A 72,089-nucleotide genomic window follows, 5' to 3' on the forward strand; every position below is an offset into this window, starting at 1 on the left:
TAGGACTGTTACTTCCTCCAGAGAGCTTGAAGGCCCTGGCTGTGCACCAAGTCTGGTAAGGAGTGCTTCCTCTTAGGAGGCCCACAGGGCAAAGCCTTGCGGTCTAGCCTGAAAAGTCAGGTGGGGTTATGACATGGAGCTGGACTCCTCTGAGGGAAGCCATCAGCATTCAAGAATTTAGTTTATTTGGGAATTGTGGGAAATGTCAATGCTAATCAACTGCCTATAGCATCAAATCAGGAAGGTGAAAAATCTCATATTTGCCTTCTGCCAAAGCCCTTGTTTGCCCACCTCTGCTTAAGAAGGAATAATGGTTTCTGCTTCTTTTCGGCCAGCTACCCCTTGCCTGAAATAATTATTGGAATCTTACTCGGAATTTTGGTAAATATAATTCTCACATTTTAAGCCCACATGATACAAAATAACACACAAAGGAAAAAAATGATTCTGAATTGTCAATAAACACACACAATACACAATAACAAATACTTCAATGAAGGAATATTATTGCTAGATAGACTCAGTTGATGTCAGATAGATAAAGTATAGGAAGCAAGATTAGAATGGATGACCACTGGAGGACACTTAGAATTGAGAGTGACTAAGAGGAATGGCATGGCAACCCACTTCAGGATTCTTGCCTGAAGAATCCACATGGACAGAGGTGCCTGGTGGGCAACAGTCCTTGGAGTTGGAAAGAGTCAGACACGACTGAGCGACTAAGCACAGCACAGTACAAGAGGAAAGAGGAGAATGAGATGGCCAGGAATAGTCCAAGTGGTCACTTTTAAAATGTGAATAAAGGACTTCCCGGGTGGTTTGGTGGTTGAGTCCCTGGTTCCAGTGTAGGAGGTATGAGTTCAATACCTGTTCTGGAAAGGAGAATTAAGATCACCACATGATGAACAGCCAGAAAAAAAAAGAAAAGCAATAAATTAATAAAATGAATAAATGTGAATAAGAAATTCATAAAATAACAGATATGAAGAAAGTTATAAAGTGAAACACTTAATCTCATTAATAATCCAAGATATGAAATAGACACACAAAAGTTTTGGCCACTTATATTTACAAAAATTTGTTAACGCAATCAGTACTACCTTTAGATAAGCTATTCAAGGTGCCAAGTATTTGGTCTTAACTTCCACTGTTAATAGATTTCTTTCTCAATTTTCTCAAAGGTGATTCAAAAGTACTTGCGGAACTTCAAAACTGATTTTCTTTAGCTTCCGGGTCCTGAGTTTAGAAATGCATTCTAGAGGAAAAAAAGTTTGAGTTGCTGGTCAATAACAACCTAAATCTCCAGCAATAAAGGCAAGTTAAAAAAGGTATAATTGCCTGAAAGGGGAACTGTTATGAAGCCAATAAAAACTAGACATGGCGTAGATTAATTTCATAATAGTGTAAGGGACATTCTGTAAGTTAAGAGGTACATTTTGTCTGTTATTTATATAGAAATGTGATCAGAAGGAAGAGCATCAAATTGTCATTTGCAATTTGGTGTGCAATTGCAATTGGACAATTTTTCTATGCAATATTATAGGTGTTTTTCTCCTCACATTTTGTTATTTTTTGTTTGTTTTCATGAGTTCTATAACAAACATGTTTTACTTTTATAAAAATTGAGTTGTTTTGTGAACCTATTTGATATTTTAGTTTATAAACTGAAGTCATAAACAATATCGTTGTGTGATTCTTCAGTTTTCCAGCAATTCCCATTAGACCAAGTAGGAAATTAGGTCACCAGGAGTTTATATTAAAGTAAGATTATATGCAGTTTGGCAAAACAAGTTGGGAGAAGGGCAAAATCCTTAGGGAGTTGGGAAAGTGATACTCCATGATATCTGGCCTGGATAGAAACAAAAGTTAAACATCCTCAGTTCAGTTCAGTCGCTCAATCATGTCCAACTCTTTGCAACCCCATGGACTACAGCACACGAGACTTCCCTGTCCATTACCAACTCCCGGAGCTTGCTCAAACTCATGTCCATTGAGTCAGTGATGCCATCCAACCATCTCATCCTCTGTTGTCCCTTTCTCCTCCCACATTCGATCTTTCCCAGCCTCAAGGTTTTTTCCAAGGAATCAGTTCTTCACATCAGGTGGCTAAAGTATTGGAGTTTCAGCTTCAGCATCAGTCCTTCCAATGAATATTCAGGACAGATTTCCTTTAGGTTTGACTGGTTGGATTTCCTTGCAATCCAAGCAACTCTCAAGAGTCTTCTCCAACACCACAGTTCAAAAGCATCAATCCTTTGGCACTCAGCTTTCTTTATAGTCTTACTCTCACATCCACATATGACCACTGGAAAAACCAAAGCTTTGACTAGACAGACCTTTGTTGGCAAAGTAATGTCTCTGTTTTTAACTTGCTCTCTAGGTTGATCATAATTTTCCCTCCAAGGAGCAAGCGTCTTTTAATTTCATGGCTGCAGTCACCATCTGCAGTGATTTTGGAGCCCCACAAAATAAAGTCTGTCACTGTTTCCATTGTTTCCCTTTCTATTTGCCATGAGATGATGGGACTGGAAGCCATGATTTTAAGTTTTCTGAATGTTGAGTTTGAAGCCAACTTTTCCAGTCTCCTCTTTCACTTTCCTCAAGAAACGCCTTAGTTCTTCTTTGCTTTCTGCCATAAGGGTGTTGTCATCTGCATATCTGAGGTTATTGTTATTGATTAAATGTCTTGGGAATAGAAAAAGAATACTGGGGATGGGTTGGGGAGAAAGAAAGAATTGAGGAACTGAGAATTCTAATGAAATGTTTTTTCTTGAGATGGATTCTAGAAAACAGCAACATCCAGAGTGTGGCTGTGGTAGCAGGATGGAAATAGGAGAGAAATAATTATTGCTGCAATCATCAAAGATCTCAGGATGGTGTGCAGGACACATCATCCACAAGGATGCAAAGGACACAGTAAGGACTCCAAGTCCTCAGTGGATCCAGAGGGGCTCTCCAGAGGAGAGGGAAAGAGAGTGCATGGCTTGGGAAGCATACAGGGAGCAACAGTGAGGGAAAAATGTGAATTACAGCATTGCTTCCAAGTTTGAGGTTCTCAGAATGTTTCTTTTTTTAACTTAAAAAAAATCTTTGATTTTTACCATTTTTAATTATCATCACTCCTTAAAAAATGTGTTCGGATGTAACCAATTTCCCATGGTACCTTTATGATTACTTAGCTTCTGAAGGGGAAGAGGTTATTGTATCAGTTAATTTACTTCCCAGCTATCATTATAATGATTAATGACTGACCGTCCAAAGAAGTGTGCTTTTAATTTTTTTTCTCATTAAAAATGTTGACACCACCAAATGTACCTTAACAGGCATTTTAGGTTCAAGAATATTTGACTACCAATCTGAGGATGGTTGCTCCAGTGAATAAATTTCAAATTATTTGAAATTGGTTTCATGTTAAAAGTGCAAGAGTTTGGCCTAAAAATACATTAATTTTATTAAATAGTTTAGCAGCCTAGAGTTCCCTTTGGACAGAGCTAGATAAGGGTAAGGATGAAAGAGAAGACTGCTCTCATGCCTACCCTGTGCCCTGGGCTAGTTCAGGGGAATTCTCTAAGGTTATGGCAATCTATGCACCCCAAGGTCATAAATGGGGACACCGAAGTCAAAGGAGCATCAGTTCAGTTCAGTTCAGTTCAGTCGCTCTGTCGTGTCCAACTCTCCACGACCCCATGAATCACAGCACGCCAGGCCTCCCTGTCCATCACCAACTCCCGGAGTTCACTCAAACTCATGTCCACAGAGTCGGTGATGCCATCCAGCCATGTCATTCTCCGTCATACCCATCTCCTCCCACCCCCAATCCCTCCTAGCATCAGACTCTTTTCCAGTGAGTCAACTCGTCGCATGAGGTGGCCAAAGTATTGCAGTTTCAGCTTTAGCATCAGTCCTTCCAATGAACACCCAGGATTGATCTCCTTTAGAATGGACTGGTTGGATCTCCTTGCAGTACAAGGGACTCTCAAGAGTCTTCTCCAACACCACAGTTCAAAAGCATCAATTCTTCAGTGATCAGCTTTCTTCACAGTCCAACTCTATGATTATAATTGATAGTACTTCTAGTTAGAGTTCCTGCCAACATATTCTCAAGGTAGGAGCTCTCTGCCCAAGATGTCTTCCTCACCAACATTCCTAGCTCCTCAGTGTTTCTTTGGGGACTGTCTTGTTGCAAAAAAAGGAGCCTGGACTTCAAACACAATGGCTTAAGACCTCAAGAGCTAGGGAGCAGAAGTAGCCAGTCCTCCTAAAGGCTGGGCTCAGAACTGGAGCGACATCATATACACCATGTTATACTGGCCAGATGAGTCATAAGCATCCCAGATTTAAGAAGGGGAATAAACATGGTACAGAGGGAGAAGGAACAGTTGACAGAAGCCATACTTCCAGGTACATTTACACAAAGGGTTGGTAGGAAGGTGGGGGCTGTGTCATAAGGGTATAGAGGAGAGTTATTCTTAGAAAACTGAGGAAGAAGTTAGAAAATTACTTGGAAAGATGGATAATATGATAGAAACAAACATTAACTCTGTGGTGAGGACATAAAAATGATTAGACATGAGAGTGTTATGAACTGAATTGTGCTCTCCAAAACTCCCTTCCAATTTATACATTGAAGTCCTAAGCCCCAGTGCTTCAGAATATGAATGTATTTGTGGATAGGATCTTTAAAGAAGTAATTAAAGTAAAATAAGGACTTATGGGTGAGCCTAATCCAATATTACTGGTGTTCTTTTAAGAAGAGGAAATTAAGACATAGAAGTCACAGGCCAGGGAAAGAACATGAGAGGACACAGATAAAAGGCAGCTACAGACAATCTAACAAGAGAGGTCTCAGAGGAACCCATGCTAACAGACACCTTGACTTTGGACTTGTAGCCTTCAGAACTGTGAGAAAATAAATAAATTTCTGTTGTTAAAGACACCCCGACTTTGTGATGGCAGTCCTAGCATTCAGTATCAGTAATATAATCAGTATCCTCAAGACACTTAACTCCCCTGAAGGTACAGACAAATATACAGACATTTCTAATACCTACAACAGGGGTAGACACATGATGCTATGGGAGCATATGAAATAGGCATTGTATTATCTTAGTTTATACTTTGTACGATACCATAATGTCTCTGAACAACAATGAATGTCTCATTGTTCTATTATGACACTAAAATGAGAGTTTCTACATAAAAGAGTGAAGCATAATAGATACACAACACATATTAGCTCTTTAGAGAGTTCCTTTACACCTATTGTATACACACATTGTGCTGTGCTTAGTCGATCAGTCATGTCCGACTTTTTTCTACCCCATGTACTATAGCCCAACAAACTCCTCTGTCCATGGGGATTCTCCAGACAAGAATACTGGAGTAGGTTGCCATGCTCTCCTCCTCCAGGGGATATTCCCAAACTGGGGACTGAACCCAGATCTCCTGCATTGTAGGCAGATTCTTTACCATCTGAGCCACCAGGGAGTCTTTCTACCCATGAAAGGAAAAAAAGTGTAGAAAGCAAAAGTGGAAGAGTCTTAAAATAAAGTTCCGCTGACCCTACCTACTGGTTGCACACCCAGGGTATGATGACCTGGCCTTGGAGCCATGGCTCATGTAGGAGAGAAACCGGTCACAACTAAATGGCTGCTGGTTCTGAAGTTCCATGAAGCTGATAATATTCTTAAAAATGTTCTGGATTAGCTCATTCTGCTCAAGTTAAAAAGCATCTTCTCAAGATTAAACTATGAGAGCAAAAATTAGTAAATAGACTTTTTCTCATTATTTGTAAATAATATGAAAATATAATATTTAAATAATTCTAATGGCTACTTAAAGAATCTGTTTCATCCAAGTTTATAAAGGAGGAAAGGTTTATTGAATGGAGTTCATGCCGAAGGGAATTTATCTTTTGGGAAATATTTCTGGAAATGGTCTATCTAATAAGATCAATTATCAATGCATAGCATTGATCAGAGATGTTATTTATACTTTTAATTTATTGTTTTAATTAAGCATGGTTTCTTAATAGGACTTACGACTCAGGACAGATAAGTAGGGTACAGGTTATAAGTACATAAAATTTGAAATCAGGCTCAATGACTCCTTGCAGAAACACAAACCCATGGTCATGTCCAAAAAGATATAAAATAAATGCTTTGGTAGTCAGTGTTTACAAAAATTATGCTAGGAATAAAAATGTCCTTGCATATTCTCTATATTTTGGGGGCTTGCTCCAGCAATCACTGTAAGCAAACAAAGAACATAAACACAGAAACACTAAACACCATTTTAGGGCCCCCTCAAACAATCCTATTCTGAGAAAATTAGAGGAATTTGAAAGAATTCTATAAAAGTTCCTCTTAACACTTTTGACACAAGAAAAACCTTGCTTGTACTTGTACTGGCTTCTCTTACTCTTACCTGGTCAATAAATGACCCCTCAGAGGGAAGATCAGAATGGTTGTTTATCTACAAAGCCCACACTTTTTATTAAGTAAAGATGAATTCCCTAGTACTACATTTTAAAAGGCAAGACAGATTGCAGTGCCTACTCAGGTGGTGGTCTCACGGCAGTTTTTTTCAGGAGGCGGCTGAGGAGGCATGCACTTTTGACTGGGTCAGTGGGAGGACATTTGGCTGATGTATTTTCTCACTCCTTCTGCCCCTGCCTGCACATTTAATGTGTTCCTTCTCACTTGCTGCTTTTAGCCATTCTAGCATGGCTCCTCCCTCTGTACCACATTCTACACCATCAACTACGGTCTCAGAAAGTTTACTGGTGGGACAGATAAAACCCATGCTCTTAATGTATACCAGAGTCTGAGAATTATACTTTAGTTACCAAAATCCTCTCCTCAGATTACAGTAAGTTTCAAGTGCCGTTTTCTTGGTGTCACTTTGTATGATGTGTCCTGCGCAGTGACAGTTTAGGTGCTAATTGTTCTACATGTGAGAATTTGGTATAGTTGTCTTCTTGGACAATGCAGAGAGTACATTTATTTGAGCCCTCCATGTTATGATGATGAAATTTATACTCCAAAGGTTTGGTGATACTGAAAAGAAATATTCACTAGTTAACTAATTCCTTGGAGTTCTTGATTGCAAACAACAGACAACGATGCTGGTTAATACAAAAGGAAATGGGGGCACTTCCCTGGGGGTCCAGTAGCTAAGACTCCTTCTTTCTGAATGCAGGGAACCCAAGTGCAATCCTTGATCAGGGAACTAGATCTCACATGTCTCAACTTTAAAGATCCCACGTGCCACAACTAAGAACTGGCTCAGCCAAAATAAATTTTAAAAAAAGAAAAAAATAAAGTAGGATTTTAAAGAAAAAGAGAGGATAGATCAGGGCTACCCTGGTGAGTGTCTCAGCGGTAAAGAATTGGCCTGCAACATAGGAGCCTTAGGAGATGCAGATTCAATCCCTGAGTTGGGAAGATTCCCTGGAGAAGGAAATGGCAACCCACTCCAGTATTCTTGCCTGGAGAATCCCATAGACAGAGGAGCCTGGAATGCTACAGTCCATGGGGTCATAAAGAATCAGACACAACTGAGCAACTGAGCATGCATAGGATAGATAGATCATAGAATCAATTTTAGGGCAAGAGGCTCAAGCTTGTGAAAAAGACATAATTCAAAAGAGACCAGGCAGAGAACATGGCCCAGGTCTTGTCAGAGAGAAAGTTTAGTCTAGCAATTATAACCCTAGCTACATATGTCCTGCTTCTGTTTCCATGAGTACTTCTAAGTGTCCCTCTGTTCCTGCATCACTTGATCAGGATTTCAAGTACTAAACAAAATGATCTATTAAATAATAGGCTGACCTTTGTTCACATGCTACTAACTTCCATGAGTCAATGAGAGGATATAACCATCTACTTTATGTTCTATTTTGGGAGATGGAGAATACCCTCAACATAAGAAGGAGGTTCAGATGCTCGGTAGCCAAATATTAATAATAAAACTTCAGCAAAGACCCTTTTTCAAGTTCATAAAATTGTGTTAATATTTCCAATAACATAAAAAATGTTTAACTGTCTTTGACATGGTCTTCTCACGAATGGCACTACTACACCAAAGAAAATGTTGTCCACTATATTTAGGTATACCAATTAAAGTCATCATCCTTTACTTACAATTTCATTCAAGATATATGGAATATCAAATAGTATTTATTATAATTTCACCTCAGAGGTTCTATGGGTAAATTTTCACTTATTGAGTAACTACTATATTCCAGGCACTGGTCTAGGTAAATTATGTGCAGCATTCTAGTTCTTCCCTGTAGAAAGTGAAAGTGTTAGTAGCTCAGTCATATCTGACTCTTTGTGACCCCATTGACTGTAGCCCAATAGACTCCTCTGTCCATGGAATTCTCCATGCGAGAATATTGGAGTAGGTTGCCATCCCCTTCTCCAGGGGATCCTCCCAACCTAGGGATCAAAATTGAGTCTCCTGCATTGCAGACAGATTCCTTACTGTCTGAGCCTCTAGCAAAGTGAACTCCCAAAGCACCTAGCTAGTTAGGAAGGACTTTGCAAACTCTGTATTATTTGTGAAGAAAATGAGATTCAGAAAAGTACATCATGGTCTCAAAGTCACCAAGCTGTTTACATGTGGAAGCAGGACTAGAATCTAAGATTTCCTTTCTGAAAATATGTATTTGGTTACCATAATCATGGATTCTCTATGGGCTGCACCCCACAGACCTACAAGCCTTGTGCTTGCCCAGCTTCCGGATTGAGGAAAGAGCCCAAAGTAAGCAACAAAGACATTAATGGTTTATTGAATCAGAAACTAGACCCTGGAGTGATATTCCACAACGTAAGGTGATGGCAGGCAGGACATGGCAGCAAGTCTGCTCTGGAGGAAGAGAAAATTTCTAGTTATAGAGGGAATTATTTTTTTGGGCTCCAAAATCACTGCAGATGCTGATTGCAGCCATTAAATTAAAAGATGCTTACTCCTTGGAAGGAAAGTTATAACCAATCTAGATAGCATATTAAAAAGCAGAGACATTACTTTGCCAACAAAGGTCTGTCTAGTCAAGGCTATGGTTTTTCCCGTGGTCATGTATGGATGTGAGAGTTGGACTGTGAAGAAAGCTGTTCGCCGAAGAATTGATGCTTTTGAACTGCGGTGCTGGAGAAGACTCTTGAGAGTCCCTTGGACTGCAAGGAGATCCAACCAGTCCACTCTAGAGGAGATCAATCCTGGGTGTTCATTGGAAGGACTGATGCTAAAGCTGAAACTCCAATACTTTGGCCACCTCATGCGACTAGTTGACTCACTGGAAAAGACTCTGATGCTGGGAAGGATTAGGGGCGGGAGGAGACGGAGACGACAGAGAATGAGATGGCTGGATGGCATCACCGACTCGATGGACATGAGTTTGAGTGAACTCCAGGAGCTGGTGATGGACAGGGAGGCATGGCATGCTGTGATTCATGGGGTCGCAAAGAGTCGGACATGACTGAGTCACTGAACTGAACTGATAGAGGGAATTGACATCAGATTAGCTCATTAGTTACCAGAGAAACTAGCAGAGGGGCACAACCCTCATCACCTTTATTAAGAACAATCACTAGCTGGGGTGAGGGACAGTATGTAGGAAGGTCAGTCATCTGGTAGGGTGAGTAGGGGGTAGGTGAAACAGACATTGGTTGAGCAGGAGATGTACAGAGAGCAAGAGAACAGCCATCTTGAGTGGACTGACTATACACACAGCCTGGCTGGTTTTATAAACTTAAAAAATCTATAATAGTGATATATATATATATATCTCTTTGGAATATATGTATCAATAAAATAATTTTAATTAAAAAACAAAAATCCTTGGAAATGATAAGTGCAACAAGGGTGTCTCTTCCTTTGCCAATGAGGTGATTTTTGGATCTCACCCAAGCTGGTTATCAGAACCAACCATACAATTAGAAAATTGAAGCTTTAAGTCCTACCCTCACAATTCTGGGGAGGGGAGAGGGGCTGGAAGTTAAATCAATCTACAATGGTAAATGATTTAATCAACCATGACTATGCAATAAAGCCTTTCAGTTCAGTTCAGTTCAGTCATGTCTAACTCTTTGTGACCCCATGGACTGCAGCACACCAGGCTTCCCTGTCCATCACCAACTCCCAGAGTTTACCCAAACTCATGTCCATTGAGTCTGTAATGCCATCCAACCATCTCATCCTCTGTCTTCCCCTTCTCCTCCCGCCTTCAATCATTCCCAGCATCAGAGTTTTTTCCAATGAGTCAGTTCTTCCCAGCAGGTGACCAAATTATTGGAGTTTCAGCTTCAGCATCAGTCCTTCCAATGAATATTCAGGACTGATTTCCTTTAGGATGAACTGGTTGGATCTCCTTGCAGTCCAAGGGACTCTCAAGAGTCTTCTCCAACACCACAGTTCAAAAGCATCAATTCTTCGGCACTCAGCTATCTTTATAGTCCAGCTCTCACATCCATACATGACCACTGGAAAAATCAAAGCTTTGACTAGATGGACCTTTGTTGGCAAAGTTATGTCTCTGCTTTTTAATATGCTATCTAGGTTGGTCATAACTTTCCTTCCAAGAAGTGAGAGTCTCAATTTCATGGCTGCATTCACCATCTGCAGTGACTTTGGAGCCCCCCCAAATAAAGTCTGTCACTGTTTCCATTGTTGCCCCATCTATTTGCCATGAAGTGATGGGACTGGATGCCGCGATCTTAGTTTTCTGAATGTTGAGCTTTAAGTCAAATTTTTCATTCTCCTCTTTCACTTTCATCAAGAGGCTCTTTAGTTCTTCTTCACTTTCTGCCATAAGAGTGGTGTCGTCTGCATATCTGAGGTTATTGATATTTCTCCCGGCAATCTTGATTTCAGCTTGTGCTTTATCCAGTCCAGCATTTCTCATTATGTACTCTACATATAAATTAAATTAGCAGGGTGACAATATACAGCCTTGACCTACTCCTTTCCCTATTTGGAACCAGTCTGTTGCTCCATGTCCAATTCTAACTGGTGCTTCTTGACCTGCATACAGACTTCTCAGGAGGCAGGTCAGGTGGTCTGGTATTTCCATCTCTTTCATAATTTTCCACAGTTTGTTGAGATCCACACAGTCAAAGGCTTTGGCATAGTCAATAAAGCTGAAGTAGATTTTTTTTCTGGAGCTCTTGTGCTTTTTTGATGGTCCAATGGATGTTGGCAATTTGATCTCTGGTTCTTTTGCCTTTTCTAAGTTCAGCTTGAACATCTGGAGGTTCAAGATTCACATACTATTGAAGCCTGGCTTGGATAATTTTAAGCATTACTTTGCTAGCATGTGAGATGAGTGCAATTGTGTGGTAGTTTGAGCTTTCTTTGGCATTGCCTTTCTTTGGAATTAGAATAAAAATTGACTTTTTCTGGTCCTCTGGCCACTGTTGAATTTTCTGAAATTGCTGGCATATTGAATGCAGCACTTTCACAGCATCTTCTTTTAGGATTTGTAGCAGCTCAACTGGAATTCCATCACCTCTACTATCTTTGTTCGTAGTGATGCTTCCTAAGACCCACTTGAGTTTGCATTCCAGGATGTCTGGCTCTAGGTTAGTGATCATACCATTGCGATTATCTGGGTCATGAAGATGTTTTTTGTACAGTCCTTCTGTGTATTCTTGCCACCTCATAATATCTTTTGTTAGGTCCATACCATTTCTGTCCTTTATCGAGCCCATCTTTGCCTGAAATTTTCCCTTGGTATCTCTAATTTTCTGGAAGAGATCTCCATTCTTTCCCATTCTATTGTTTTCCTCTATTTCTTTGCATATAAATAAAGCCTTTATAAACACCCCAAATGGGACTTCCCTAGTGGCTCCTTGGTAAAATATCTGCCTGCTAATGTAGGTGTGGGTTCAATCACTGAGTCAGGAAGAACTCCTGGAGGAGGAAATGGCAACCCACTCCAGTATTCTAGTATTCTTGACTGGGAAGTTTCATGGACAGAGGAGCCTGGAGGGCCAGAGTACCTGGGTTGCCAAGAGTCGGACGTGTCTGAGTGACTGAACAGCTGCAATAGCAAAACGCTCGTAAGGACTGGGTTTAGAGAGTTTCTGGTTTGGTAAACAAGTGGAGATTTGGAGAGAGTGGCACTCTTTGAGAGAGGACGGAGGCTCCCTTCACCATACCTTGCCCTACACATCTCATTCTTGTGGATTTTTATCTGTATCCTATATTACAGCCTTTCATAATAAACCAGTAATCTAGTGAGTTCTGTGAAATGCTCTAGTAAATTAACCCTAAGAGGGGGATCTCCTGATTCATAGCCAGTTGGTCAGAAGTACAGCCCAAAAATATGGGGTTGGGGTTGAAGTAGGAGAGGGGTTAGGCTAAGTCTGTGGCATCTGATGCTGCCTCTGGGTTTATGGTGTCAGAGTTGAACTCTCAAACTTCCTGCAGATGTCCAAGAATTGCTTGTTCTCCTTCCCAGAACACTCATTTAAAATCACTCCAGACTTCCACTCATAAGTGAAAAGTGATTTGAAAACATAGATCCTTCATTGTGTTGCTGAAAAATAGAACAGAACCTATGGTGCTCTAAGAAAAAGCGGAGCAGGAGATTGTCAGTGTGGTTTTACATTTAGCATTCTTTACTGGGAACCAGAGCAAAGTAGAAAGGCATCTGTCATCAAATGTTGCAAAGGCCACTGCCCTAGTTAAACCGCTGTGAACTGGGGCACTTGAGTCTTGGTAATTCAGGACTTTTATTTTCAGCACATGTCCCCATTCATTCCTGTAGAAATGAAGGCCATCTCTTGACTCCAAATGTGCCGTTTAACTTTTACACATAACCTGCAACTTTCATTCAACGAGTGAAAACAGAAAAATGAAAAATGTTACATTCTCAGATAAAAGAAATTGAAAGCATTTGAGCAAAAGGGGAAAAGTGTTTTGGGGTTTATTCCACCAAAATAAAATGGGTTCCTCCCTGTAGCTCAGATGGTAAAGAATCTACCTGCAATGTAGGAGACCCAGGTTCGATAACTGGGTGGGGAAGATCCCCTGGAGAAGGGAACAGCAACCCACTCCAGTATTCTTACCTGGAGAATTCCATGGACAGAGGAGCCTGGAGGGGCTACAGTCCATGAGATCGCAGAGTTGGACATGACTGAGTGACTAACACTTACTTATTCAACCAAAAAGATGTATTTCTAGTTGTATACCTTAAGTGCCTTTCATTTTATCATTTGTTCTGTAATGCATCCTATGGACACTAAACAGCACTATTAACAAAGGAAAATATCTCCAATCCATACAAATCCATATAATGCAAACCCTACTTGGAATGAGAGGAAAGCCCTATACTTCATGAGGTTTTTTTATTCAAATGCCAACTAGGTCTGACTCTGCATAGCTTATTTCAATTAGAGTTCAGAAATGAACCCAGGAGTCATGCAGGTGTCACTTTATTCCTGTTAGACACTCTGGATTCTTCTTCTATCTTATTATTTTATTATTATTCCCTAGCAGGTAAAGGTCTTTGGCTCTTTCTAGTAGTGGCTAAGGTAAAGGGAAAAGGATGATCTGAGTAGAAGTAGTAGACATGTTGACTCTCATGGGAAAATGCAAAGCAGTTTTTGCTCAGTAACAGGAGGGTTATGTTGTGGTTATGGACACTGGAATTCAGTTCTCCTGATTCAAATCCTGGTTATCAACTGAGTAATCTTGGTCAAGTGATTTGACCAATCTGTAACTAGTAGCCTCATCTGTAAAACAGAGGTGATAATAAGAAAAATTCATGGAGTTATGGTGAGCATTAAGGGAGTTAATAATGTAAAGCTTTCCCGGTAGGCTGCAGTCCATGGGGTCGCTACGAGTCAGACATGACTGAGCGACTTCACTTTAACTTTTCACTTTCACACATTGGAGAAGGAAATGGCAACCCACTCCAGTGTTCTTGCCTGGAGAATCCCAGGGATGGGGGAGCCTGGTGGGCTGCCGTCTATGGGGTCACACAGAGTCGGACACGACTGAAGTGACTTAGCAGCAGCAGCAGCAACGCATAATAAGTCTTCAGTAAATAACAAAATTATGAAAATCTTGCACATGCATTTTCTCATGTATCATTTTTCCAAAATATTTTCATGGAGTTGCCTAGCATTCAACCATCGAGATGAACAAAACCTGATTTAACTTACCTCCTATTGTAACATATTTTTTGATTGTTTCAATTTTTCACAGTTACACATTTGCTTTTCAGATTACCATTAAAGTCATTGCTAGTTTCCAAGAAAAATACTCCTTGAATTTTTTTAATTGGAATTATATTAAGCCTATACATTTATTTGGATGACATTATTTTACAAAGTCTAATTTTCTCATCCTGGGATATAGGATATCTGTCAACATATCTGATCTTTTTAGAAAGTGCCTCTAATATTTTATAATTAGTTTCATAGACACCATTTATATTTATTTTTACATTAATTATTAGGTATTTTTTAATGGATTTCACATATGTTTAATGATGATTTTTTTTATTTTTTATTTTTTTTTACGAAAGTCCACATCACTCCTACAACATGTCAAAAGTGCCTCAGAATTCACACAATACCAACTTTCTCATGGTTCTGGTTAAATTACATATACCAGTTTATAACAAATGGCAAAATCTGTAACTCTGTTCAAAGTTTTAAAAGATTACTTAAGAATAGTTTCTTGTATTTCTATGCCACCTTTATAGTTCTGGTTTCTCATTTCTTAATTAGTAAATTCAGCGTGCAGGTTCTATCCCAGGCTAATTTATACACTTCCGGAAGGAACGGCTTCTTAAATCCACAGGGTGTTGAGGTGGGGAGCCCCCAACCACGTCAGATTCGTTTCACATATGATAATATACATATTTCAATCAATTCTTCCAAATTATCCCACTCTCGCCCTCTTCCATAGAGTCCAAAAGAGAGGTCCACACATCCAAGTCTCTGCTGTTGTCTCGTATACAGGGTTGTCGTTATCCTATTGCTATATTCCATATATATGTGTTAATATACTGTATTGGTGTTTTTGTTTCTGGCTTACTTCACTTTGTATAATAGGCTCAAGTTTCATCCACCTCATTAGAACTAATTCAAATGTATTCTTTTTAATCGCTGAGTAGTACTCCATTGTGTAAATGTACCACAGTTTTCTTATCCATTAGTCTGCGGATGGACATCTAGGGTGCTTCCATGTCCTGGCTATTATAAACAGTTCTGCGATGAACATTGGGGTACACGTGTCTCTTTCAATTCTGGTTTCCTCGGTGTGTATGCCCAGGAGTGGGATTGCTGGGTCGTATGGCAGTTCTATTTCCAGTTTTTTAAGGAATCTCCACACTGTTCTCCATAGTGGCTGTACTAGTTTGCATTCCCACCAACAGTGTAAGAGGGTTCCCTTTTCTCCACACCCTCTCCAGCATTTATTGCTTGTAGACTTTTGGAAAGCAGCCATTCTGACTGGCATGAAATGGTACCTCATTGTGGTTTTAATCTGGATTTCTCTAATTATGAGTGATGTTGAGCATCTTTTCATGTGTTTGTTAGCCATCTGTATGTCTTCTTTGGAAAAATGTCTGTTTAGTTCTTTAGCCCATTTTTTGATTGGGTCGTTTATTTTTCTGTAATTGTAATTCTTAGGTATTTTTAAATTTAGCTGTTTGGAACTATTAAATAAATTTATTCTTATTCCTGCTGTTACAAAATATTTAGTATTTTGTTTACGGTGCTTTTTATACAGATGTTATCATTTTTCATAGTAAAATAATCAAACCTTTTTTGGGTATAACTGTTTTTATGCACAGAAAAGCAATGTGAACCTAAATCCTAAATTTAGAGCAACTTTTACCTATAATATTTTTAAAAATTAAAATACTTTCTAAAAGGTAAAAAATTAAAATCCATAATATTAATACACCTCTAAGAAATTGGTAGGATAATATAATAGAAAAATTATTATCATAAACAGCATTTTTACTTCATCTCCCTTAAATAAACAGTGAGTAAGACCATTTTAGTCCAAGTAGAAAGAGCAAGAACTTAAGGAAACACCATGATTTGTTAACAGATTCATTTATGAGTTATAAAGTACAGAAGTTTAACACCACAGCACTGCCTTCTCCTCTACATGTTCTTCCTTAGCATCCTTCTCATAATTCTGTAAGTATCTTGTTTATTCATTGCTTACTTTTCTATTGTCTATTTTTTCCCCACTCCCAATGCAATTTCTATTCAGGCTGCAGCCATTTTTGTCTCCTTCACGACAATGATCAACACCCACTGTAGAGCAGGAAATTTTTTTCTTTCTTCCCTTCTAGGTTCTTTGGCTGGCCAAATAATTAAGTTAACATAAGATAGATTAACAGGAGAAAACAAATTTAATTTCATTCATACAGAAGCCCCAAAGATACAAGACTAAAAAGCAAGTTGAGCAACTGAGGCTTACGTGCCATCCTGAGCTAAGGATTGGGATAGGGGTCTGGAGCTTCAGCGGGGAGAGGGGTACTGCACAGGACAATCACAGGAGCAGACGTTTGGTAATTATATATGTGCCCTGCCATCTGCACAGGTGTTTCACACTTTCACACATCACACATTCCCCCTTGTCATTGTCTCCTTTCCCCTCCACACCCAGCCCCTCCACCTGCACCATCAGTGTTTTCCTCTTGACCTATCATTCATATCAGCACAAAAGCATCTTTCAATGTCTTTTATCTTAAAATAAAAATTACTTAATTCAACATCACTCTCCAATGATGGCCCAGTTCTCTGCCTTTTAAAGGGGGAATGTTTTGCTTAGGTAAAAATGCACATATGTATACACACAAATGTATAGGTATATACATATTATCTATAAAGATGCATGTAGGTTGATAGATCTGATGATGGGAAGATATAATTTTCTTCTAGATGTTTCTTTTTTTCAATAAAATAAGAAAGGTCATCAACTAACAGAAAAGAGTATTAGAGATCTGAGTAGTGAAGAAATTGTTGTTATTGTTTAGTTGCTAAACTGTGTCTGACTCTTTCAATCCCATGGGCTATAGCCTGGCAGGCTCCTCTCATGGGATTTCCAAAGCAAGACTATTGAAGTGGGTTGCTACTTGCTTCTCCAGGGGTTCTTCCCAACCCAAGGATCGAACATACATCTCCTGCCTTGCAGGCAGATTCTTTACCAAGACACCAGGAAAGCCCTAGTGAAGAAACTGTTTGAAACAATTATCTCAGAAAGTGAAAAGGTGAATTTAGTAGGGTAATACAATAGGATTTGAAAGGTAGTACAGAGCAGCCATTTAAGATGTAGTAATATAACAAAGGAGAAATGAGTAGGATTTCCTCCATTCACATTCATCTATTCAGGGAGCAAATGGGAAGTTTACTGAGGACATAAATGTTCAAGGGAGAAATTATAGTATGAACCATGGTGTCTAAATAAGTAAGAAGGAAATGAGGGCTTCAAACTGGTGAATGAATGCATTGCTCAAATGGAACCAAACAACAGTTGGGGAAGTAAATGAACAGAGAGACAGGAGATTCAGTTCTCAGGTGAATAAAACTATAAATAATCCTCCCCTGCAATTCTCCAAAGGTCCTAGACAGTGTGACTTTAACCACTTGTACACAGTTTGAAATGTCATGAAGTTTTCTCAAAAGGCTCAGTGTAGATTTCCTCTACCCAGTCAGCATATGATTTTACTTACTTACAATTTCTCAGAAATGCATCCATTAAGAAAATAGAGTCCATCAGTACAACAACTATATATCCTTTTATTTTAAAGTATTTTAAATTGTTTTAATGCACCAACCAAAAAGCAAATCATCATTCAAAACAGTCCTGTCCTTAAGTGCTATTTTGTCTCTCTGCTTACTATTCTCTTAACAGCGATAAAAACAGAAATCATATGACCAAATGCTAAACCATTTCCAACATAACCTGGACAGCAAACAAATAGAATCCTGCAATGCCATTTTGAACACTCTTCAGAAAACTGTTAAGAGGGCAAAGAGTCCATAAAGTAAGGCACAAGGATAGGCAATGAGAAGCTGCTGTCCTTCCATGGCCAAAGCTGACATGAAGATTTTGGAGGCTGAGAGACTACACCAGCCAACGATGACCAGTGCCGACGCAGTTCCAAAGGTGCCCCTACAGCAGAGACCAAAGAGATGGTTATCTTATACCAGGAGAGAAAGAAGTTATTGAATCACAGCTGCCTCTAAAATGTCCTTAAAATATTTCCTCCATTTGTAAAATGAGGGTGAAGTGTCATAGGAACTTAAGGCCTCAGCCAGTTAGAATTTTGAGTCAAGTTCACCATTAGAAGCTAAATATTTCATAGGTAGGTAAAAACTCAGATTACTGGAAATAGGATTGACCTGCAGTCACTTTCATAAGTCAAAATCGCAATTACTAAAATTCTTTTATATGAACTATGTTTAGAGACTTCTTTTATAACTACAAATTTCTATTCCCTGCTTTCTTCCTAAATTTACCCACTGTATGAGCAGAAAAATGACTGGACTTGAATTCCAGTGGGGTTCCCAGCCCCCAGTGCTCCAGGGCCATGTCCTGGGTTTTTGTCTGAGACAGCAAAGCCTGACACAGCTCAGGGAGGGAACAGATGGAGCAGAAAGGCACAGATGTGTGTGGCTTCCCAACTCATTGCTGAGGATCCCTTTGGTTGGTGTAGGTGTAGATTTTTATAATATGGAAATGGATTTGTTCAAATTGGTATCTTCAAAAAGTAACTGTGGAGGCAATTGGTTCTTTAGGAAGAAATGAGAATGAAATGACTTGACAAAAATTGCAAGGAAGATGGGCATTAAGTCAAGAACTGCTAACTCCCAGCATATTGTTCTGTTTGCCATCAAACTACACCGCCTCACTTGATCTGGTTCAATCTGAAATTGAGAATGACAGAAATACCTACTCTTAATAGTTGAACCAAAGCAAAACAAATGAAAAGGTACACTGTGTAGTTTGCAATGGCTTAGATTATAAATAAACCAAACATAAAGTGCTCTAATAAATATTTTGTCTATTGGTTTAATTAATACTATTAGAAATAAAATTTAGAGGATTCAATTTACCAGTTTTTGTGAATAAAAATGTGAGATTATATATGATTCATTTGAATGTTACAGTGATATGCCCAAAAAGATAATTTCAGTTTCATGGTCTTTAGGGATCATTTAGTTGTTCCTTATTAATATAACTTAATGGATTCTTAAATCATCATTTACATTTCAGAATGAAAATCTAACGAAAATTATCAGACTTCTGATGATTCTCAAAATTCAAGTTGTAGTTTTTATTTTGTTCTTCTAATAATCCGGAGTGATTTAAGATGCCCCAAAGCTCAACTTTGCTAGAAATAATGTCTAAAACATAAACATTTTTAAATGGCAGATCATGCATCTGACAAAATAGAAATTGTAAAACTGAACCCTGTAGTAACATGTCAAACATCTGTATCAAACAACATAGTAAACAGAAGAGCTAGTTAAAGAACATGATACACAAAAGTCAGGGACAAGACTCAGTAAATATACACCTAACTCACATTGTGGGCTTTGCTGGTGGCTCAGACGGTAAAGAAACCGCCCGCAATGCTGGAGACCTGGGTTCTATCCCTGGGTTGGGAAGATACCCTGGAGAAGGGAATAGTTAACCATTCCAGTATTCTGGTCTGGAGAATTCTATGAACAGAGGAGCCTGGCAGGCTACAGTCCATGGGATCACAAAGAGTTGGACATGACTGAGTGACATTCATTCACTTTTCACATTGTACTTACACATTCAAGGTTTCCATTTGGCATTGTATTCCTCTTTTTTAAGTGTTGAGTACTCACTGGTAAAGTAAGGGTTTGCTCTGTTATTCTGAAGACTGTTACTTCCGACAAACTTAGGGTTACCAGGCAGTAAGGAGTGGGAGGGATAAATTGGAAGATTGTGAATGACATACACACACTATTACATATAAAGTAGATAACTAATAAAAACCTAGTGTACAGCACAGGGAACTCTGTCTGTAGAGGGAAATCTTTCCCCCTTCCCTGGGAAGGGAAGCCCACAATGTGAGCTAGAGGTATATTTATTGAGATATATTTAATACCCTGTACTAGCCCATATGGGAAAAGAATGCAAAAAATAGTGGATATATGTACAACAGATTCACTTTGCTGTACAACTGAAACTAACACAACACTGTAAGTCAACCATCCTACAATAATTTTAAAAATAAAAGACTGTTATTTTCAAAATGAAACCATATTAAAACAGAAAAGCACTTCCATCTGTGCAATTCTCAATAATGTTATGAAGAAAGTATCTGAGATTATATCTAAACAAAAATATTAGTCTTTCTAAAATGTTTATCTGGCATTGACAAAGTCTTTACATAATAACCTATCCAATACAGTGTTAATAACCTAAAACTTGGATCATCCAAGAAAAACATGTGAATTGTGTCTATATGGAAAAATGAGCACTGATGGCAAATGTTTATTTCTAATTGGTTTTGGAGCATGGGAGGTGACAAAGAACTGTGGAATTACTTGCTCTCCCCAGCCCAAAGTGGTAGTACTCTGTATATGCCCTAGGAAAGTGCCCAACAGAAGTCTATTCACTGAATATGTAATTGAATATTACATATGTAACTGAATATGTAATATGTTCTGAAATATGTAATTCATATTTTTGAATCACAAATATGAACTGCCCAGCAAGAAAAAAAGAAAAAAAAATTGACTGAATGTATATACTATGACGTTCTCTAGCATCAATATCCTCACCAGGGTTCCTGGGAATGCTGCACTACAAGGAGCCCAGCTGAGAAAGAACAGTTGCTTCCCTCCTAGAAGGCAGAGTGCCTGGAGCTGAAGCAATTTGTCAGGATTCACCAGGCACTTCCTCTTCCTAATTCAAACAAGTGAATTTTCTGTAGTTGGTTATATTACCCATGGCAATAGTTCATATTGAAGAATGTGACTACAAACAAAGTACCAATTTTAAAGATAACTTGGTTTAATTTATTTTTTAAATCATTGAAATAGGAATAGCACGTGAGCCAAAACCGACCTACTTTCCTGAAACTGTGTGTAGCTTTTAATAGCCAGTTTCCCCAATCTTCCTACTAAAATGATCAGAAAGAGGTTAACTGTTGCACTGATGCGGCAAGCTTCAGCGATGTTTGTGCATGTGGGGTCAATTAGTAACACAGACACTTACTGCAGTGAAAAGAAGATGGCGCAGCTGGAGAGGATGACCATGGGGAGTAGGCAATAACCCAGCACACTCGCCACGCAGCCATAGGACACTCCTGAAGAGCTCATCAAGTTCAGTAAGGCGTGAATACCTAGGCAGCCAATGGCACTCATGCCATACACATAACCAAACTGGACTTTTCCTGCCTGAAACAATGGGAAGAAAACAGTTTGGATACACAATGAACATCAAGAAGAAATCAGATTGTCAACAAAGCAGAGAATACTTTCGAATCATTCAGTTCAATGTTGTTCATGTCTTTGGAGTATAAGCATCAGGAGATTGGGAGCTCTAAAGAAAACACTGATTATAATATGGATTCAGGTCATGAAAACAATCCCCTCCTCTATACATGGGATGGCACAAGCATGCTCATATTCCCAGACTGATATTTTTATTATAGATTGCCTGTTGGGGTACTAGGCATAGGTGAGGATATATTTTCTTCCCATATTTGTTGAACAATTAAATGAAAGAATAAACAAATTCTGATTTAGTCTTGGAGATTTATAAGACATAATAGTAATATTAGCAAACATCTGTTGCATTTACTATCTTAGGTCCTATTCTAGAGATTCCACATAAATTAATTTATTTAATCCACAATATAATAAGTAGGTATCATTGTTGTACCCATTATACACAGGAAGAAACTGAGGTACAGAGAGATTATGGGACTTGCCTAAAGTAAAATAATGCTAAGCAGTGAGGCTTGGCTTGAACCGAGGCAGTCCGGCTCTATAATTTAGGCCCTTAACACCTGCATAAGCTCCAACAATTGACAAAACAAGGCGACCCAGGTGGCACAGTAGCAAAGAAAATGAAAGTGAAAGTCGCTCAGTCATCTCTGACTTTTTGTGACCCCATGGATATACAGTCCATGGAATTCTCCAGGCCAGAATACTGGAGTGGGTATCCATTCCCTTTTCCAGGGGATATTCCCAACCTAAGAATAGAACCCAGGCCTCCTGCATTGTAGGCAGATTCTTTATCAGCTGAGCCACAAATCCATCTTCCAACATAGGAGATGTAGGACACAAGAGTTCGATCTCTGGGTCAGTGAGATCCCCTGAAAGAGGAAATGGCAACCCACTACAGTATTCTTGCTGGGAAAAATCCCATGGACAGAGGAGCCTGGCTGCTACAGTCTGTGGCGTCCCAAAGAGGTGGACACAACTGAGAATGCACACACATGCAAGCTAGCATATCCCAAACTTATGGGACCAGAGAATCCTATGTTTTCATAATGCCTATGGAGAAGACTCTTGAGAGTCCCTTGTACCGCAAGGAGATCCAACCAGTCCATTCTAAGGGAGATTGATCCTGGGTGTTCATTGGAAGGACTGATGCTAAAGCTGAAACTGCAATACTTTGGCCACCTCATGCGACGAGTTGACTCACTGGAAAAGACTCTGATGCTGGGAAAGGTTGGGGGCAGGAGGAGAAGGGGACGACGGAGAATGAGATGGCTGGATGGCATCACCGACTCTGTGGACATGAGTTTGAGTGAACTCCGGGAGTTGGTGATGGACAGGGAGGCCTGGCGTGCTGTGATTCATGGGGTCGCGGAGAGTTGGACACGACTGAGTGACTGAACTGAACTGAACTGATTACCAGCTTAACTAAACAGACTATGAAAAACTGATTTACATAAAGCAAGCAATAGTGAATCATAAAGGTATGGTTAAAGGAAGTCAGACTGAACTAATCAGGATAGACCACTGATCTGAGGATTCATCAGATAGCCATCACCTATACAATACTGGAGACTTGTTGCTGAAGCAGCTCCATTAAACTCATCCAGTGAAAGTCACAAACTATTGTTGATTCAACAGAAGATATTTCAATGTTTGCTATCTGAGGATGCCAAATCTCCAGTAAAAAATGCATGTATTTTTATATATACATTAAGCTGGTTAAAAATTCTAGATAAAGATTGAAGAGGCTGACTCTGATTTTCATGGAAATTATACAAAACTAACAAAACTGATTCACAGAGAGAGAGCTTTTTAGCTGTCATTTTTTCTTTTCCACAGCTGTTATTCATGAAGTCCTTATATCTTACAGAATAAAGAGATATTTATTTTGTAGTCAATTAACGGAGAATATCATGACCATTTTATTGTTCAAAACTGTCAAGCTATTTTGAATTTTTCTTCCTCTGCAGTTAGGGAAGTTGATCACTACTAAGTTCTTTCACAAAATGTCCCTGGGCTATGCTGCAGAATTCTCTCCTGCATTAGCCATAATAAGTCCTTCTGGCTATTTTGTGAAGTAATGCTGATAATGCTAATGGGTATGCTAAAAGAAACACATCAGTTATGTACTGCACTATTGGGTGAGTTTGTTCCACTTGGAAAATCGTGACAATTTCAAAAAACTTTCATATATTAGAGAAACATTTTACTTGATATTTAATTGGATCGGATAATTCAGAGGTTCAAATAGTTATAATGGTGACACAAAACTTCCCTACACTCAAAGGACACATAGCTGGCCCATGACCCTAACCAGTTTTGTGAATGGGGTAAACAGAGGGTGGATTAAATTAATTTGGTAGTAAAATTGTCCTTTTTCATATCAGTTACTGACTTCTTTATCTCTTTCTCTTGTTAGATTATCCAGTTTGAGGCTTAATTCCATTTGGTAGGGGCCATTCTCATTTTTTAATTTGTTTCAAATTCTAATAAGGGTTTGTAATTCAATTTCTTTTTACATTTCAAATGTTTGAGATCATCCTTGTACCATTACTACATCTTATTTGAAATACTTTTTATTCTTGATTATGCTTTTATATTGGCCGTGCATGTCCCTTTTCCAGATCACACTTTTAGCTCTACTCAGTTCAGTTCAGTTCAGTTCAGTCGCTCAGTCGTGTCCCACTCTCCGCGACCCCATGAATCACAGCACGCCAGGCCTCCCTGTCCATCACCAACTCCCGGAGTACACTCAAACTCATGTCCACAGAGTCGGTGATGCCATCCAGCCATCTCATTCTCCGTCGTCCCCTTCTCCTCCTGCCCCCAACCTTTCCCAGCATCAGAGTCTTTTCCAGTGAGTCAACTCGTCGCATGAGGTGGCCAAAGTATTGGAGTTTCAGCTTTAGCATCAGTCCCTCCAATGAACATCCAGGATTGATCTCCTTTAGAATGGACTGGTTGGATCTCCTTGCAGTATAAGGGACTCTCAAGAGTCTTCTCCAACACCACAGTTCAAAAGCATAGATTCTTCGGCGATCAGCTTTCTTCACAGTCCAACTCTCACATCCATACATGACCACGGGAAAAACCATTGCCTTGACTAGACGGACCTTTGTTGGCAAAGTAATGTCTCTGCTTTTTAATATACTATCAAGGTTGGTCATAACTTTCCTTCCAAGGAGCAAGCGTCTTTTAATTTCATGGCTGCAATCAGCATCTGCAGTGATTTTGGAGCCCAAAAAAACAAAGTCTGACACTGTTTCCACTGTTTTTCCATCTATTTCCCATGAAGTGATGGGACAAGATGCCATGATCTGTTTTCTGAATGTTGAGCTTCAAGCCAACCTTTTCACTCTCCTCTTTCACTTTCATCAAGAGGCCTTTGAGTTCCTCTTCACTTTCTGCCATAAGGGTGGTGTCATCTGCATATCTGAGGTTATTGATATTTCTCCCAGCAATCTTGATTCCAGCTTGTGCTTCTTCCAGCCCAGCGTTCCTCATGATGTACTCTGCATATAAGTTAAATAAGCAAGGTGACAATATACAACCTTGACGTACACCTTTTCCTATTTGGAACCAGTCGGTTGTTCCATGTCCAGTTCTGACTGTTGCTTCCTGACCTGCATACAGGTTTCTCAAGAGGCAGGTCAGGTGGTCTGGGATTCCCATCTCTTTCAGAATGTTCCACAGTTTATTGTGATCCACACAGTCAAAGGCTTTGGCATAGTCAATGAAGCAGAAATAGATGTTTTGCTAGAACTCTCTTGCTTTCTCCATGATCCAGCGGATGTTGGCAATTTGATCTCTGGTGCCTCTGCCTTTTCTAAAACCTACTTGAACATCTGGGAGTTCACGGTTTACATACTGCTGAAGCCTGGCTTGGAGAATTTTGAGCATGACTTTACTAGCGTGTGAGATGAGTGCAATTGTGCGGTAGTTTGAACATTTTTTGGCATTGCCTTTCTTTGGGATTGGAATGAAGACTGACCTCTTCCAGTCCTGTGGCCACTGCTGAGTTTTCCAAATCTGCTGGCATATTGAGTGCAGCACTTTCACAGCATCATCTTTCAAGACTTGAAATAGCTCCACTGGAATTCCATCACCTCCACTAGCTTTGTTCGTAGTGATGCTTTCTAAGGCCCACTTGACTTCACATTCCAAGATGTCTGGCTCTAGGTCGGTGATCACATTATCGTGACTATCTTGGTCGTGAAGATCTTTTTTGTACAGTTCTTCTGTGTATTCCTGCCACCTCTTCTTAATATCTTCTGCTTCTGTTAGGTCCATACCATTTCTGTCCTTTATCGCGCCCATCTTTGCATGAAATGTTCCCTTGGAATCTCTAATTTTCTTGAAGAGGTCTCTTGTTTTTCCTATTCTGTTGTTTTCCTCTATTTCTTTGCATTGATCACTGAGGAAGGCTTTCTTATCTCTCCTTGCTATTCTTTGGAACTCTGCATTCAGTTGCTTATATCTTTCAGAAAAATTAAATAGAGCCATAGTTTTAAAACACTTGTGTTTATGGTTTGGGGGTTGAAAATAATTTTAAGAGGAAGAATAAGTAAAATCAAATCTGTGTTGAGTGTTTGAAGCTGTTCTTTCTGGTTTGCTTCCTGCAACATGAAGAAAGTCCACTAAAAGTTATTGTGCTTTATATCAACATAAATCATAAAAATGATGAGTATGTGACTATGAATAGTACACCCCTGGAGATAATGAGCAGATTTGAATATTGTTTCTGGATTGAGTCTTGCTTTCTTTATTATAGTGCACTACCAGCTTATAAAATCATCTTTTACATTTTAATTTCAGATATCCAGGACAGGGTTAACAGCCTCAAATGGACTCTGAGTTAAATCTGGCTTTATTAATATCCAGCTGAGTTTTTCAATCCTTATTGTTCTACATGTATCAGAATCAATTCTGGAGTAACTGCATGTGATGGTAAAGTTGAAGTGAAAATAGCTGCCTAAAATCTTCGAGAAAATATGAGTTTTTACACATTTCCCAAAATTTCAGAACTGAAATGAACCTTAAGAATCACTTGTATAAGCCTGGGTTGTTTTTTTTTTTTTGTCTTCAAAGTGAAAAAAATGAAGGCCTAGAAATAAGAAATAAAAGGTTCAGGATCTTATCTGGAGGCAAAGTTAGGGGCAGATCCAAATTTTTCACTCTCAGTTGAGTTCTTTGTTTGTATTGTTTTGCACTTAAAATTGGGGATATTTAAATAATTCCAACTAACATTATGTACCCAAAAAAGATCTTAATGAGATTAATTTTTTTCCTTTAGGAGTTGGTAATAGTAATATTTTCTATGAAAAAACAAACAGCTGTTATATTACAAATTACCTGAAAAAGAAACGAGTTAATATGTTAAATTAATTGTTTCTGACTATTTGATTAATTGACATGGTCTTACTTGCAACTTAATCTAATATTATCAAATTACTGTGGCAAAGACAGAAGGAGCGTTTGAAACTAAATTAAAACTCTAGTTGATATAGTGTTATACCTGCAGAGTATTTGCATTTGCTGTAGTTCAAAGGAAGAAATAAGATGCCATAACTAAGTACTATCGTACTGGATAAACATGACGTACTTATTGACCAAGTTACAATGCAGAAACTAGATTTCTATCAGAATTTTTATTACTATTATGTAATTAGTAATGCAAAGTGAAAATTAATTTAGTTGCAAATACATTTCATAGCTACTTTTGAGAAGTATAGCTACATTAGGGGAGTGGATAGCTGTAAGAAACAGAAGTGAACTGAATAATTAATTTGAGGACTTTTCCTAGCATCTTAAATTTTCTATTCATCTCTCTTGCCAAGTTTACCATTTTGTGCCTTAATGAAACTGTACTTGTCAGACTGGCTTGACCATCTTTTTCATCCTCTGCTTTTAACGTACTGTCATTACCTCCTTAAAGTAAAATCATAGACCTTCTTTTTCTCTCCTTTTTTGAGGGGGAGAAAACATTTTCTAAAGGATGAGCTCGAATGTCTTCTAAACTTTACTTAGGAGGAAAAATGTTCCTTTTTGGTGACTTCTAATGTCATTGCTCCCAAATTTAAAGAATAAAAGAGATCCAAACACAAGACAAATGGTGAAGTCAGGGGGAAAATGCCTTCATAAAAAGCAGAAAACTAAAATGACGGGGAAATATACAGGTCAAAAAAACAAATCACTGCTTATCATTGCAAGTCTGTGTATTCATAGTAGCCTAACCAGGAACAAGGAGACTCATCTCAGACCTCACAGAATATCTGCAATAGTCTGGAGACACAACCCAGAAAAGAAAATAATGAGTAAATAGGGCATATTTGTCTAGTGTTATGACAGAAATCACACAGAAAGCAAGAAATAAAATTTTGGCCTATTATTTCCAAATTCCACATGTTCCTTCAACTTTTTCAGATTGATAGTCTTTTCTAAACAACAGAAAAAGGCTTAACAATAAAAAAAGCATTTATATTATTTCCTGCTTTGTTGAAAATCTGACTTGGTGATTTGATTTTCAAAATTCTACTTAAATTTACATTTTTTTAATTTGTCGTAAGAAGTGATGACAGTTTCTTTTTGCCATTATGGTTCAAGTAGATATGTCTCTCTTACCAAAAAAATGCAGTCATGAATTAACCAAACAATTTTCAGTTTATAAAGTGATATACTTCTTTCTGTATTTATAAAGATGGCTTCAAAAAATGACATTTGAAAGGGCAGACATTAAAATCTGAAACTTGGCTGTCGTATATACAGAAGTTGAAATATGATAAGTAAACATGAAACTCAAATTATGTCATAAACCAATGTTACTTCAATTAAAAAAGAAAAAAAATCTAGAATTGGCTGCTGTTCATTACCAAAAGTAGGGTGGCTCCTAGAGTCATGCAGAACAGGATGGGCCCAGTGAGGTCTGTTTCATTCATAATGCTGCCATCTGCTGGCTTCATTGGGTTTAACACTGTCAAGGTTTTTTGCCATATGTGATCAAAATTAATTCCAAGTTCTGCAAAAAAAAAAAAGAAAAAGAGATAACATAAATATAGTAAAATAAGCATGAGTAATATTCTTTAATTAAAGTTAACATTAATTTACACAGCACGTTAATCTGATTGCTATACCATCATAGTCTAAAGTTCTATATAATATATAATACAGAGCAAGCTTAAAACAAAAAAAAAGAATGTAGATTCCCACACAATGTCCTACAAGATATATTTTAGAGGTATAGTCAAGGAAAAACTTCCTGCCTTCTGCAGCAAATATATGCTTAAAATCTAGCCAAAAGTGAAGAAACGGACATTTTCAGTAAAGATATAAAATATAATGGTAGCTTTCTTTGCAGCCAAAGATGGAGAAGCACTATACAGTTAGCAAAAACAAGACCAGGAGCTGACTGTGGCTCAGATCATGAACTCCTTACTGCCAAATTCAGACTGAAATTGAAGAAAGTAGGGAAAACCACTAGACCATTTTATATGACCTAAATCAAATCCCTTATGATTATACAGTGGAAGTGAGAAATTTAAGGGACTAGATCTGATAGAGTGCCTGATGAACTCTGGACGGAGGATCGTGACATTGTACAGGAGACAGGGACCAAGACCATCCCCATGGAAAAGAAATGCAAAAAAGCAAAATGGCTGTCTGAGGAGGCCTTACAAATAGCTGTGAAAAGAAGAGAAGTGAAAAGCAAAGGAGAAAAGGAAAGATATAAGCATCTGAATGCAGAGTTCCAAAGAATAGCAAGGAGAGATAAGAAAGCCTTCCTCAGCGATCAATGCAAAGAAATAGAGGAAAACAACAGAATAGGAAAAACAAGAGATCTCTTCAAGAAAATTAGAGATTCCAAGGGAACATTTCATGCAAAGATGGGCTCGATAAAGGAGAAGATATTAAGAAGAGGTGGCAAGTATACACAGAAGAACTGTACAAAAAAGATCTTCACGACCAAGATAATCACGATGGCGTGATTACTAACCTAGAGCCAGACATCTTGGAATGTGAAGTCAAGTAGGCCTTAGAAAGCATCACTACAAACAAAGCTAGTGGAGGTGATGGAATTCCAGTTGAGCTAGTTCAAATCCTCAAAGATGATGCTGCGAAAGTGCTGCACTCAAATTTGGAAAACTCAGCAGTGGCCACAGGACTGGAAAAGGTCAGTCTTCATCCCAATCCCAAAGAAAGACAATGCCAAAGAATGCTCAAACTACCGCACAATTGCACTCGTCTCACACTCTAGTAAAGTCACGCTCAAAATTCTCCAAGCCAGGCTTCAGCAATATGTGAACCATGAACTCCCAGATGTTCAAGCAGGTTTTAGAAAAGGCAGAGGCACCAGAGATCAAATTGCCAACATCCGCTGGATCATGGAGAAAGCAAGAGAGTTCTAGCAAAACATCTATTTCTGCTTCATTGACTATGCCAAAGCCTTTGACTGTGTGGATCACAATAAACTGTGGAACATTCTGAAAGAGATGGGAATCCCAGACCACCTGACCTGCCTCTTGAGAAACCTGTATGCAGGTCAGGAAGCAACAGTTAGAACTGGACATGGAACAACAGACTGGTTCCAAATAGGAAAAGGAGTCTGTCAAGTCTGTATACTGTCACCCTGCTTATTTAACTTATATGCAGAGTACATCATGAGGAACGCTGGGCTGGAGGAAGCACAAGTTGGAATCAAGATTGCCGGGAGAAATTTCAATAACCTCAGATATGCAGATGACACCACCCTTATGGCAGAAAGTGAAAAGGAAGTGAAAAAGCCTCTTGATGAAAGTGAAAGAGGAGAGGAGAGTGAAAAGGTTGGCTTGAAGCTCAACATTCAGAAAACAAAGATCATGGCATCTGGTCCCATCACTTCATGGGAAATAGATGGGGAAACAGTGTCAGACTTTGTTTTTTTGGGCTCCAAAAATCACTGTGGATTCTGATTGCAGCCATGAAATTAAAAGATGCCTACACCTTAGAAGGGAAGTTATGACCAACCTAGATAGTATATTAAAAAGCAGAGACATTACTTTGCCAACAAAGGTCCATCTAGTCAAGGGTATGGTTTTTCCAGTGGTCATGTATGGACGTGAGAGTTGGACTGTGAAGAAAGCTGATGACTGAAGAATTGATGCTTTTGAACTGTGGTGCTAGAGAAGACTCTTGAGAGTCCCTTGTACTGCAAGGAGATCCAACCAGTCCATTCTAAAGGAGATCGATCCTGGGTGTTCATTGGAAGGACTGATGCTAAAGCTGAAACTGCAATACTTTGGCCACCTCATGTGAAGAGTTGACTCACTGGAAAAGGTTCTGATGCTGGGAAGGATTGGGGGCGGGAGGAGAAGGGGACGAGAGAGAATGAGATGGCTGGATGGCATCACCGACTCGATAGACATGAGTTTGAATGAACTCCGGGAGTTGGTGATGGACAAGGAGGCCTGGCGTGCTGTGATTCATGGGGTCGCAAAGAGCCTGTCACGACTGAGGGACTGAACTGAACTGAACAAACCAAAAGTCCCATCTTATTGCACATTTAGTTATTTTTTTTTCCTGCCTTTTCAACTGCTAACACTTTTGAAAACTTGTTCTGTGAAACATTCATCATTTTCAAATCACTTCAGTTCAGTTGCTCAGTCATGTCCGACTATTTGCGACCCCATGGACTACAGCATGCCAGGCTTCTCTGTCCAACACCAATTTCCAGAGCTTGCTGAAACTCATGTCCATCGACTCGGTGATGCCATCGAACCATCTCATCTTCTGTCATCCCCTTCTCCTCCCACCTTCAATCATTCCCAGCATCAGGGACATTTCAAATGAGTCAGTTCTTCGCATCAGGTGGCCAAAGTATTGGAGCTTCAGCTTCAGCATCAGTCTTTCCAATGAATATTCAGGACTGATTTCCTATTGGATGTACTGATTGGATCTCCTTGCAGTCCATGGAACTCTCAAGAGTCTTCTTCAACACCCCAATTCAAATTTTCAACTCTTGAGTGTCAGCCTTCTTTATAGTCCAACTCTCACATCCACACATGACTTATGGAAAAACCATACTTTGACTAGACAGACCTTTGTTGGCAAAGGAATATCTCTGCTTAATATGTTGTCTATGGAAAAGACTCTGATGCTGGGAAAGGTTGGGGGAGGGAGGAGAAGGGGACGACCGAGAATGAGATGGCTGGATGACATCACCGACTCTGTGGACTTGAGTTTGAGTGAACTCCGGGATTTGGTGATGGACAGGGAGGCCTGGCGTGCTGTGATTCATGGGGTCGTGGAGAGTCGGACACAACTGAGCGACTGAACTGAACTGAACTGATGTTGGTCATAGCTTTTTTTCCAAGAGCAAGAGTCTTAATTTCATGGCTGCAGTCACCATTTGCAGTGATTTTGGAGCACAAGAAAATAAAATCTGTCAGTGTTTCTGTTGTTTCCCCACCTATTTGCAGATGCCATAATCTGTTTATTGAATGCTGAGTTTTAAGCCAGCTTTTTCACTCTCCTTCACTTTCATCAAGAGGATTTTTATTCTTTGCTTTCTGCCCTAAGGGTGGTGTCATCTGCATATCTGAGGTTACTGTTATTTCCCCTGGCAATCTTTATTCCAGCTTATGCTTCACTCAATCAAGGATTTAGCATGTTGTACTCTGCATTAAGTTAAATAAGCAGGGTGACAATATACAGCCTTGATGTACTCCTTTCCCAATTTGGAACCAGTCCATTTTTCCATGTCTGGTTCAAACTTTTGCTTCTTGACCTGCTTGCAGATTTCTCAAGAGGCAGGTCAGGTGGCCTGGTATTCCCATCTCTTGAAGAATTTTCCACAGTTTGTTGGGATTCCCACAATCAAAGGCTTTGGCATAGTCAATGAAGCAAAAGTAGATATTTCTCCGAAATTCTCTTGCTATTTCCATGATCCTCTGGGTGTTGACAATTTGATCTCTGGTTCCTCTGCCTTTTCTAAATCCAGCTTGAACATCTGGAAGTTCTCGGCTCACGTACTGTTGAAGTCTGGCTTGGAGAATTTTGAGCGTTTCTTTGCTAGAGTGTGAGATGAGTGCAATTGTGTGGTAGTATGAACATTCTTTGGCATAGCCCTTCTTTGGGGTTGGAATGAAAACTGACCTTTTCCAGTCCTGTGGCCACTGCTGAGTTTTCCAAATTTGCTGGCACATTGAGTGCAGCACTTTCACAGCATTATCTTTTAGGATTTGTAGTAGCTCAACTGGAATTCCATCAGCCTCACTAACTTTGTTCGTAGTGCTTCCTAAGGCCCACTTAACTTCACATTCCAGGATGTCTGTCTAGGTGAGTGATCACACCATTGTGGTTATCTGGGTCTTTAAGATCATTTAACATAGTTCTTCTGTGTATTCTTGCTACTTCTTTTTAATATCTTCTGCTTCTGTTAGGTTCATACTGCTTCTGTTAGGTTCATACTGCTTCTGTCCTTCATTGTGCCAACCTTTGCATGAAATGTTCCCTTGGTATGTCTAATTTTCTTCAAGAGTCTCTAGTCTTTCTCATTGTATTATTTTCCTCTATTTCTTTGCACTGATCACTGAGGAAGGCTTTCTTATCTCTCCTTGCTATTCTTTGCAACTCTGCAAAGGCAAAGGCAAGTCACTCCAGTACTCTTGCCTAGAAAATCCCATGGATGGAGGAGCCTGGTAGGCTGCAGTCTGTGGAGTTGCTAAGGGTCAGACACGACTGATCGACTTCACTTTCACTTTTCACTTTCCACTTTCACACATTGGAGAAGGAAATGGCAACCCACTCCAGTGTTCTTGCCTGGAGAATCCCAGGGACAGGGGAGCCTGGTGGGCTTCCGTCTATGGGGTCACACAGAGTCGGACACGACTGAAGTGACTTAGCAGTAGCAGCATTCATATGGATATATCTTTCCTTTGCCTTTTGCTTCTCTTTTCTCAGGTAACTGTAAGGTCTTCTCAGGCAACCATTTTACCTTTTTGCATTTTTCTTCTTGGGGATGGTTTTGATCACTGCCTTTTCCATCCATAGTTCTTCAGGCACTTTATCTATCAGATCTAATCCCTTGAAAATATTTGTCACTTCCACTGTATAATCATAAGGGATTTGATTTAGGTCACCTGAGTGGTCTAGTAGTTTTCCCTACTTTCTTCAATTTAGAGCTGAATTTGGCAAGTTCATGATCTGAGCCACAGTCAGCTCTTGGTCTTGTTTTTGCTGACTGTATAGAGCTTCTCCATCTTTGGCTGCATAGTATATAGTCAGTCTGATCTCGGTATTGATTATCTGGTGATGTCCATGTGTAGAGTCGTCTCTTGTGTTGTTGGAAGAAGGTATTTGCTATGACCAGTGTGTTCTCCTGGAAACTCTGTTAGCCTTTGCCCTGCTTCATTTTGTACTCAAAGGCCAAACTTACCTGTTACTCCAGGTATCTCTTGACTTCCTACTTTTACATTCTAGTCCCCTATGATGAAAAGGACATCTAATTTTCAATTAGCAGTGTTATTTAATCTGAAGACACTTAGCCCAGTTCTGATATTTTAATTCCACTCTTCCTAATGAGCTATGCTATGCTAACTATGTAAAACTCCACGGAAGAGAAAAGGTTCTCTCAGCAAGTAACAGCAATCATGGGTGAACACATATTTTAATCAGGCCAAAGCACTGTGTTGTTGAGTCCATGTATTCAGAGACTGAATTCTTGAGACAATTAACCTTTCTCTTTTTTGAGTAGTGACGGTAAAATAAAATAACCAAAATCACTGAGGCCCAGTGTCTATGAGTCTAAACTCATTTATAAGTTTCTAATTTTTTTCCAGTGCCTTATTTTTCAAAGAATTCTGACTGCCACATTACATACCCCTCTGCTAGATTCTGTTCCTCTTATATATTTTTCATTAAAAAGAAAAGAAAAACACCCAGACATTTGATATACACTGAATATAGAAATAAATTCCAACATTACAGCAGTTACTTTTCTTACCACTCCAATAAACTTTAAGATGTAGAAAAAAAAGAACATTTATAAGGAAGAAGAATGTAACTTCACTACTTAGGAACCAGTAATTAATCTGATTTCCCTCCTACTATCATTTTAAATTTGAATAAGAGTAAGGTGGGGGTTAGGAAAAACTGAAACTAAACTACTATAAAGTACATACATTTCAGTTGAAAAGAGTGGAAATCTTTTAGCTGAATGTTTTTACTGAATTTTGCTGTAAGCAAGATTTACATGTGTTGGTCTTTCTGACATGCACTGAGGCAAGTACTGTTAGTTTATTTCTACTTTGTGCGTTAGATGGTTGAAGTTTGGGGAGTTGAAGTAAGTTTTCCAAAGTCAAGAAGCCAGTAATAGAAAATTTAGGTTCCAGCACTGGAGAATCTGACACAAGAACTCATACTTTTCAAATAAATAAATAGATAACAGTCCAATTTAAAGGATAGATAGAGGAATTGAATAGACATTTTTCCAAAGGGGACATCCAAATGGCCAACAGGTACATGAAAACGTGCTTAGCACCATTAATCAGAAAATGCAAATCAAAATCACAATATCATCTCACACCTGTTAGAATGGCTAACATCGAAAAGAAGTAAGTGTTGGTGAGGATATGGAGAAAAGGCAACCCTTCAATATTGTTGGTGGGACTGTTCATTGGTATAGCCACTATGGAAAGCACTACGGGGGTTCCTCAAATATTACCAAAAAATAGAACTATCATATGATCCAACTATGCCTATGATCCAACTGCTGGGAATATATATGAAGGAAACAAAAACAGGATATCAGAGAGATACCTGCACCTCCACTTTGACAGCAGCACTCTGTGTGCCTGCTAAGTCACTTCACTCGTATCCAACTCTTTATGACCCTATGTACCATAGCCCGCCAGGGTCCTCTGTCCATGGGATTCTTCAGACAAGGGTGGGTTATTTACGATTAGTGCCACCTGGGAAGATAGCAGCATTGGGTACAACAGTCAAAACCACCTAAGTGTCCATTGATGGATGAATAGATTTAAAAGTTATATATATGTATATATATATACACACTATGGAGGGCTTCCCTGGTAGCTCAGCTGGTAAAGAATCTGCCTGCAATGCAGGAGACCCCAGTTCAATTCTTGGGTTGGGAAGATCCCCTGGAGGAGGATCCCCTGGAGTGGGATACTGGAGGATCCCACTCCAGTGTTCCTGCCTGGTGGAGAATCCCCTGGATAGAGATGCCTGGTGGGCTACAGTCCATGGGGTCACAAAAGGTTGGACACAACTGAGCAACTAAGCGTGCGCATGTGCATGCGCGTGCACACACACACACACACAGGAATACTATTCAGTCATAAAAAATGAGGAAATCCTACCATTTGTGAAAACATGAGTGGACCTTGAGGGCATTTTTCTAAGTGAAATAAGCCAGAAATAAAGAGCCAACTACTGCATGGTATCACTTGTATGTGGAGTCTAAAAAAATATTTTTAAGTCAAACTTACAGAATCAGAATAGAAAAGTGGTTGCCATGGGGTAGGGGAAGTAGGAAGAGGTTGGTAAAAGGTTCAGTTCAGTTCAGTTCAGTTCAGTCGCTCAGTCGTGTCCGACTCTCCGTGACCCCATGAATCACAGCATGCCAGGCCTCCCTGTCCATCACCAACTCCCGGAGTTCACTCAAACTCATGTCCACAGAGTCGGTGATGCCATCCAGCCATCTCATTCTCGGTCGCCCCCTTCTCCTCCCACCGAAAAAGAACCCACCCTTTTAACCATAGCTTTGATTGAGTCAATGTGCATCTAATCTCATAATGTTTGTATTTTAAGTGTGCTCAGTTCTCCCACGTGAAGACTTGTATTTCCAAATCATTGGTACCTGGCGTTTAACTTCCCTTCACAGGATTTAGTAACCCTCTTTGGTCGAAGACAAGGTATAGTTCAATTTCTTCTAAAGTGGCAGGTACCACCTAAACACCTTGCAGAGCTAACATTCTACACACAGGGTATCAGATGAAATTTCAATGATTGCCATGACATAGAGGGGTCTTGCTCCAACAGGGACCTAGGCATTTTCAAAATATCAGCCAGACATGGCCTGAATTAGGACAGAAGGTGTATCTTTAACTCTTTTCACATCCAGGGTGACAACTGCTAGCCACCCAAACTTGAAATGAATATTAATTTAATTTGAATTAAATTAATAGCAAAGAGTTGACTCACTGGAAAAGACTCTGATGCTGGGAAGGATTGGGGGCGGGAGGAGAAGGGGATGACAGAGAATGAGATGGCTGGATGGCATCACCAACTCGATGGACATGAGTTTGAGTGAACTCCAGGAGTTGGTGATGGACAGGGAGGCCTGGCGTGCTGTGATTCATGGGGTAGCAAAGAGTCAGTCACGACTGAGCAACTGAACTGAACTGGAGAGTGAGCAAATAATTTCACATTTCAACTTCCCTTTTTACTTTTACAGTGTATTCATATAGTTCTTAGTGAACATATACTTTGGAAAATATGAGCAGTTCATCAATTTAAAATAAGTTAGGCTGTCTAATGTGATATTTAAAATAGCAGAAGATTTTAAAAATAGACAAATGCTTAAGTTGAAGTTGATGTCACCTGAGACTTATGTTGTTTTCAAATTTTATTTTCAATTTAGACATTTACATTAACAATATGCTTTCAGTTTTTACTACAATAAATTGACTTTTAATTCAAAATAACTTTTTCACAACATTGTAAATAAAATATAGTACAATATAAAATAAAAATAAGTATATTTTATTTACAATGTTGTGTTTGTTTTAGGTGTATAGCAAAGTGATACATATATATATATGAATTAACAAAAGCAGTTCCCATCTTTTGATGGGGTGCTCATGGTTTATAACATAAATGTCATTACTTTGAGAGAGGGATAACTTAGGTATGGCATTGGGTTTTTTTCTTTTTGCAGCTTGAGGCAGTTGTAAAATAACTTAATGTAGCTTTTTACAACTGTGTATTCTATAGTATTTTTTTCATTTGGTAAAATTTTAACTGTTAATGTTTTTGGCATTGTGCTTTGTACCATTTATTAAATAAAAATTTTTTAAAAAATAACTTTTTCCTCAAAAAGTATAATTATTATGCTTGAAGAAACCCAGATGAAAATGTTTTACAAGACATTGTTACTGATTTCAGGCACTTATTTAATGGCATAATTAACTTTTGCACATTTCAACATTGAGTCTTGAAACACTAAATAAACATAAGATCTAATAAATTTTTTCATAAGAAAAAATATGTTTTTTACCAAAATACATATCCATATATTTTGTTTTAAAATTTATTACATGGTATGCAAATAAGACTATATGTATTTATCAATAGCAGTACCCTAATATAACACCTTATTTTACAAGATAAAAAAGATGAAACTATTATGAAATTTGAATGCAAAATTTATTGTTTTGCTGTCATCTAGTGGTAGTAAAGTATACAATGTATACGCTATAAAAATGAATTAATACCTTTGTTTTCTACGCAAATTGTGGCATTGGCCTTTCAAATATGAACATCAGGCTATGCTACAAATATAAATACCAAATGTCACAGTAATTTTTCTAGTCTGACAGATTTGAATTGACTATTATTTATCAAGATGCATTTGTTAACACATTGATTGCACATTATCACATAGCAAAAGTTATCATTCTTACAGAAAACCAAGTAAATGCGAGCTTTTTAGACAGTAAACTGAGGAATAAACAAACACATTTTCAAATAGCATGTTTTTGTGCAAGGGGTCATTATTATAGCTTCATAATTTTACAGGTTGTTTTGGTGTACACTCAATAAAAACTAGCAAATGTCATTTATCATCTTGTCCTAGAAATCCTGCTTATGGTCTTTTTATACCTTTTAGACAGATAAGGCTTGAGGCATCACAAAGTCACCCTGGCTGAAGAACATATTGGATCAGAGTCCAGAAATTTCATAGACTCAAAATGCAAAATTATATTAAGTACTGTCATTTCTAATATATATTTGGTGAGTATAATCACAAAGAGAAAAGAATTCTAGGAATTTCTCTGAGCTTTAAAAAGGAGGAGGGTAAATCTAATATATTTCTTATTTGAAATTTGAGGAGACATCACAGGAGAATGTATCAGAGTTTAGAATATCAGAATGGAAGTATTTGAAACAAGTAGAAAAGATTATATTCAATAAATATTATAGGAAAAATTGATTAACCAAAAAAGTTAAATTGTATTCCACATACTAACTTAAAACAATTTTCAATGAATCAAAAATTTAATTCCAGAACAAAAAGCTAATTAAAAAATTTAAGAATCTGTAAGAGGATATATCTTTCTGGCTTTAGAGCTGGAGAAATATAGTCTAAACAAAGAACAATTGGAAAAAAAGTTACCAAGAAAAATATTGTGGGGTTGAAAATATAAATATTAAAATGTCTACATGCTCTAATATCCCATAAATAAATTAGATGGCAAACACAATCTATGAAAAAAGCATGAAATACATATTCCAGATAATAATAAATATCTTTACCATATAAATATCTCTATAAATAAAAAAAGAAAGGAAAAGTCTTAAGATTTTAAAAACAGAAAGAAGTAAAAGTCAATGAACATAAAAAGAAAGTCTAACTTCTCTAGTAACCAAGAAATTAAAAGTATTTTTTTTTCCTTTATTGCCTATCAAATTAACAAAGACATTTACTATTCTACTGTGTAGGTGCATTGATTGGCTCATCATTTTTCCAGATGAGTCTGACAGTGTAAATGCGTTTGACCCAGCAATCCCAATGTTATAGATCGATTCTGAAGACAGATTCTGTACAGGTCAAAGTTATCGAATGTGATGTTCACCAAAGCATTATTTATTATAAAGGAACAATGTTTAAGATTTAAATTATGGTGATGGTTTAGTCACTAGGTCATGTACGACTCTTGTGACCACACAGACTAGTTTCCTCTGTCCATGAGATTTTACAGGCAAGAAAACTGGAGCAGGCTACTGTTTCCTTCTCCAGGAGATCTTCCTGACTCAGGGATTGAACCTGTGTCTCCTGCATTGCAGATGGATTTTTTTTACTGCTGAGCCAGATTTATATTGTGATATTTGTGTATAATGGGCTTCCTAGATGACTCAGTGGTAAGGAATCTGCCTGCCAACAAACGTTCATCTGCACCACCACGTTAACTTAAGCTTATTAAACATTAACTTAAACGTTCACTTGCCACCAGCAGTGCTACTTACTGGAGTCAGATTCCTCCTCACTTAGTCATACCTAGATGAGATGAGGGTGCTCACATGAGCCAGGAAGGAGAAAAAAAAAACAAAAAACCAAAACTCGCTTCTCCATGATAATAAAAAAGGAATATTGAGAAACTACCCCTGTTGCCCCCAGGCAAGCATAGCAGGAAATAGTAAAACATGCTACTATAAAGTAGCTTCATTAACAGGGTGGGAAGAGTGGTTACTTTGATATAATTACTTTGCCCAAAGATATTCACTGGTGTCTAGAGATGGCCACGGAGTCCACATGTAAGAAACAGTGAAGAAATATTTAAAAACTGCAAGACCAGCATAGTGTTAGCACATATCTACTTCAGATTTCCCCACACAAACAGGAGACAAACTCCCATTGGTTTAAATGTGTCTGTCAGAAGACTCTCGTTTATATGTGGAACAGTCACATAAAACACTATATGCAGCATGCTGATAGTGTGCATTAAGTGCTGATTATTGCTATTATTCTTCAAGCTGTACACACATTAATAGCACTTCCTTAACTTATCTTCTAGTAAAGGAGGCTCTTCATCAAAGCTGTCAATGTAAGAAGATGGTGAATAATAATCCTGGTTGGATGCTGGCTGAAAAAACTGTCCTGAGTAACCTGATGACAGGAGCATCTCTGCTGGGACAAAGGCAGGCTGAGGCTGCTCACTGGCTTGTCGTCTAGAAAAAGGAAAATATTGATACAGATACATCTAAGAAAGGGATATCATGATAAAGCAAGGAAGGAAACTACAATTTTCCTTTTATAATTTCTCCTGGTTTTTATGACTATTCATCCATGAAAAAATTAACTTGCTTGAAGTTTAACCTAAACAAACAAACAAATGAAAAGTAACTAGTGAGAAAACTCTCTAGAGGAATGATCCATACTGACTAACATGCACTGATTATTTGCAATGTGTTGGACAATTCACATTTTCTCACATAATTAATACTCTGCAAAGTAAAAACTGTAGTTTTAATCTCATCTTACAGAAAAAGAAATACAGATTCATGGAGACTGAATGACTTGCCAGGCAACACACAATAACATTCAAGTGTTGAACAGTGAACTGAAGCTGTCTGTCTGAGCAGTGCCCTTCTCCCTACATGATGCTGCTTTTCCACTGATTTTCAGGGACTATCACCAAATAGGGCATTCCCTATAAATCTGGGAAAATAGCAATTAAAAAATCCCAGTCATACTAAGTGAAGCAAACCAGACAAAGACAAATATCACATAATATTGCTTATATGTGGAATCTAACAAATGAACTTATTTACAAAACAGAAATAGACCCCCCAGACATAGAAAAGCTCTGGCCCTTTCCAGACAGTTATTTTCAATCAAATTATCTTTGGGTCCCTGACTAAAAGTCTTTCATAGCTGGTTTCACTGTTCCTCTTTTGAAATATGAGATTTAGTGTTGCCAAAACATGGTGTTTCAATATTTCCTTGATTGTGGTTTTATTTTTTTTTATTTTACCATTTATGTGAGAAAAACAATCTTAGTAAATAACTTCTTAAAGCTAGAGAATGGAAGGAAGAAACGGAGCTGCTGCTACTGCTGCTAAGTCACTTCAGTCGTGTCCGACTCTGTGTGACCCCATAGACGGAAGCCCACCAGGCTCCCCCGCCCCTGGGATTCTCCAGGCAAGAACACTGGAGTGGGTTGCCATTTCCTTCTCCAATGCGTGAAAGTGAAAAGTGAAAGTGAAGTGGCTCAGTCGTGTCTGACGCTTAGCAACCCCACGGACTGCAGCCTACCAGGCTCCTCCATCCATGGGATTTTCCAGGCAAGAGTACTGGAGTGGCTTGCCATTGCCTTCTCCGGAAATGGGGCTAGTCAAAGTTATTTGGTTATTTCAAATTGTTTTTAACTAAAGGAAAAGAAAGAAACATAAAGAATGGTCCTTGACTACAGGGTGTCTTAGTTAGACCTTTGGGAAGGTAAATACTAAAATTTTGATGATTTAAACCCAACACATTATTCCAAATTACTGAATTAGACCAAAACAAACACTGGACTCTGGCAGGTGGGATTTAAATATTAGCTTTGTTAGCAGGCATCTCTTCTAAAAATCATTTCAAACAACTGTGAAGTGACTGCAAAAAGTTCCTTTAGAGCAACTGACTATATTTTTAATCACATTTCCCTTCTTTTACTTTCTGACCCTATGTATTATATTTCTGCCTGTAATGATAGTCCTATGGTGGGATGTATTCTGAACCGAGTGGTTAGCAAACAGGACTTCTGGAGTCCAAATGCCTGCATGCAAACCCCAATTTTATACTCTTAGGCAAACTGTTTCACCTCCTATGCCTCTGTTTCTTCATCTGTAAAATGAGGACAATAATAGAACTAATAATTTTATTATGAATTAAATTATCTGAAATAAATAAAGCACTTAGATTAGTGCTGGGCATATAAGAAGCAATCAATAAACATTAGCTAAGTGTTCTTATGTTCTCTTCCTGAGACTGACACTGAAGCATTCTAGACACCTCCCTCACTTCCTGAAACAGCATGTTCTATATTTGTAAATAGTTGTTTTCCAGTCTGCCACTTCCTCATAGCAAACAACATTAATCAGAGTCCAAGAGCTTGTATTCCTTCTGTGCTGATCATCTCTAGCTTTTTCCCACTTTGGTTCCCCTGGAACACCCATGCTGACTTTCACAACATACCACCCAACCTGCGTTTTCCTACCAGGAGAATCTCCACTATACGCATGCCAGGATTTCTATCCACAACCCATGAAGCAATGGGCATACCTGGTCCGTATACAAACCCTCTGAGTGCTCACTAATTCTTCAGTATTCCCCTTTTCACCGATAGCTGGGGTTATACAATTCCAACCAGCATGAAGAGACTTATCATTACTTAGATGATATTGTGTTGAGATATGGCATGGCCTCCATGGGCAAAATGTTTTTACCTGTTTCTGTAGCAATAGGACTTAACATTCACCTTCCAATGTAGACATGGAAGATAGAAGATCACTGTTAGGTGACTCAGTTATAATTTCTGTGGTTGCAGAATTATGTTTCTTGTAGTCAGTTTTCTGTGTCCCATCAGATGATCACTAGCTACATATTTTATTAGATGGAAGTCCAAAACTATATGGACCTCTATCATGATGGTCGATTGATGCCATTTTCCTTTGTCAGTCTGATCTCAGGGGAATGGGGGTGGTGTACTGACTCCCAGTGTCCCATTATATCTATATAAGTCTCCAGTTAAGCCAGTAAACAGACATTCTAAGTACCCTTGATTGTACAGGGTGAGTTTGATGGCAGTGTGTTTTAGGATATGGTGGCCAGGAGATTTGACTTGTTTAACATGCCCAGATCCTGGCTCAGTCAGCAGGCACACATAACTGTGTGGCATTGACAGAGATCTCTAGGGATTCAGAAAAGATGATTCAGTATGTATTTGCTGAAGGCCTCTTGAAACTTTGAAAGGGAGTTTTCCAGTTGCTGTCACCTTTCTGCAGAAACCACAACTTCAGTTCAGTTCAGTCGCTCAGTCGTGTATGACTCTTTGCGACCCCATGAATCACAGCACGCCAGGCCTCCCTGTCCATCACCAACTCCCGGAGTTCACTCAAACTAATCTCCATCGAGTCGGTGATGCCATCCAGCCATCTCATTCTCTGTCATCTCCTTCTCCTCCTGCCCCCAATCCCTAAATAATTGGAAGAGATTTCTCATTTCAAAAACTGGAAAACTACAGTGAGAAAACACAGCCTAGATAATTAGCTGCAAGCACTCGAAATAATGCCTATCTGAATGACTGGACAGTTAACCTTTTTAATGAGAAAACTCCACATTAAACTAAGAAAACTTTATACAAATATATTTATTCATAATAAACACATTCAACCAGCTTCAGATCACAATGCCATTCATTGAGCAGAATAAGTGTTTTTTTGGATGTGATTTCATATTGGGGAGGAGAGGATAGGGCAGGGGGCAGAAAGAGAAAAATAGACATATTGATTATAACCTACTACTGGATTCCTTTGTCTTTTGCCAGTATGGTCAGCATCTTGTTCTGATTTGGCATATAGTTTAATTGAACTATTCACTGTATGAATAAAAGATCAAATATCAAGTCATCTGATGCAAACCAGTAAATCACTGACCTGACTCCATGTTTTATGTACCTCATAAAAGTACCACAATTAATATACTCTCTTCTAATTCCTGAGACTTGAAGCATGGGTTGGAATTTAGGGTTACCACATTCAAATCAGAACTTGGATTTAAATGCTAAGCATCTGAAGTAGGCTAAGCCATCAACCTGATAATGTAGTCATAGCTTGTCCTCACTTGATTATATTAATTTTCATCTTCTTGTCACCTCAACTTCTGTTGATATGGGCAATCAAATGGAAAAAGAAAACAGGGTGGGGTAGGGTAGAAGAGAAGGACTAGTTTGAGTCCCTGATTAAGGAGAGAGCTTTGTCTCTATTTTATCAGACATTTTAGCTTTGTTTACTCTGAAAATGTAGATTGCAGACCCTACCCAGGTGCTTATTCCATCTGGAGAAGAGAGAAAAGAAACAGCAGGTGACTGGATTCTTTCAATAAAACAGGAGCACAGAGCTGAAAAATCCTGTTAGATAGCTCTCATGTGGGTTATATATTTTGAGTTACCCTCTTGTAATACCTTCATGCTCAAACTATTTCCTCTGCCATCACATACTTTTCTGTTTTTTCTTGACTGCAAATTGTAAACCATAAATGAAATAAGATTCTTTTCTTGTTGTTGAATTCTGCAATGAGCCAATTCTAGACAGCCTATTCCTTCTCCCTTATTTTTCTCATAAATATTTTAAATATATTTAATTTGCCTGATAATATTCAGATAAGATGGCTCAGACAGTAAAAGATCTGCCTGCAATGCAGGAGACCTGGGTTTGATCCCTAGGTCAGGAAGATCCCCTGGAGGAGAGCATGGCAACCCACTCCAGTATTCTTGCCTGAAAAATCCCATGGACAGAGGAGCCTGGCCGGCTAAAGTCCATAGGGTCACAAAGAGTGGGACATGACAGAGCAACTAACACTGTCACTTTCATGGATAGATGTATGGATTTTTTTCGTTCCAAGACATTCTTATGGCAGCTTGACTAATGCTACACAACACAGACTAGGGGCATAAATAAGATAAAATTCCAGATATTTAACTTTAACTATTTTAAGAAAACCTTATGGACCGATGGCTTTCCCTATCGCTTTACAGCAGCAGTTCAGTATCAGCCCTTAGGACACAGCTTGTGAAAACAGCACGTATCTGCCTTTGTCTGTAGGAGTCATCAGCCCATGAAAACAATGTCAAGATTGTCCAGGGTGTAGTTGGAACAGAAGAGTCACCACTGCCAGTTGTATTTATTCTGTTTTCTGTTTTCTTTTTTCTCTTTATTCTGAAGTTTTCAAGGTACTTATCTGTGTGTGAAAAGTAAACTTCAAGAATTAATACATTTGAAATGTTTGCTATGAAGTTTTTTGCCCTAAACTTGTTGGAATGGTATAAGAAACACACATCCCAGTTTTCCTAAGATGATCCAGTTTATTCTTATTGTATCAACATTGTTACCAATAACACACATTTTACTCTCAAAATGTCTTGATTTTACAATAAATTATATGAACACCTTAGTTCTGGGACTAATCCAATACCCTAGGGCTAGTAGGCTAACCTCATGTTTTACTAGCTATGTGACCTTGGAAAAGTTCTTTAATTTCTCTGTATTCCTTCTTACCTTTCACTAATCTAGACCCACAGAAGAATATTTAAAGAAGCAACTGTATAACCAAATACAATGTTTAAGTGATTTGGCAACAAAGTGTCCATGGCCTCTACAAACTAGAGTTATATGAAAAAATAACATTTCTATAATGGTTTTACCTTCACACACACTTTCCTCCACATTATCACAATTGCTTTTCAGATAATTCTCATGAGGTAGAGAATTAACTTATTATTAACTCATTATTAATATCCTTATTTCTCAGTTTAAGACATTCAGTCAGGGAAGTTGTCTTTCTTAATGCAACAAAAAACGAATGCTAGAGCCAGAACTTAAACCAAATTCTTCTAATCCTACCTGCCCTAATTGGGGCATTAGTAAAGGATAAATACTAAATTCTTAATCATCTTTATTTTCAACTCACATTGAACTATCGACTTAAATAGCTAACACATTCTAAATTATGTATATCTAGCTAGGAGTCCGGAGAAGGCAATGGCAAGCCACTCCAGTACTATTGCCTGGAAAATCCCATGGATGGAGGAGCCTGGTAGGCTGCAGTCCATGGGGTCGCTAAGGGTCAGACACGACTGAGCGACTTCACTTTCACTTTTCACTTTCACACATTGGAGAAGGAAATGGCACCCCACTCCAGTGTTCTTGCCTGGAGAATCCCAGGGACGGGGGAGCCTGGTGGGCTTCCGTCTATGGGGTCACACAGAGTCGGATACGACTGAAGTGACTTAGCAGCAGCAGTAGCAGCAGCTAGGAGTCGGACACGACTGAATGACCTCACTTTCACTTTTCACTTTCATGCATTGGAGAAGGAAATGGCAACCCCCTCCAGTATTCTTGCTTGGAGAAACCCAGCGATGGGGGAGCCTGGTGGGCTGCTGTCTATGGGGTCACACAGAGTCGGACACAACTGAAGCGACTTAGCAGCAGCAGCAGATTTCATTTAGGAATTACCACATTGTATTATAATAACATATTTAATTGTCCCCTTCAACATAAATTTTTAAATATTGTGAGGAAAAAGATTATGGATTTTTTCTTTATCTTTGGGTTTGTAGCAGCTTCCTTAATTCTTGACACACAAGCAGGCACTAAATAAATATTTATTAAATTGAATAAAAGCTGTTTCTTAAGGAGTGTCCTGGAAAATATCAGGTAAAAGGAAAATGTTTTGTTTGCTCAGGGCCTGTATTCACACTCTCTGTTAAGTGATATTTTGAAAACAGGAGACAAGCCCTTCACCTATAAACGGGCCTGCAGCAATCAAAGGCATTCATGGAGAACTGAATTCATTTCCCTGCCCTTTCCTGACATTTCTTCTTGGACATTTTACTGAGAAATAATGGGGAGAGGTTTATCTTCCCCCAAGGAAACCACCCTACCTGTAACCCCATGTCAAAACACTATGACTTTTTAAAATAAGAACATATTTTCTCCATGTCAAGTACTTACTTTCTAGATCCATAAAGATTTCCACAGGCATTAGAATCATTACAAGTCTGCTCCTGATTATCAATAGTGTAATTAGATTGGTAAAAGTCAAATTGTCCCAAGTTTGACATCCTGAAAAATATGAGTAAAAAATGGAAAAGAATAGGAATCAATAAAATTTCTTTTGAGGTACTTACAGGATCAATAGACAATATGATTAGGGCTGGATTTCTATTAGAAAACAAGGTATTCTCTGAATGGGGGAAGGGTATGGAAATGTATGCTAGAAAGCCATTTACAAAACCTATATATCTTCAATTAACTTTTCTGAAGTTTTCACTAAGCAGAACTGTGACTAAATTGACTTTGCCTGTGTGTGTGCAAAGTCACTTCAGTTGTGTTTGACTCTTTGTGATCCTATGGACCATAGCCCACCAGTCATCTCTGTCCATGGGATTCTGCAGGCAAGAATACTGGAGAGGGTTGCCATTTCCTTCTCCAAAATTGATTTTAATTATCTGAAAAAAAAAATTCTTCACCTAACACCTTGTTCTCAGCGGTTTAAGAGAAAAAGTTTAAAAGTTGGTATACATCTTGATTTTCCCCTAAATAATGTTATTTCATCACTTTAAAAACACATAGATAGATATACACATACATATCCATATACATATTTGTTGTTGTTCAGTCCCTCAGCCGTGTCCAACTTTTTGCGACCTCATAGACTGCAGCACTCCAGGTTTCCCTGTCCTTCATCATCTCCCAGAGCTTGTTCAAACTCACGTCCATTGAGTTGGTGATGCCATCCAACTATATTGTCCTCTGTCGTCTCCTTCTCCTGCCTTCAATCCTTCCCAGCATCAGAGTCTTTTCCAGTGAGTCAACTCGTCGCATGAGGTGGCCAAAGTATTGGAGTTTCAGCTTCAGCATCAGTCCTTCTAATGAACACCCAGGACTGATCTCCCTTAGAATGGACTGGTTGGATCTCCTTGCAGTCCAAGGGACTCTCAAGAGTCTTCTCCAGCGTCAGTTCAAAAGCATCAGTTCTTGGGCATTCAGCCTTCTTTATAATCCAACTCTCACAACCATACATGACTATGGGAAAAGCCATAGCTTTGACCATACAGACCTTTATCGGCCAAGTAACCTCTCTACTTTTTCATATGCTGTCTAGGCTTGTCATAACTTTTTTTTCCAAGTAGCAAGCACCTCTTAATTTCATGGTGGCAGTCACCATCTACAGTGATTTTTGAGCATAAGAATATATATATTATACACACACACACACACACAAGCATTATACATATTTAGGTTGGGGCAAGGGCTTCCCTGCTGGCTCAGCTGGAAAAGAATCTGCCTGCAATGTGGGAGACCTCAGTTCAATCCCTGGGTTGAGAAGATCCCCTGGAGAAGGGAATGGCTATCCACTCCAGTATTCTGACCTAGAGAATTCCATGGACTATCCATGGGGTAGCAGAGTGGGACACACTGAGCTACTTTCACTTCACTTCACTTCAGGTTGGGAGAAATGTAATTGCAGTTTCAGACTTTGAATTTTAAATCATTATAACTAGGCTCAAACACATCTTTATTAATTGAAATAGGAACCATTATAATCAACACTTTTTTGCCAACAAGAAATAAGTTGGTTTATTCTTGTAGCATAAAAATCTATGCTTCTGAATTCAATTAACTCTTAGAAAGCATTTTCTGTCCCTTACTGGTTGTGGAAGTATTTTCCATGCTGCTGCTAAGTCGCTTCAGTCATATCCGACTCTGTGCGACCCCATAGATGTCAGCCCACCAGGCTCCTCTGTCCCTGGGATTCTCCAGGCAAGAAAACTGGAGTGGGTTGCCATTTCCTTCTCCAGTTTTCCATGCAAAGTTGCTGAAATGCTTGAAGAAGTGGTAGTCGGTTGGCAAGAGGTCAGGTGAATATAGCGGATGAGGCAAAACTTTGTAGCCCAATTTGTATATATATGAAATACACAGAAAGTAATGTCATTAGCAAAAAAAAAAACATAAAGCAATAAATGCACATTAAAATAATGTATAACATAATCACACTTAAGAATTTATTCCAATATCAAACAGCAAAGTTCAACAATGCAAAACTGCAATTACTTTTGCACTGACCTAATAGCATATGTGTGTGTGTGTGTGTATGTGTGTCATCTATCTGTACTCTTTGCAAAGCCAGGAAGTAAATGGCTGATAATAATATATAAGTTTGATTTATTCATAGAGCTTTAAAGTGTGCTAACAGTCTCTCTACTCCCCCAAAACAAAGATAAAACCCTCAAAACTAATCTTCCAGTTCTACTTGCTAATTCTTAAATGGTGTTTGGAACGTTTTCCTTTTCCCTAGTCCTGTCTGCTGCACCAGGGCTTCTGCTGAGTCAGAGGAAGAAAGGCTTGATTTGGCTACAGAAAAAGAGCCTGTCTTTCCGTACACTCTCTACATAGTTTCTACTCACTACTGGGAATGAAGAGCAGTGCATATAGTCTTGATTGAGACCTAAGGGCTAGAATACCAGAGGGAAAAAGAAAGACTTGTCAGGAGAAAAAGGTGGAGGAAGAAAGTAACAGCAGAGTGGGTAATAGTGTCTCTTTGGATGAAAATTAGAGGAATGGAGTAAAAAAATCTTTCCAACTCAACATTTTAACCTTTATTTTCCTTTGAAAAGCTTTCTATTTCAAAAGAAGAATTTGAAAATCACTAGGAGTAGTTCATATAATAATCTATGGTATACTACTTATAATAAATTTCAAATGAAATTGCATAAACAGTTTGAGCTCTAAGGGTTTCATTAATCAGAAATATTCAAGTAACAATTGCCAAATATATCAATTTTCAGCTCAGTAAAAATGCAAAAACCTACTCTAAAATTAGACTCATACATTTGATATAATAAATCAAGATTTTTCATTAGTAATATATATAAAAGTAGCTATAAATTATGTAAACTAAAATCAGGATTAGGAGAGTGTAAAATCTTTTAATAACTTGCAATTTAAAAAATTTAGAATTTAAGAGCATAACTTTTTCAGTCAATGAAAATATGTTGTTATAAAGCATAGGCAATAATTTACTGAAAGTACACTAAGTTTTCAGAACATGCAAAGCTTTATGTTAATATGATTATTGGTTTTGTAGTCCTCATATAACCTATATTTGTACTTTGTTTAAATGCCAAATTCTTTAGAAGGATCAGACACATACCTTTATATTATTTTATGTTGAAAGATCCTCCAACAAATGTAGCTTTACCTGAGAAATTTTTAACAAATCAGCTCATGAAAAGATGACCTGCTGAGTCTATATATAAGCTTCTAAATTTGTACTCTGACACTCTGAACAGATGCTACAGCCAAAAGAAAAAGCCTGCCAAAAGCCAAACACAGTATTTTATAATACTTGTTACAGTGTACAAACACAGTGAATGGTGTAGAGACAGTTCAATAAAGTAAATGGTAGATTCAGCTTCCTTGTGTGACTAATGTACCATTGAATTCTGATTTAAAATCATTTATTTGAGGCTAACAATAAAGAGGCTTAACACTCCCTCTGCTTCTTAGCCTAGAAGAATATATTCAGCCTTCACAAGATTTTCTAATAACATGTGGCAAAAATCAACATATGGTACATGAACTTAACAATCTTAGCAACAATCTGAAAATGTGTGATCAATTTTATCCAAATCTGAACCATTCAATTTATATAAACAACACTGAGAAAGACTCCCCATGGTCTACATCTGATTATTTCCCTGCTTCTTACTTCTCCATCACAGCCCAAGATAGATATACTAATATGATCTAGAGCACTCCTCATTCACAGGGCATGTTCTGCCCCATTTTTTGCCAATCTTGATCACTGAAAGACATCTATGATATTGTGTTTTATAAGGAAAATATATATCTGGTAATTTAGTTGACCAAAACATGTTTCTCATTATACTTGGTCTTTGTCCATGGTTCCTGACTCATGGCTCCTAAAACCCTTGGAATTTCCTAAGTGTTGAGAGTGACAAAGTTGTCTCTTGGTATGTTAATCAGGTGATTTGAGGACCTCATCTAATGATGGGGGCTGGCTGCCAATGGAGCCAATAATGTGAATAGAGGGTTGGAGCATTCAACCCTACTCTCAATCTCTGAGGAGGGAAGAGGGCTGGGATGTTGAATTAATTGCCTATGGTCAATGACAGGAGAAGGCAATGGCAACCCACACCAGTATTCTTGCCTGGAGAATCCCAGGGACAGAGGAGCCTGGTGTGCTGCAGTCTATGAGGTCGCACAGAGTCGGACACAACTGAGGCAACTTAGCTGCAGCAGCAGCAGGTCAATGACAGCCAGTTATGCCAATTACTGAAAGCTTCATAAAGCCTCAAAAGGATGGGGTTTGGAGAGCTTCGGGGTTGGCAAACCCAGAAGGTGGACATGCTGGGAGAATGGTGCCCTCATAGAGAGGGCATGGAAGCTTCTCTCCCTTCCCCACTCTCTTGCCCTATGCATTTCTTCCATTTGGCTGTTCCTAAGTTATATCCTTCTATAATAAACCGCGATCCAGTAAGTATATTATTTCTCTGCGAACCTCTCTAGCAAATAAACCGAATCTAAGGAGGTGATCCTGGGAACCACCAATTTATAGCCAATTTATAGGTCAGAAGTACAGGTAGCAACCTGGACTTGATATTGGTATCTGATGGGAGGAGAGAGAGAAGCTAATAGTCTATTAGGATTCTTAAGAATTGAGTTGAATTGTAGGACACCCAGATGATGTTCCAAGAATTACTTGGTGCTGTGTAGAAACTTACTCCCTTTAACTTGTTGGAATTGGGGCCACAAATAATTTAGCACCAGATCCATTTCTTCCAGGAAACTGCCTGAGTTGGTTCCCTTTACATTCAAGGATTACTTCAAGGAGGCTTCTTCCTAGTTCTGACTCAGGTTACCTGGCTAATATTCCCAATTCCTATCTGGATCTGGTGGTTTCATCACTAATATCAGCATCAAGTTCGTCACTAATATCAGGTCAAGTTCCCCTGTGATCTGCTTCTTACTGATTCTCCTTTATAGTACTTGAGATTTCTTACGTATCTAGATCTCAGTAACTGAAATCTTCTGTTCAAGGTTACATTGCACTTTGGAAATTTCTGCTAGAGCCAATGGCAGATAGTAAACTAAATTTCTCCACACTGCTTAAAAATATTTGGAATTAAAAAATCTTTAATCAGAGTTGTCTTTTGCCAGGTCACTAGTCAAGTAACAATAAATCATGCATTTTTTTTTGAAGATCTATTGAATAGCAGACTGTGTTCTAGATTTGGAGTTACAGAAGTAGACAAATTAAGAAGTAGAAGTAGACTTGTACTTCAAGAGACATATTTTAATATCAATCCTACTCTATCTACAACAGAAAACAATGACTAGCCTGGTACAGTTCTATGAATTTAAGGTTTAAGTCATTGAAGTTTTGTATCAATCTTTTAAAGTTATTCCATTTTACAGAAAAAGAAGTAGAGATTAAATAACTTTCCCAGATGGAAGCTAATAGGTAGAAAAAAGCCACTATTCGTAACCTAGTAGACTAACTCAAGAACTCACAATTTATCCAAAACAATGTCAGGAATTAGCCAAAATCTATCAAGAAGTGAGCATAAACTATCAAGATGGAGAACTCAAAGGGGAGAAAATTAGGGTATTCAGTGAAATCCTCTTAAGAAAGTCATTTGAATTGAGACCTGGTTGATGAGAAGAAGCCACTTGAAAGACAATGTGAAGAGGGTATAAAGCAAATACTCTGCGGTGGCAAGGAATTGGCAGTTTATAGCTTAGAAAAAAAAGCCACGTGGTTATGGTTTTGAATCAAAGGAAAGTTGAAGAAGATGAAGTTAAAGGCAGAGGTAGAGGCCAGATCATAAAAGCCTTGGCAAGGAGTATAGATTTTATAATAATTGAAATAAGATGCCACTGCAGGGTTTTAAGCATGGGGTACTTTGGCCACCTCATGCGACGAGTTGACTCACTGGGAAAGACTCTGATGCTGGGAAAGGTTAGGGGCGGGAGGAGAAGGGGATGACAGAGAATGAGATGGCTGGATGGCATCACCGACTGTGGACATGAGTTTGAGTGAACTCCGGGAGTTGGTGATGGACAGGGAGGCCTGGTGTGCTGTGATTCATGGGGTCGCGGAGAGTCAGATACGACTGAGCGACTGAACTGAACTGAACTGATGATCAATCTTATGCAGAAATTAAAAAGGGAAACTCATTAGGAGGATGTTGTGCCAGTAACAAATGCATGATATAAAGGTAGCTTGGACTAGGGTAGCATTGGAAGTGGGAGAACTGGTAGAAAAATCTTGGCAGCTGAGGGAAGAATGAATTGAAGGGATCAGGACCAGAACAGTGCTGAAGAAGACAGTTTATTTCAGGGAAATGATATGAAGTTGTCTGAACTGGGAAAGGTCCAATGAAGGTGAAGAGGACCAACCAGGTACAAAAGATATATGGGAAGAAGATTTTTATAGGGTTTAGTTCTATTGGCTAAGAGGCTTCCCTGGTCGCTCAGCTGGTAAAGAATCTGCCTACAATTCAGGAGACTTGGGTTTGATTCCTGGATGGGGAAGATCCCCTGGATCTGGCAACCCACTCCAGTATTCTTGTCTGGGAAATCCATGGAGAGAAGAGCCTGGTGGGCTACAGTCCGTGGGGTAACAGAGTCAGGCATGACTGAGTGACTCAGTTCAGTTCAGTTCAGTCGCTCAGTCGTGTCTGACTCTTTGGGACTCCATGGACGGCAGCACGACAGGCTTTCTTGTCCATCACCAACTCCTGGAGCTTACTCAAACTCATGTCCACCAAGTCGGTGATGCCACACAACCATCTCATTCTCTGTTGTCCCCCTCTCGCCCCAGCTTCAATCTTTCCCAGCCTCAGGGTCTTTTCAAATGAGTCTGTTCTTTGCATCAGGTGGCCAAATTATTGGAGTTTCAGACTCAGCATCAGTCTTTCCAATGAATATTCAGGACTGATTTCCTTTAGGATGGACTGGTTTTATCTCCTTGCAGTCCAAGGAACTCTCAAGAGTCTTCTCCAACACCACAGTTCAAAAGCATCAATTCTTTGGCGCTCAGCTTTCTTTATAGTCCAACTCACATCTATACATGACTACTGGAAGAACCACAGCTTTGACTAGATGGACCTTTTAAAAAATAAGACAAACTGCCCCCCTTTCCATCTTGGGCTTCTCTGATATCTCAATTGGTAAAGAATACACCTGCAATGCAAGAGACCCCGATACAATTCCTGGGTTGGGAAGATCTACTGGAGAAAGGATAGGCTACCCACTCCAGTATTCTTGGGCTTCCCTTGTGGCTCAGCTGGTAAAGAATCCACCTGCAATATGGGAAACCTGGGTTCAATACCTGGGTTTGGAAGATCCCCTAGAGAAGGGAAAGGCTACCCACTCAAGTATTCTGGCCTGGAGAATCCATGGACTGTATAGTACATGGGGTTGCAAAGAGTCTGACATGACTGAGTGACTTTAACTTTCACTTTCAAGAGGGAGAAGAGAGGGATAATTATGAAGATAATTTATAGAATCCTAATGACTTCCCCATCCTAAGGCATCAAGTTTATGGAAAAAGGCCAGATCGTTATATGGTAGCCAAATTTAGATTATCATATTTTCCATTTCTTTTTTCAAAGGCCTTTATGTGAGAAGCGAGGTCCCTTCCTGTAACAGCAAGGACCCAGAATACACTCTTTCTTTTGATATATAAAGTCACTGAAAAGTTTGCCAAAGATAGTAATATTTCAATCTTAGTTCATTTAGTTGGATTTTAAACTTACTTTGTGGTTTTGTATTTTTCAACTTAGCTTTTTAATTTATGGAAACTAGCTTGATTAGATGAATTGCAGAAAAAAATGTGAACTGAAATGGCATATAAAAATGAAATTATCTAAACCTCAAGTGAGCTATAAAGTATGAAACATTGAAGACCAAATGACTTCACTCTCCTGACAAGTGACTTTTGTTGTCGTTCAGTTGCTCAGTCACTTTTGACTCTGTGACTCCATGGACAGCAGCACACCAGGCTTCCTGTCCTTCACTATCTCTTGGAGTTTGCTCAAACTGATGCCAGTTGAGTTAGTGATGCCATCCAACCAACTCATCCTCTGTCACCCCCTTTAATACATCTATCAGAATACTTTGAAACTACTCTTACACGTGTAACACCATATGTATATAAAACATACGTTTAAGTCTTTTTCCATTAATGAATCCTCCAATTGTTATAATGTATGTTGAAGGACAGAGTTGAAATTGATATTATAATTGATCAATGAATTACTTTATTTCATTTACTTATTTCTGGGTTCTGAATGATCAAAAAAGCTGGATAATATGAATAAGGATTCTCACCAGATGTAAAGAGCACCATGTTCTATTCACAGCCAGTTTCTGTTCCTTTCCCTTTCTTCTTCCCTTTCTCTTTCCTCCCTTTTCTCTGCCCTCTCTCTAAACTCTCTTCTAAGGTGATCTCATCCACTCCCCTGGCTTGATAGACCATCTATATATAGAGAGTTCCTCAAGTCACATATGCAGCCCTCACCTATCTTCTCAGCTTCAAATTATTTCATATCGTATAGACAATTCAAAACTTAACATAATCCAAACTTTTCTTGACCTTCTACCTTCTCCAACCCAACACTGTTTTCTCCATTTCAGGAGATGGTATCACAAGCCACTCATTCAAACCAGAAATTATCTAATCCTTTGGTGAACTGTATAGATTCTATCTCTAAAACATATCTCCCACTAACTAATTCTCTCCATCTCAGCTGCCATCACCCTGATGTATACTCCTCTGTTCCCACTTAGACTTCTATTCAATAAAGTGAAATACTCCTTTTAAAGTAGCAGATCCAGTAGGTGGTCATACAAGTTTACATAATCAAGACTGTAAAAATCATACCATTAATGGCACAGTCACTTGCCAAATAGGGACAGTTTCTTCTGTGGTTGCTGACTGCAACTTGCAGTGGGAATAAGAAGAAGAATTTCCATCCATAATTTCTTAATCTCTCTGGTGATCTGTCAAATGTCAAAAGACTATGAGTTGGTCAACAACTACATCTGAAACAAGTTGCCCTCTATCGGACAATTATGTATACATATTTATGTTAAATTAAAGGATGAAAGTTTACAGAGATGGATGAATGATCACTACTATTAATTTAGCTTATTCAGAAACCAGTGTTTCAATTGTGTAAATCTAAGCATAACATCCGGGAGAAGGCAATGGCAACCCACTCCAGTACTCTTGCCTGGAAAATCCCATGGGTGGAGGAACCTGGTAGGCTGTAGTCCATGGGGTCGTGAAGAGTCGGATACGACTGAGCGACTTCACTTTCACTTTTCACTTTCATGCATTGAAGAAGGAAATGGCAGCCCACTCCAGTGTTCTTGCCTGGAGAATCCCAGAGATGGTGGAGCCTGGTGGGACCGTCTATGGGGTCGCACAGAGTTGGACACGACTGAAGTGACTTAGCAGCAGCAAGCATAACATATGATTACGACATTCATTACTGCAATTTTTCAATATAAAAAGAGGCTCCAAGAAGTTAAGTGACTTCTGCACAGCCACACATTTAATATGTAACAGATCAAATGTGGAAAATCATTCTCTCAGCCCCGTTTCCTTTCATTACTTTTCATTTCTTAAAAGACTACTTATGGTTATCTAAAGTGCTGATGTTAGGGTGTTTCTGTTTGGAAATATTAAACAATATTTATTCACAACTTCCAGCAAATATTTTTCAGCTAAACAGAGTTGCTAATGAGCCAAGAGATATGTAATCATTTTCTACCTCTGCTGACAGAGAAATTGGTTCTTTTTTTATCAGTGTTTATCAAATAATTATTTTGGCAGTCTATATTGCACTTTAATATCATTATACTACAAATTACTACTCTTATTAAGGCAGAAAAAATACATGTTGTGTTTCATTAATTTTTTAAAAATACATTTTGCTCAGTATTCTCTACATGCTCCTTTTGCTAATACAACATCAGATTTGTTCAAGATCATCTGCCCTTTAAAGACCATGCTGCTTCTATTTTATGAGCCACAGTCACATGAAAGTGGGCATAAAATTCTGCTTCATTGAATGAATTTTAAAGAGTTCAATATATCCTATGAAACAAAAAGAAAATTACAGGGTTTTCCTTCATTAATATGAACATAATTATCCTTGACTTTTAATTTGGCTATTTCTTATTAGCTTCCACTTTTCTCTTAGAAGAAAACTCGGAATCTAGCAGAATTATTACTGAACACTTACAAGTTTTCGGTTTGATAGCAAGGAAATGTTAGCAAAAGCATAATATACACCTGAAATTATGAAAATTGATATGAGTGGTAGTTAATTAGTTCAGTTCAGTTCAGTCGCTCAGTCGTGTCTGACTCTTTGCGACCCCATGAATCACAGCACGCCAGGCCTCCCTGTCCATCACCAACTCCCAGAGTTCATTCAAACTCATGTCTATCGAGTCAGTGGTGCCATCCAGCCATCTCATTCTCTGTCATCCCCTTCTCCTCCTGCCCCCAATCCTTCCCAGCATCAGAGTCTTTTCCAGTGAGTCAACTCGTCTCATGAGGTGGCCAAAGTTTTGCAGTTTCAGCTTTAGCATCAGTCCTCCCAATGAACACCCAGGATTGATCTCCTTTAGAATGGACTGGTTGGATCTCCTTGCAGTCCAAGGGACTCTCAAGAGTCTTCTCCAACACCACAGTTCAAAAGCATCAATTCTTCGGCGATCAGCTTTCTTCACAGTCCAACTCTCACATCCATACATGACCACTGGAAAAACCATAGCCTTGACTAGACGAACCTTTGTTGGCAAAGTAATGTCTCTGCTTTTTAATATACTATCTAGGTTGGTCACAACTTTCCTTCCAAGGAGTAAGCGTCTTTTAATTTCATGGCTGTAATCAGCATCCGCAGTGATTTTGGATCCCCAAAAAATAAAGTCTGACAATTTCAAAATGTAATAATTTTTTATACAATGTAAATTTACCCTACTTATATAATCAATTTTTATAGAAAAATTTCTTAGGAATTACATATATTCTGCCGCAAGTCATCTAACCACAGGGATCCTTAGCTCCCTCATGCATAAAACAAAAATAAAATTTTTTACATGTCTCTTAGGTAGTATGTATTTTATCTTGATCTCATCAACTTAATTTCATTTTTCTCTGTGTTTCATAATATACCTAAATCAAAATAAATATAAAATATATGTACATGTATATATAAATGTGTATAAAATGTGAGGATTAAACAGAATTTTGAACAGGAACAGTTAACAGGCAGGGGCAAGTTGCAAGCACTCAATAAATATTATTAGTTATGATTATTATGATTACGCTTGTCAACAACAACAATAATTTCTGCTCACACATTTGATTGTAAGTTTAAAATCTACTGCAATCTACAGAGATTCTTTTCAGCAGAGTGCTTAAACTTTTTTTTTGAACAGTTGTATATTTTTTCATCTTCCTAGTATAATTTAAAAAAAATTTATTCTTCTTATTCTCTTTAATGTGATAATTTTTCCTTGGGAGCAAGAAAGAAAATGTTCCACAACTTCCAAAGAGAGATAATCACAGAATTTTGGAAAAGATACTGTTCCAAACATAACTAACTCCCTTTCAAATAAATGAATACTTATTTGAAGTGTTTAATAAATCTAAAACTAATATTAAGAATCAAAGCAATTAGAAGGGGAAAAATTAATAAGCAAGTAATGATTCACAAAGAAAGAATAAGAGATGTCAGAAAAACAAAAATTAAGCAGATGCTGCTGCTGCTAAGTCACTTCAGTCGTGTCTGACTCTGTGTGACCCCATAGACGGAAGCCCACCAGGCTCCCCCATCCCTGGGATTCTCCAGGCAAGAGTACTGGAGTGGCTTGCCATTGCCTTCTCCAAAGCAGATGCTAGCTAGATGCTAATGTGATTTTCTAAGACAAATGTAGGCACAGAAAAGTTAATTCCCTTCAGGAATAAAGATCTATTTTTCTTGGCATTTGTGCACTTAGGAATGCACTTTCTTGGGTTGTATCCTTTATTCCTTTATTCTCGTAATGGGCATTTATTGCTCCCAGTATCCAGGTTCATTTTTCTTTCCTGTCAGAACCTAGTTTTTCCTCTGGGAACACCCTGCTGCCTTTGTGAGTTATGTGATTCTGACTAGAATGACAGCACACTTGGTAGAAACATTGTAATACCTAATGTGTCTTTAATTGTTGCCCACTTATTTTGCTTCCCTGATAGCTTTGTTGGTAAAGAATCCATCTGCAATATGGGATACCTGGGTTCAATCCCTGGGTTGGGAAGATCCCCCAGAGAGGGGAAAGGCTACCCACTCCAGTATTCTGGCCTTGTCGCAAAGAGTTGGACATGACTGCGTGACTTTCAATTCACTTGGGGGCTTCTCTGAGAGCTCAGTTGGTAAAGAATACACCTACAATGCAGGAGACCCCAGTTAAATTCCTGGGTTGGGAAGATCCTCTGGAGAAGGGATAGGCTACCCACTCCAGTATTCTTGGGCTTCCCTTGTGGCTCAGCTGGTAAAGAATCCACCTGCAATATGGGAAACCTGGGTTCGATACCTGGGTTTGGAAGATCCCCTAGAGAAGGGTAAGGCTACCCACTCAAGTATTCTGGCCTGGAGAATCCATGGACTGTATAGTACATGGGGTTGCAAAGAGTCGGACATGACTGAGTGACTTTCACTTTTCACTTTCTTATTTTGTTACTGTTGTACACGTTGGACTAGAATACTTTTTCAGCTTCTGTTCAGTTCAGTTCAGTCGCTCAGTCATGTCCGACTCTTTGCGACCCCATGAATCACAGCACGCCAGGCCTCCCTGTCCATCACCAACTCCCGGAGTTCACTCAAACTCATGTCCATCGAGCTGGTGATGCCATCCAGCAATCTCATTCTCTGTCATCCCCGTCTCCTCCCACCCCTAATCCCTCCCAACATCAGAGTCTTTTCCAGTGAGTCAACTCTTTGCATGGGGTGGCCAAAGTATTGGAGTTTCAGTTTTAGCATTAGTCCTTCCAATGAACACCCAGGATTGATCTCCTTTAGAATGGACTGCTTGGATCTCCTTGCAGTCCAAGGGACTCTCAAGAGTCTTCTCCAGCACCACAGTTCAAAAGCATCAATTCTTCAGTGATCAACTTTCTTCATAGTCCAACTCTCACATCCATACAGGACCAAGGGAAAAACCAAAGCCTTGACTAGATGGACCTTGGTTGGCAAAGTAATGTCTCTGCTTTTTAATATGCTATCTAGGTTGGTCATAACTTTCTTTCCAAGGAGTAAGCGTCTTTTAATTTCATGGCTGCAATCAGCATCTGTAGCTTAAGTACTTCTAATTTTATGACTCACCATATTTTATGAAGGTAAAAATTATACATTAACATCCATATTATATTACTCAGAAGTAACTTGATTTTTACAACAAATCCATCAACACTCAATGAAGTCCATCTTAAATGAAATACAGTTGCTCGCTGATATAGTTTTGGAAGAAGACATAGCTTTCACCTTCTTCCCAGTGACAAAGTGTGCTCCCAAACAAATGACAGTGCAAAGAGCATTGGGCATTCCCCTGGGGTTATGAAAGTTACTTGACTGAGGACCAAAGCTCTGGACCATTCAAGTGTGACCTAATTTGTTGCAGGAGCACTGTATCATTTCAGCAGGTCAAAGACTTTAATCTGGAACATCAAATAGGTTTCTGTATACTCCAAAAAGTAAAAGTAAGATTGCCAAAGACGAGTCATTTTCGTTACTTCTAAATCCCTGAATCAATGTTTCCTTGAGAAACTTGTGAACAATAAGCTTTGCTTTTAAAGACTTTTTTAAATCATAAAGACCAATATCCCATGGAGTTAGAAAGTAATTGAGTTGATTTTCATCTGACAATTCAGCCACAAGATTTTCAACAGTGCAAAACAGGACGAAATGCTGCTTCTTCCCCTGTGGTCCTACTTAATGTTTCAAACCAATAGATGATATCTGTGATGAGTGGAAATCAGAGACTAGTGTATGCACTTCACGGGTGAAACAGGGACAATAATATGAATCATAGGACTGTTCTGAGGATTAATTGAGGTAGTATTTGTAAAGTGCTTAGAAGAGCATGTGACAGTAAGATTTTTATAAATTTTATAAACAAATCACATTTATTTCATTTTTGCATCCTTGTGGCTTTAATACTGTACTCTTGAATATTGATAAGCAGAGGCATTACTTTGCCAACAAAGGTCCAACTAGTCAAGGCTATGGTTTTTCCAGTAGTCATGTATGGATGTGAGAGTTGGACTATAAAGAAAGCTGAGTGCTGAAGAATTGATGCTTTTGAACTGTGGTGTTGGAGAAGACTCTTGAGAGTCCCTTGGACTGCAAGGAGATTCAACCCGTCCATCCTAAAGGAGATCAGTCCTGAATATTCATTGGAAGGACTGATGTTGAAGCTGAAACTCCAATACTTTGGCCACCTGAAGCAGAGAGCTGACTCATTTGAAAAGACCCTGATGCTGGGAAAGATTGAAGGTAGGAAGAGAAGGGGACAACAGCGGATGAGATGGTTGGATGGCATCATCGACTCAATGGACATGGGTTTGGGTGGACTCTGGGAGTGCTGAAGTCTTAATCCTTAGTACACCTAAGAATTTGACCACATTTAAAGACAAATTCTTGGGGCTTCCAGTTCACAATGGTGGGGTAGAAGGACATGAGCTCACCTTCTCCTGCCAGAGCACCAAAATCGCAACTAGCTGTTGAATAACCATCCACAGGAGGATGCTGGAACCCAGCAGTAAAAGATACCCCACATCCAAAAACAAAGTAAAAGCCACAAAGAGATGGTAGGAGGGGCACAAGGATGATAAAATCAAACCTCATACCTACCACATGGGCAACTCACAAACTGGAGAACAGTAAGACCAAAGAAGTTCCCCCACTTTTGTGAAGGTTCTAGCCCCCATGTCAGGCTTCCCAGCATGTGGATCTGGCAAAGGGACTGTGAATCCTCAGGGAATATGATCTTGAAGGCCAGTGGGATTTCATTACAAGACTTCCACAAGCCTGGGGGAATCAGAACGCCCACTATCAGAGGGCATAAACAAAATCTAGAGTGTACCAAGACCCAGGGGAAAGGAGAAGTGACTCCACAGGAAACTGAACCAGACCTACCTACTAGTGTTAGAGGGCCTCCTGTGGAGGTGAGGGTCAGCAGGGGCTCACCACAGGGATGGGGGCACTGGCAGCAGCCCCGGGAAGATGCAAATTGGTAAAAGTCCTCTTGCCTCTTGGATGTCACCATTAACCCTACCATAGAGCCTGTAGACCCTAGGGCTTGACTGCCTCAGGCCAAACAACTAACAAAGAGGGAGCACAACCCTGCACATCAGCAGATAACTGGATTAAAGATTTACTGAGCAAGGCCTTGCCCACCAGAGCAAGACCTAGTTTTTCCCACTACCAGTGGGAAAGTACTACCAGTACTTCCCATCATGAAGCTTATATCAGCCTCTTGACTTTATCCATCAGAGGGCAGACAGAAGAAAGCAAGAAGAACCACAATCCCACAGTGGCTAGAACAAAAACACAATATAGAGAGTTAATCAGAATGAAAAATGAGAGATAAATCCTAGATGAAGGGACATAAAAGCTCAGAAAGATAAAATCTCAGAAATACAACTAAATGAAGTGGAGCTAGGCAACCTTCCAGAAAAAAAATTCAGAACAATGATAGTGAAGATGATACAAGATCTTGGAGACAGAATGGAGAAGATGCAAGAAATGTTTAACAAAGACCTATAAGAAGTAAAGAAAGACAAAGAGAGATGAACAATACACCAGAAGGAGTCAATAGCAGAATAACTGAGGCAGAAAAATGGATAAGTGACCTGGAGGACAAAATAGGGGAAATCTCTGCCTGACACAGAACAGAATATAAAAAAAATAAAAGGGGGGGGATGGAAAAGAAGACCGTCTAAAAGACCTCTGGGACAATATTAAATGCACTAACATTTGTATTATATGTTACAAGGGGGTCCCAGAAAGAGAAGAGATAAAGGATCTGAGAAAATATTTGAAGAGACAATAGCTGAAAACTTCCCTAATATGGAGAAGGAAATAGTCAATCAAATCCAGGAAGCGCAGTGAGTCCCATGCAGGATAAACACAGAGAGGAATACACCTGTCTAGATAGTAATCAAATTGACAAAAATTAAAGACAAAGATAAATCCCATAGAAGAAATGGAGTAGCCATCATGGTCAACAAAAGAGTCCAAAATGCAGTACTTGGATGAAATCTTAAAAACAACAGAATGATTTCTGTTCGTTTACAAGGCAAACCATTCAATATTACAGTAATACAGGCCTATGCCCCAACCAGTAAAGCTGAAGAAACCGATGTTGAACAGGTCTATGAAGACCTACAAGACCTTTTAGAACTAACAACCAAAAAAGATGTCCTTTTCATTATAGGGGACTGGAATGCAAAAGTAGGAAGTCAAGAAACACCTGGAGTAAGAGGAAAATGTGGCCTTGGAGCATGGAATGAAGCAGGGAAAAGGCTAATAGAGTTTTGCCAAGAGAACGCACTGGTCATAGCAAACACCCTTTTCCAACAACACAAGAGAAGACTCTACACATGGACATCACCAGATGGTCAACACCGAAATCAGATTGATTATATTCTTTGCAGCCAAAGATGGAGAAGCTCTATACAGGTAGCAAAAACAAGACCAGGAGCTGACTGTGGCTCAGATCATGAACTCCTTACTGCCAAATTCAGACTGAAATTGAAGAAAGTAGGGAAAACCACTAGACCATTCAGATATGACCTAAATGAAATCCCTTATGATTATACAGTGGAAGTGAGAAATAGATTTAAGGGACTAGATCTGATAGAGTGCCTGATGAACTCTGGACGGAGGACCGTGACATTGTACAGGAGACAGGGACCAAGACCATCCCCATGGAAAAGAAATTCAAAAAAGCAAAATGGCTGTCTGAGGAGGCCTTACAAATAGCTGTGAAAAGAAGAGAAGCAAAAAGCAAAGGAGAAAAGGAAAGATATAAGCATCTGAATGCAGAGTTCCAAAGAATAGCAAGGAGAGATAAGAAAGCCTTCCTCAGCGATCAATGCAAAGAAATAGAGGAAAACAACAGAATAGGAAAAACAAGAGATCTCTTCAAGAAAATTAGAGATTCCAAGGGAACATTTCATGCAAAGATGGGCTCGATAAAGGACAGAAATGGTATGGACCTAACAGAAGCAGAAGATATTAAGAGGAGGTGGCAAGAATACACAGAAGAACTGTACAAAAAAGATATTCACGACCAAGATAATCACGATGGCATGATCACTGACCTAGAGCCAGACATCTTGGAATGTGAAGTCAAGTGGGCCTTAGAAAGCATCACTAGGAGGCTCGACGGGAAGATGGCGGAGGAATAGGACAGGGCGGCCACTTTCCCCCCAACAAAAGAACATTTGAACGCTGAGTAAATCCCACAAAAAAACTTCTGAATGCCGGCAGAGGACATCAGGCACTCAGAAAAGCAGCCCATAGTCGTGGAAAGGAGGTAGGAAATAGATAAAAAGATAAAAAGAGAGACAAAAGAGGGAGGGACGGAGCTCCCTCCCGGGAAGAGAGGCTTAAAAAAAAAAAAAAAGAGAGAGAGAGACAGAGAAGTTTCCAAACACCTGGAAACACTGGCGAGTGGAACCTCAGAGGGCCGCATAACTGGGAGACAAAAGACATAAATAATTAAAACTCACAGACTAAGTGCCCAGAGGAAACTCTCAGCGGAGAAGCGGCGCAGACGCCCGCGCCGCTCACTAGCAGGCAAGGGCTGGGCAGGGAGGCGCCGGCAGCAGCGCTTAGAGGGAGAAGCGGCGGCGGCGCTTAGAGGGAGAGCCGGCACCCACACTCGGAGGGAGACCCGGCGGCTGCACTTAGAGGGAGAACGGCTGCGCGCTTGGAGGGAGAACTGGCGGCGGCGCTTAGAGGGAGAACCGGCGCCCGCGCTTAGAGGGAGAGCCGGCGCCCGCGCTTGGAGGGAGACCCGGTGGCTGCGCTTAGAGGGAGAACGGCTGCGCGCTTGGAGGGAGAACCGGCGGCTGCGCTTGGAGGGAGAACTGGCGCCCGCGCTTAGAGGGAGAACCGGCACCCGCGCTTGGAGGGAGAGCCAGCGACTGCGCTTAGCGGGAGAACGGCTGTGCGCTTGGAGGGAGAACTGGGCGGCTGCGCTTGGAGAGAGGACTGGCGGCTGCGCTTAGAGGGAGAACCGGGCTTGGGCGCCCCAGCCCCCAGCCCCCGCCGACGCGGGTGGGGAGGACAGCCAGCGCCGGGGCGCGGGCAGCCGCGGCCCCAGAGAGGCTTCCCGTGACAAGCTGCAGGCAGGCTTTCTTGCTGGCCAGGACTTCTTGGGTTCGGGCCGGTCGATATCCGCCTGAGAAACTGCGCCGGTTGTACCCCCAGAAAGCCGAGTGGCAGGGACCGGGAAGGCGATAAGTCGCAGTGACTGCGCTTGCCAAACGCCTGGTCACCTGAGCTGCTAGGACCGGGGAAGGCACAAAACGCAGGCCCAGCCAAGTCTGCGCCTTTGTCGAGTACCCGAGGACCTGAACTTGAGCCGCTCAGACCTGGGAAGTGCATGCAACCCAGCGCCACCCGCGGACAGCTTGCAGCAGAGCAAACTAAAGCCTAAGCAGCATAAACAGGGAAAGCACACACGCCTCGAGCCGGAGCATTCCCAGTGTAGCCGAGACACCGCGAGTACTCCCCACAGACGCCAGGGATATTTGTTAGTTGCTCCCCCCTCCCTACAGCAGGACTGAATAGGAGAGCCTGGGGGAAAAAAAAAAGTGTCCACCACCGCATTTTGGTGTCAGGACGGGAATTAGACACTGAGGAGACCAGAAAACAGAAGAGGGAGAAGCCTTGAGCCTCCTGCAAGAATAAGACTGAAAACCAGAGGCAGAGGCTTAAGGCCAAATCCTGAGAACACCAGAGATCTCCGGTTCCAGAGAATATTAATTGATAGGTACTCATCAAAGGCCTCCATACATACACTGAAACCAGGCACCACCCAAGGGTCAACAAGTTTCAGTGAAAGACATACTACGCAAGCTATCCAGCAACACAGGAGAATAGCACTGAGCTTCAATATACAGGCTGCCCAAAGCCACCCCAAACCCACGGACATCTCAAACTCATTACTGGACACTTCATTGCACTCCAGAGAGAAGAAATCCAGTTCCACCCACCAGAACATCTACTCAAGCTTCCCTAACCAGGGAACCTTGACAAGTCACCCATCCAACCCCACACACAACGAGGTAACTACATAATAAAGAGAACTCCACAGACTGTCAGAAGACAGAAAGGCCACCCGAACACAGCAATATAAGCAAGATGAAGAGGCAGAGAAATACCCAACAAGTAAAGGAACAGGATAAATGCCCACCAACACAAACAAAAGAGGAAGATATAGGGAACCTACCCGATAAAGAATTTCGAATTTTAATTGTGAAAATGATTCAAAATCTGGAAAGCAAAAATGGAGTTACAGATAAATAAACTGGAGAAAAGGATGGAGAAGATGGAAGAAATGTTCAATAAAGAATTAGAGAAAATAAAAAAGAGTCAATATACAATGAATAATACAATAGACTAGATCAGTAACACTCTCGAGGGCACAAACAGTAGAATAACGGAGGCAGAAGACAGGATAAGCGAGCTAGAAGATAGAATTGTAGAAATAAATGAAACAGAGTTGGAAAAAGAAAAAAGAATTTAAAAAAATGAGGACAATATTAGAGACATATGGGACAATATTAAACGCCCTAACATTCGAATCATAGGAGTCCCAGAAGAAGAAGACAAAAAGAAAGACCATGAGAGAATACTCGAGGAGATAATAGTTGAAAATTTCCCTAAAATGGGGAAGGAAATAATCACCCAAGTCCAAGAAACACAGAGAGTCCCTAACAGGATAAACCCAAGGCGAAATACCCCAAGGCACTTATTAATCAAATTAACAAAGATCAAACACAAAGAAAAAATATTAAAAGCAGCAAGGGAAAAACAACAAATAACACACAAGGGGATCCCCATAAGGATATCAGCTGATCTTTCAACAGAAACTCTTCAGGCCAGGAGGGAATGGCAAGACATACTTAAAGTGATGAAAGAAAATAACCTACAGCCCAGATTACTATACCCAGCAAGGATCTCATTCAAATATGAAGGAGAAATCAAAAGCTTTATAGACCAGCAAAAGCTGAGAGAATTCAACATCACCAAACCAGCTCTCCAACAAATACTAAAGGATCTTCTCTAGACTGGAAACACAGAAAGGGTATATAAACTTGAACCCAAAACAATAATGAAAATGGCAACGGCATCATACTTGTCAATAATCACCTTAAACATAAATGGGTTGAATGCCCCAACCAAAAGACAAAGGCTGGCTGAATGGATACAAAAACAAGACCCCCATATATGTTGTCTACAAGAGACCCACCTCAAATCGAGGGACACATACAGACTGAAAGTGAAGGGCTGGAAAAAGATATTCCACGCATATAGAGACCAAAAGAAAGCAGGAGTAGCAATACTCATATCAGATAAAATTGATTTTAAAACAAAGGCTGTGAAAAGAGACAAAGAAGGAAACTACATAATGATCAAAGGATCAATCCAAGAAGAAGATATAACAATTATAAATATTTATGCACCCAACATAGGAGCACCGCAATATGTAAAACAATTACTAACAAGTATGAAAGGGGAAATTAACAATAATGCAATAATAGTGGGAGACTTTAATACCCCACTTACATCTATGGATAGATCAACTAAACAGAAAATTAACAAGGAAACACAAACTTTAAATGATACAATAGACCAATTAGACCTAATAGATATCTATAGGACATTTCACCCCAAAACAATGAATTTCACCTTTTTCTCAAGCGCACACGGAACCTTTTCCAGGATAGATCACATCCTGGGCCATAAATCTAGCCTTGGTAAATTCAAAATAATTGAAATCATTCCAAGCATCTTTTCTGACCACAATGCAGTAAGATTAGATCTCAATTACAGGAGAATAACTATTAAAAATGCCAACATATGGAGGTTGAACAACACACTGCTGAATAATGAACAAATCATAGAAGAAATCAAAAGAGAAATCAAAATATGCATAGACATGAATGAAAATGAAAACACAACAACCCAAAACCTCTGGGACACTGTAAAAGCAGTGCTAAGGGGCAAGTTCATAGCAATACAGGCACACCTCAAGAAACAAGAAAAAAGTCAACTAAATAACCTAACTCTACATCTAAAGAAACTAGAAAAGGAAGAAATGGAGAACCCCAGGGTTAGCAGAAGGAAAGAAATCATAAAAATTAGGGCAGAGATAAATGCAAAAGAAACAAAAGAGACCATAGCAAAAATCAACAAAGCCAAAAGCTGGTTCTTTGAGAAGGTAAATAAAATTGACAAACCACTTGCCAGACTCATCAAGAAAGAAAGGGAGAAGAACCAAATCAATAAAATTAGAAATGAAAAGGGAGAAATCACAACTGACAACACAGAAATACAAAGGATTATTAGAGAATACTATCAGCAATTATATGGCAATAAAATGAATAACTTGGAAGAAATGGACAAATTCCTAGAAGAGTACACCTTGCCAAAACTGAACCAGGAAGAAATAGAAAATCTGAACAGACCCATCACAAGCACGGAAAAGGAGGAAGTAATCGGAAAGCTTCCAGCAAACAAAAGCCCAGGTCCAGACGGCTTCACAGCTGAATTCTACCAAAAATTTAGTGAGGAGCTAACACCTATTCTACTCAAACTCTTTCAGAAAATTGCTGAGGAAGGAAAACTTCCAAACTCATTCTATGAGGCCACTATCACCCTAATCCCAAAACCTGGTAAAGATCCCATAAAAAAAGAAAACTACAGGCCAATATCACTGATGAACATAGATGCAAAAATCCTTAACAAAATTCTAGCAATAAGAATCCAACAACATATTAAGAAGATCATACATCATGACCAAGTGGGCTTTATCCCTGGAATGCAAGGAATCTTCAATATCCGCAAATCAATCAATGTAATACACCACATTAACAAACTGAAAAATAAAAACCATATGATTATCTCAATAGATGCAGAGAAAGCCTTTGACAAAATTCAACATCCATTTATGATCAAAACTCTCCAGAAAGTGGGAATAGAAGGGACATATCTCAACATAATAAAAGCTATATACGACAAACCCACAGCAAACATTATCCTCAATGGTGAAAAACTGAAAGCATTTCCCCTAAAGTCAGGAACAAGACAAGGGTGCCCACTCTCACCACTACTATTCAACATAGTTCTGGAAGTTTTGGCCACAGCAATCAGAGCAGAAAAAGACATAAAAGGAATCCAAATTGGAAAAGAAGAAGTAAAACTTTCACTGTTTGCTGATGACATGATCCTCTACACAGAAAACCCTAAAGACTCTACCAGAAAACTACTAGAGCTAATCAATGAATACAGTAAAGTTGCAGGATATAAAATCAACACACAGAAATCCCTTGCATTCCTATACACTAATAATGAGAAAATAGAAATAGAAATTAAGGAAACTATTCCATTCACTGTTGCAACGAAAAGAATTAAATACTTAGGAATATATCTACCTAAGGAAACAAAAGACTTGTACATAGAAAACTATAAAACACTAGTGAAAGTAATCAAAGAGGACACTAATAGATGGAGAAATATACCGTGTTCGTGGATTGGAAGAATAAATATTGTGAAAATGAGTATACTAGCCAAAGTAATTTATACATTCAATGCAATCCCTATCAAGCCACCAACGATATTTTTCACAGAACTAGAACAAATAATCTCACAATTTGTATGGAAATACAAAAAACCTCGAATAGCCAAAGCAATCTTGAAGAAGAAAAATGGAACTGGAGGAAATAACCTGCCAGACTTCAGGCTCTACTACAAACCACAGTCATCAAGACAGTATGGTACTGGCATAAAGACAGAAATATAGATCAATGGAACAAAATAGAAAGCCCAGAGATAAACCCACGCACCTATGGACACCTTATCGTCGACAAAGGAGGCAAGAATATAAAATGGACAAAAGACAGTCTCTTTAACAAGTGGTGCTGGGAAAACTGGTCAGCCACCTGTAAAAGAATGAAATTAGAACACTTCCTAACACCATACACAAAAATAAACTCAAAATGGATTAGAGAGCTAAATGTAAGACCAGATACTATAAAACTCCTAGAGGAGAACGTAGGCAAAACACTCTCTGACACAAATCACAGCAGGATCCTCCAAGATCCACCTCCCAGAATATTGGAAATAAAAGCAAAAATAAACAAATGGGACCTAATTAAAATCAAAAGCTTCTGCACAGCAAAAGAAACTCTAAGCAAGGTGAAAAGACAGCCTGCAGAATGGGAGAAAATAATAGCAAATGAAGCAACTGATAAAGGATTAATCTCCAAATTATACAAGCAGCTCCTGCAGCTCAATTCCAGAAAACTAAGTGACCCAATCAAAAAATGGGCCAAAGAACTAAACAGACATTTCTCCAAAGAAGACATAAAGATGGCTAACAAACACATGAAAAAATGCTCAACATCCCTCATAATCAGAGAGATGCAAATCAAAACCACAATGAGATACCATTTCACACCAGTCAGAATGGCTGCTATCCAAAAGTCTACATGCAATAAATGCTGGAGAGGGTGTGGAGAGAAGGGAACCCTCTTACACTGTTGGTGGGAATGCAAACTAGTACAGCAACTATGGAGAACAGTGTGGATATTCCTCAAAAAATTGGAAATAGAACTGCCATATGATCCAGCAATTGCACTGCTGGGCATACACACCGAGGAAACCAGAATTGAAAGAGACACATGTACTCCAATGTTCATTGCAGCACTGTTTATAATAGCCAGGACATGGAAGCAACCTAGATGTCCATCTGCAGATGAATGGATAAGAAACTTTGGTACATATACACAATGGAGTATTTTTCAGCCATCAAGAAGAATGCATTTGAATCAGTTTTAATGAGGTGGATGAAATTGGACCCAATTATACAGAGTGAAGTAAGCCAGAAAGAAAAACATCAATACAGTATACTAATGCATATATATGGAATTTAGAAAGATGGTAACCTTAACCCTGTATACAAGATTGCAGAAGAGACATAGGTATATAGAACAGTGTTTGGGACTCTGTGGGAGAGGGTGAAGGTGGGATGATTGGGAAGAACGGCATTGTAGCATGTATATTATCATAAGTGACCAGTCCAGGTTCGACACATGATACAGGATGCCTGGGGCTGGTGCACGGAAATGACATGGAGGGAGGATATGGGGAGGAGGGAGGTGGGAGGGGGATTCGGGAGGGAGAGCACATGTACATCCGGGGCGGATTCATGTCAATGTATGGCAAAACCAACCAATATATTAATGTAAGGTAATTTGCCTCCAATAAAATAAATTAAAAAATAAATAAATAAATAAAAAGAAAGCATCACTAGGAACAAAGCTAGTGGAGGTGATGGAATTCCAGTTGAGCTATTTCAAATCCTCAAAGATGATGCTGTGAAAGTGCTGCACTCAATATGCCAGCAAATTTGGAAAACTCAGTGGTGGCCACAGGACTGGAAAAGGTCAGTTTTCATTCCAATCCCAAAGAAAGACAATGCCAAAGAATGCTCAAACTACCGCACAATTGCACTCATCTCACACGCTAGTAAAGGGATGCTCAAAATTCTCCAAGCCAGGCTTCAGCAATATGTGAACCGTTAACTCCCAGATGTTTAAGCAGGTTTTAGAAAAGGCAGAGGAACCAGAGATCAAATAGCCAACATTCGCTGGATCACTGAGAAAACAAGAGTTCCAGAAAAACATCTATTTCTGCTTCATTGACTATGCCAAAGCCTTTGACTGTGTGAATCACAATACACTGTGGAAAATTCTGAAAGAGATGG

General features: G+C 39.2%; 1 protein-coding gene across 3 annotated transcripts; it reads right to left on the bottom strand.

The window, feature by feature from the left end:
* Nucleotides 1-17,754: 17,754 nt before the first annotated feature.
* On the bottom strand, nt 17,755-50,283 carry YIPF7 (Yip1 domain family member 7). 3 transcript variants are annotated; one of them, XM_088836322.1, is made up of 7 exons: nt 50,158-50,283; nt 46,956-47,066; nt 40,251-40,412; nt 28,337-28,481; nt 21,235-21,416; nt 19,800-19,908; nt 17,755-18,150 (listed from the first exon to the last, which is right to left on the bottom strand). In XM_088836322.1, the coding sequence occupies exons 2-7, from the start codon at nt 47,063-47,065 to the stop codon at nt 18,103-18,105; spliced, it is 756 nt and encodes a 251-aa protein (XP_088692448.1). In that variant the 5' UTR covers nt 47,066; nt 50,158-50,283; the 3' UTR covers nt 17,755-18,102. The 3 variants fall into 3 exon arrangements, 2 of the variants coding, with proteins under 2 accessions (XP_088692448.1, XP_088692447.1); XM_088836321.1 differs by lacking the exon at nt 19,800-19,908; XR_016037447.1 differs by lacking the exons at nt 17,755-18,150; nt 19,800-19,908; nt 21,235-21,416 and having other exon boundaries at nt 28,347-28,482; nt 39,711-40,412.
* Nucleotides 50,284-72,089: the final 21,806 nt, after the last annotated feature.

The sequence above is a fragment of the Moschus berezovskii genome, chromosome 5 (genome assembly GCF_049115385.1).
Source record: "Moschus berezovskii isolate FMDL1 chromosome 5, NW_MosBer_1.0, whole genome shotgun sequence".
Classification (NCBI taxonomy): domain Eukaryota; kingdom Metazoa; phylum Chordata; class Mammalia; order Artiodactyla; family Moschidae; genus Moschus; species Moschus berezovskii.

Excerpts from the sequence above, each read along its gene's own strand:
- YIPF7 (XM_088836321.1), bottom strand. The coding sequence starts at position 47,065 with ATGTCAAACTTGGGACAATTTGACTTTTACCAATCTAATTACACTATT. Across the intron at positions 28,482-40,250 it reads GAGCCTCCTTTACTAGAAGA|ACTTGGAATTAATTTTGATC; the intron begins TAAGTTAAGGAA and ends TTTTTTTGCAGA. Across the intron at positions 21,417-28,336 it reads TAGGAGCCACCCTACTTTTG|GCAGGAAAAGTCCAGTTTGG; the intron begins GTAATGAACAGC and ends CCATTGTTTCAG.